The following is a 61,876-nucleotide window of genomic DNA, read 5'->3' as shown; positions in this document are numbered from 1 at the left end:
TATTCAATACCACAATAGTTTTTAAGCTATTTGTCCCATGAGCTATATATTGCAAAGGTGAATGATGGAATTTTAAAGGTAGCACTCAAGCAATTTACTTTGGAATGGCGGGAAAATACCATGTAGTATAGGTAGATATGGTGGACACAAATGGCATAGTGGTTGGCTCAAGTATTTTGGATGCATGAGAAGTATTCCCTCTCGATACAAGGTTTAGGCTAGCAAGGCTTATTTGAAACAAACACAAGGATGAACTGGTGCAGCAAAACTCACATAAAAGACATATTGAAAACATTATAAGACTCTACACCGTCTTCCTTGTTGTTCAAAACTCAATACTAGAAATTATCTAGACTTTAGAGAGACCAATTATGCAAACCAAATTTTAGCTTGCTCTATGTATTCTTCACTAATAGGTGCAAAGTATATGATGCAAGAGCTTAAACATGAGCACAACAATTGCCAAGTATCACATTACCCAAGACATTATAGCAATTTACTACATGTATCATTTTCCAATTCCAACCATATAACAATTTAACGAAGAGGAAACTTCGCCATGAATATTATGAGCTAAGAACACATGTGTTCATATGAACCAGCGGAGCGTGTCTCTCTCCCACACAAGCATGATGTAATCCAATTTATTCAAACAAAAACAAAAACAAAAGCACACGAGACGCTCCAAGTAAAGCACATAAGATGTGACCGAATAAAAATATAGTTTCAAGAGAAGGAACACGATAATTTATCGATGAAGAAGGGGATGCCTTGGGCATCCCCAAGCTTAAGCCGCTTGAGTCTTCTTGATATATGCAGGGATGAACCACCGGGGCATCCCCAAGCTTAGACTTTTCACTCTTCTTGATCGTAGTATATCATCCTCCTCTCTTGACCCTTGAAAACTTCCTCCACACCAAACTCGAAACAACTCATTAGAGGGTTAGTGGACAATAAAAATTAACATGTTCAGAGGTGACACAATCATTCTTAACACTTCTGGACATTGCATAAAGCTACTGGACATTAATGGATCAAAGAAATTCATCCAACATAGCAAAAGAGGCAATGCGAAATAAAAGGCAGAATCTGTCAAAACAGAACAGTCCAGTAAAGATGGATTTTATTAGGCCACCATACTTGCTCAAATGAAAATGCTCAAATTGAATGAAAGTTGCGTAAATATCTGAGGATCACTCACGTAAATTGGCATAATTTTCTGAGTTACCTACGAGAGAATTAGACCCAGATTCGTGACAGCAAAGAAATCTGTTTCTGCGCAGATAATCCAAATCTAGTACTTACTTTACTATCAAAGACTTTACTTGGCACAACAAAACACAAAACTAAGATAAGGATAGGTTGCTACAGTAGTAAACAACTTCCAAGACACAAATATAAAACAAAGTACTGTAGCAAAATAACACATGGGTTATCTCCCAAGAAGTTCTTTCTTTTTAGCCATTAAGATGGGCTCAGGCAGTTTTAATGATGCACTCGCAAGAAATAGTATTTGAAGCAAAAGAGAGCATCAAGAGGCAAATTCAAAAAAACATTTAAGTCTAACATGCTTCCTATGCATAGGAATCTTGTAAATAAACAAGTTCATGAAGAGCAAAGTAACAAGCATAGGAAGATAAAACAAGTGTAGCTTAAAAAATTTCAGCACATAGAGAGGCATTTTAGTAACATGGAAATTTCTACCACCATATTTTCCTCTCTCATAATAACTTTCAGTAGCATCATGAGCAAACTCAACAATATAACTATCACATAAAGCATTCTTATCATGAGTCTCATGCATAAAATTATTACTCTCCACATAGGCATAGTCAATTTTATTAGTAATAGTGGGAGCAATTTCAACGAAGTAGCTATCATTATTATTCTCATCAAGTGTAGGAGGCATAGTATAATCACAACAAAATTTACTCTCCATAGTAGGTGGCATCAAAAGACCACTATTATAATCATCACAAATAGGAGGCAAAGTATCATCAAAGAAAATTTTCTCCTCAATGCTTGGGGGACTAAAAATATCATGAAAACCAGCTTCCCCAAGCTTAGAACTTTCTATATCATTATCAACAATGGTGTTCAAAGCGTTCATACTAATATTACTACCGACATGCAAATAAGATTTCATAGGTTTTTTAATTTTCGCATCAAACAATCCATGTTTTAAATCAGGAAATAGAATAAGAAGCTCACTCTTGTACATTATGCCAAACTAGTGTAAACAAGAAACAACAAGATGCAATTGCAGGATCTAAAGGAAATAGCTTCGAGCACACACACGACGGCGCCAGAAAAATACTTTACCTGAGACCGTAGTATGAGAGCCTTTTACCTTTCCTCCCCGGCAACGGCGCCAGAAATTTGCTTGGCGCGTAGTTGACGAGGGAGGAAAAGTGCTTAGTTGCCGGGCTTGCCAATGTGTGAGTGCCGTTTACCTTCCCTCCCCGGCAACGGCGCTAGAAAAGTGCTTGATGTCTACGGGAGCTTCTATTCTTGTAGACAGTGTTGGGCCTCCAAGAGCAGAGGTTTGTAGAACAGCAGCAAGTTTCCCTTAAGTGGATACCCAAGGTTTATCGAACTCGGGGAGGAAGAGGTCAAAGATATCCCTCTCATGCAACCACTGCAACCACAAAGCAAGAAGTCTCTTGTGTCCCCAACACACCTAATAGGTGCACTAGTTCGGCGAAGAGATAGTGAAATACGGGTGGTATGAATAAGTAGTAGCAACGGCACCGGAAGTGCTTTGCCCGGGACGATAAACAAGCGGTAGTAACGCAGCAGTAGTAACGCGATAAAACGGTAAACAAGCGGCGATAGCGATATTTAGGAACAAGGCCTAGGGAATAGACTTTCACTAGTGGACACTCTCAACATTGATCACATAACGAGAATAGATAAATGCATACTCTACACTTTTGTTGGATGATGAACACATTGCGTAGGATTACACGAACCCTCAATGCCGGAGTTAACAAGCTCCACAATAATGCTCATGTTTTAGTAACCTTTAGTGTAAGATAGATCAACGAGACTAAACCAAGTACTAGCATAGCATGCACACTTGTCACCTTCATGCATATGTAGGAGGAATAGATCACATCGATATTATCATAGCAATAGTTAACTTCGCAATCTACAAGAGATCATGATCATAGCATAAACCAAGTACTAACACGGTGCACACACTTGTCACCTTTGCACACGTGCAGGAGGAATAAAACTACTTTAATAACACATCACTAGAGTAGCACATAGATAAATTGTGATACAAAACATATTGCAATCTTAAAGAGATATAAATAAGCACCTCACTATGCCATTCAACGTTGAGTAAGTATTCTGTGAAATATGGCCTAAGAGACCCACACGGTGCACACACTGTCACCTTTACACACGTGGGACAAGGAGTCTCCGGAGATCACATAAGTAAAACTCACTTGACTAGCATAATGACATCTAGATTACAAGCATCATCATATGAATCTCAATCATGTAAGGAAGCTCATGAGATTATTGTATTGAAGCACATAGGAGAGAGATGAACCACATAGCTACCGGTACAGCCCCGAGCCTCGATGGAGAACTACTCCCTCCTCATGGGAGCGGCAGCGGTGATGAAGATGGCGGTGGAGATGGCAGCGGTGTCGATGGAGAAGCCTTCCAGGGGCACTTCCCCGCTCCGGCGGGTGCCGGAACAGAGACTCATGTCCCCCGGATCTTGGCTTCGCGATGGCGGCGGCTCGGAAGGTTTTGTGGTTTTCGTCGAATGCCCCGAGGTTTTTAGGTCGGGGGCTTTATATAGGCGGAGAGGCGGCGCGGGGAGGGCTTACGGGGGCCCACACCCTAGGGGCGCGCCCCCTTGGCCGCGCCGGGGTGTGGTGTGGTGGCCACTGCCCCCTTCTCTGGCGGTTCTCGTGTGTTACGGATGCTTCGGGTAAAATAGGAACACTGGGCGTTGATTTCGTCCGATTCGAGAATATTTCGTTACTAGGATTTCGAAACCAAAAACAGCAGAAAACGAGGAACTGGCACTTCGGCATCTTGTTAATAGGTTAGTTCCAGAAAATGCACGAATATGACATAAAGTGTGCATATAACATGTAGATAACATCAATAATGTGGCATGGAACACAAGAAATTATCGATACGTTGGAGACGTATCACGGGCCTACCGGATCGCGGAGTACGCCCAGGTCCGCACCTTCATCCCCCCTCCTTCCGACATCCACGAGTACCTCAGCGACGAAGAGGAAGAAGAGGATGTGGAGGGTGAAGATGCCGGAGCGGGTGATGCGCCCCCGGAAGCTCCAGAGGCCGGTGCCACTCCTCCTGCTGCCTAAGTACTTCTTGTAAATTGTTTGCCTGCCATGCTCACTTTAAAAGAATGCTCGTTAAATTCTACCCCGGTATGCCGGGGTTTATGATGTAATATAAAACTTAGCTGCTCTTTTGGCTATGCGACAATGTTATCTGCCGGTATGTTATACCGGTAGCTTATTAAGTTGTGTTTGTTCTGTTGACTTAGCATTTTGCTTATCGTTCTGATTTTATCCTGCACTGCAAAGATTCCGAAATATTTTCCGCATCCAATCCGATGCACACTTGGCTCTTTTGCTTTGGCTCTGCCTACCTTCTCTGGGCGTTTTGGCGTATGAGCGCAAAGTTCTTTTACCAAGCAAGCACTTTTTTGAACTTAGAAATAACTTTAAATTTTTGCAAAAAACCGGTACGACCGGGGTTAGTTAAATTTTTTCCGGATTGTTCTTTCCCGCTCTCTCTCTTCGCAGTTCATGTGCTTAGTCCCTACCGGTTTATCTTTCTTGCCATGAAGCCGGGTTGCGGACAGCAGCAGAGTCGAAGACTCCGGTAGGTTTAGCACACTACTAAACCAGAAAGAAAAAACGTTCAATAAGCAACCGGTAAACTGAAAAAATAAACATATTACATGCAACTTTAGTAGGGGTAGTCCCCGAGACTCATTCAAGGTTCCGACATCTTTCATTCTTCGCAAATAAGGTACAAAAAGGAACTTCTTACACCACAACTTCAAGAGTAGAAAGGACGCAATAGAGCTACGTTCCACGGACGCTTGGTCTCTTCTCCGGATCTGTCCGCCTTTCCTTTTTTCCATTCCTGTGCATCGATCAGGTAATAGGCATCATTGTGGAGAGCTTTGCTCACAATGAAGGGTCCTTACCATGGGGGTGAAAGCTTGTGCCGGCCTTCAGTGCGCTGCACTAGGTGTAGCACCAGGTCTCCTTCCTAGAACACCCTCGGGTTAACCTTCCGGCTATGATAGCGTCTGAGGTTTTGCTGGTAAATGGCTGTTCTTTCCAAGGCCAGCTCTCTTGCTTCTTCTAGCAAGTCCACATCGTTTTCTCGGGCCTCTTTTACCTCTTCTTCGGTATAGAGTTGCACCCTTGGTGAGTCATGGAGAATGTCGATTGGTATGACCGCTTCTGCTCCGTAAACCATAAAGAATGGAGTGTATCCGGTGGACCGGTTTGGAGTTGTTCTTATGCTCCACAGCACTGATGGTAGCTCATCGAGCCAACACCCCGGTGACTTTTCCACCGCATCGATGAGTCTTGGTTTGATACCGGAAAGTACCAATGCGTTTGTTCTTTCAACTTGGCCATTGCCTTGTGGGTGTGCCACTGAGCACAAATCCAACCGGATATTGTTGTCCTCACAAAATATTTTGAACTCACCTTGAGCAAAGTTTGTGCCATTGTCTGTGATAATGCTATGCGGGTAGCCATACCGCAAGATGACATCTTTTAGGAACTTCACAGCCGTATGCCCATCACACTTTGCGATAGGTTTTACCTCAAGCCATTTTGTGAACTTATCCACCATTACTAGAATGTGGGTCATGCTGCTCCTTGCAGTTTTGAATGGGCCAACCATGTCAAGGCACCAAACAGCAAATGGCCAAGTTAGCGGTATGGTTTTCAAACCGGATGCTGGGGTATGATTTTGCTTGGCGTACCTCTGGCACCCGTTGCATTTTCTTACCAAATCCTCAGCGTTTTCCAAGGCAGTGGGCCAATAGAATCCATGCCGGAACACCTTTGCCACCAGCGCCCTTGACGAAGCGTGGTTCCCACACTCCCCTTGGTGAATCTCCGCTAGCATTTCTTTTCCTTCTTCCGGTTCCACACACCTTTGAAGGACACCGGTGACACTTCTCTTGTACACCTCGCCATTGATGATGGTGTATGCCTTGGACCTCCTCTGGATTCTTCTGGACTCATTTTCGTCAACCGGCAAGGTGCCGTTGATCAGGAATTCCTTAATAGGTTTAACCCAAGATGGTGCCTCCCGCACCAGGAACACCGGTACGTCTATGTCCATGCTATCCACCAGCAACACCCTTCAAAGAAGCCGGCAATCTTTTGCACGTGAAACCGGTATGAGGCCATGTTGGCATCTTTTGCGTCCCAATCTCCGGAACATTGTTGCACCACAAGATCCGAATCTCCGTAGCAAATGATCCGGTGTGCACCGATTTCTTTTGCGACCTTAAGTCCATGGATCAAAGCCTCGTATTCAGCGACATTGTTGGATGCCCTGAAATGCACTTGCAAAACATACCGGAGATGATCTCCCTTGGGTGAGGTAAGTACCACACCGGCACCTAGACCCTCTTTGAGTTTGGATCCGTAAAAGTGCATCTTCTAGTATTCTATTTTTTGGTCTGGGGGCTTGTACTGCATTTCTGCCCAATCAACCAGGAAATCAGCCAAGGCTTGCGATTTTATGGCATCTCTTCTTTCATACACCGGTACGTATGGTGATATCTGGATTGCCCACTTTGCAATCCTACCGCTAGCATCTTTGTTGCACATGATATCGGAAATGGGTGCCTCACTCACCACCTTCATGGGGTGCTCCTCAAAGTAGTGCTTGAGCTTTGTGGCGGCCATGAACACGCCATAAGTCATCTTCTGGAAGTGCGGGTAGTTTTGCTTTGAGAGGGAGAGCACCTCGCTCAGGTAGTATACCGGCCTCTGGACGGTTTTTTCTTCCTCTTCTCTTTCTACTACCACAACAACACTCACAACACGGTTAGTTGCTGCTATGTACAACAACATGGGTTCTCTTTCCAAAGGCGAAGCCAGTATTGGTGCAGTGGCTAGCATTGTTTTTAGCTCCTTAAACGCCGCGTCTGCACCGAGGGGTCCAGACGAACGTATCAGATTTTTTCATGAGAGCATAGAGGGGCAGAGCTTTTTCTCCCAACCTGCTTATGAACCGGCTTAGCGATGCCAAGCTTCCGGTAAACTTCTGCACGTCCTTCAGATCGTGCGGTATGGTCATTCTTTCTATTGCCCGGATCTTTACCGGATTCACCTCAATGCCCCGGCTTGATACAAGGAAACCAAGCAGCTTACCAGCAGGGACACCGAAAGTGCATTTTGCCGGATTGAGTTTCATCTGGAACCTTCTTAAGTTATCAAATGTTTGCCGGATATCGTCAATTAAGGTATCTTTTACCTTGGTTTTTATCACGACATCGTCCACATAGACTTGCACATTTTTCCAATTTGATCAAACAAGCATTTTTGCATACAGCGCTGGTACGTTGCACCAGCGTTGCGCAAACCAAAAGGCATAGTGACATAGCAATAAGCCCCGTGCGGGGTAATGAACGCAGTTTTTATTTGATCTTCCTTTTTCAAGGGGATTTGGTGGCCGGAGTACGCATCCAGGAAAGACAACAACTCACACCCAGCAGTGGAATCAATCACCTGATCGATCCGGGGTAAGGGGAAAGGGTCTTTTGGGCAAGCTTTGTTCAGGTTGGTGTAGTCGATGCACATGCGCCACACCTTTGGAGCTTTTGCCTCAAGGTTTTCTTCTTTCTTCTTTTCGACCAGCACCGGATTGGCTAGCCACTCAGTATGCGTTACTTCCACGATGAAACCGGCAACCAAAATTTTTGTCACTTCTTCTCCAATGATCTTCCTCCTATCCTCAGCAAACCGGCGTAAAGGTTGTCGCACCGGCTTAGCATCCTTCCGGACGTTCAAAGAGTGCTCAGCAGTTCCCTCGGAACACCTACTAAGTCATCAGTAGACCAGGCAAAGATATTCCGATTCTCACGGAGGAAGCCAAAGGGCATAGTAACATAGCAGTAAGTGCCAAATGGGGTGATGAATGAGGTCGCCTTTTGGTCAGACTCCTTCATCCGGAAGCTGACGAGCGCGCTTTCCTATGCCTCACTGAGGCCGGCACCGATGCGAACGGTGCGCTCAGGGTAAGCCGGATCCAGCACAATGTCCTTTGTTTCTTTTGTCGGCTTAAATGTCGGTGCGTTCAAGCTTGCACTCATTGCCGCTAAGCTCAACTGTGAGGACTGAGCCAGCGCAACCGCAGTTTGCATCCTCCTTTTTTCCTCTGCAATCACCAGCGACTCTGCCAGATTCGATCCGGCGGAAGCAGTTTGCAGCGAGATCTTGTAGTTTCCCACCACAGTCAAGGGTCCACGAGGTGCCGGCATCTTCATCTTGAGATAGGCCGTGTGAGTCGAGGCCATGAAAGCTGCCAATGCCGGTCTCCCCAACAGTGCATGGTAAGGACTATCTAGGTCCACCACTTCGAACTCAATGTTTTCAACCCGGCAATTGTCACGTCCTCCAAACGACACATCCACCCGGACCTTTCCTACCGGCGCGCAGGACAAGCCCGGAACGATTCCGTGGAAGGTTGTACGCGTTGGCTGTAGCATGTTTTCTGTTATGCCCAGCGTGTTCATGGTGTGCCGGTACATGATATTTATGCTGCTCCCATTGTCTATCGACACCTTGCTGAACTTGACTCGAGTAGTTGGCCCATGCATGATTGGGTCTACCACAAGAGCATAACCACCCGGATTAGGCATTATCTTAGGGTGATCCTTGAACGAACAGGAGATCTCTTGATCCGACCACGGCATGTACTTTGGTACTGCCGGCATCACGAGCGTTTACTTCCATGGAACGGCGCCGTAGGCTCTGCCTGTCGGTTGGCTCAGTGACGAACACAACACAGCACACATCCGGATCCTCATAAACATTCCGGCCCAAAGGTGCCGGTGGAGGTGGTTGGCCGTGGCTCTCCCCCACCTGATTGACTTGCTCGTACTGCTGCCTGTTTGGCTGAGGCTGTACCGGTAGAGCATTTGCTCCGGTAAGCGGTGGTGGTGGCGGTAGTTGATGCTGATGCAGCATATCTTGAGATGGTGGTAGCATCGTGGAGCACCCTTGTGCTTGCGCATCTTTTACTGCTCCCTTGAGCATCAAGTACTTGGTCCAAGAACAATCCTTCGTCAGATGGTTTGACGGGTGAGCCGGATTCGGCGTGTGCCACCGGCAAGGTTGATCCATGCCGGCTTCCATGGTGTATTTCACAGGTTCTTGCCAATTCTTTTTCTGGCCCCAGGGTTTCTTTTCGACCCATTGTTTCTTAGGACCCGCCCATGGCTGCGATCCGGTTTTCAGCCTCTGGCTGCCGCTGGCATCAGAGTTTTCTTGTACAGCAGCAACTTGATGCGGACCGTACCTTCGATCCGGGAATTCTTCCCTTCTCTTGTTGTTCTGGTTGTCCCGGTATTGCTCTTGGCGCTGCTGATACGTCTCCAACGTATCGATAATTTCTTATGTTCTATGCCATATTATTGATGATACCTACATGTTTTATGCACACTTTATGTCATATTTGTGCATTTTCTGGAACTAACCTATTAACAAGATGCCGAAGTGCCGCTTGTCGTTTTCTCGCTGTTTTTGGTTTCAGAAATCCTAGTAACGAAATATTCTCGGAATTGGACGAAATCAAAGCCCAGGGGCCTATTTTCTCACGAAGCTTCCGGAAGTCCGAAGGAGAGACGAAGAGGGGCCACGGAGGGGCCACACCAAAGGGCGGCGCGGCCCCCCCTTGGCCGCGCGGCCCTGTGGTGTGGGGCCCCCGTGCCGCCTCTTGACCTACCCTTCCGCCTACAAATAGCCTCCGTGACGAAACCCCCGGTACCGAGAGCCACGATACGGAAAACCTTCCAGAGACGCCGTCGCCGCCGATCCCATCTCGGGGATCCAGGAGATCGCCTCCGGCACCCTGCCGGAGAGGGGAATCATCTCCCGGAGGACTCTACGCCGCCATGGTCGCCTCCGGTGTGATGTGTGAGTAGTCTACCCCTGGACTATGGGTCCATAGCAGTAGCTAGATGGTTGTCTTCTCCTCATTGTGCTTCATTGTTGGATCTTGTGAGCTGCCTAACATGATCAAGATCATCTATCCGTAATTCTATATGTTGTGTTTGTCGGGATCCGATGGATAGAGAATACTATGTCATGTTAATTATCAAGTTATTATACATGTGTTGTTTATGATCTTGCATGCTCTCCGTTTCTAGTAGAGGCTCTGGCCAAGTTTTTACTTTTAACTCCAAGAGGGAGTACTTATGCTCGATAGTGGGTTCATGCCCGCATTGACACCGGGACGATGATGAAAAGTTCTAAGGTTGTGTTGTGCTGTTGCCACTAGGGATAAAACATTGATGCTATGTTCGAGGATGTATTTATTGATTACATTGCGCACCATACTTAATGCAATTGTCCGTTGCTTTGCAACTTAATACCGGAGGGGTTCGGACGATAACCCGAAGGTGGACTTTTTAGGCATAGATGCAGTTGGATGGCGGTCTATGTACTTTGTCGTAATGCCCAATTAAATCTCACTATACTTATCATGTCATGTATGTGCATTGTTATGCCCTCTCTATTTGTCAATTGCCCGACTGTAATTTGTTCACCCAACATGCTTTTATCTTATGGGAGAGACACCTCTAGTGAACCGTGGACCCCGGTCCATTCTTTAATACTCGAAATACAAATCTGCCGCAATACTTGTTTTACTATTTTCTCTCGCAAACAATCATCTTCCACACAATACGGTTAATCCTTTGTTACAGCAAGCCGGTGAGATTGACAACCTCACCGTTTCGTTGGGGCAAAGTACTTTGGTTGTGTTGTGCGGGTTCCACGTTGGCGCCGGAATCTCTCGGTGTTGCGCCGCACTACATCCCGCCGCCATCAACCTTCAACGTGCTTCTTGGCTCCTCCTGGTTCGATAAACCTTGGTTTCTTTCTGAGGGAAAACTTGCTGTTGTGCGCATCATACCTTCCTCTTGGGGTTGCCCAACGAACGTGTGAAATACACGCCATCAAGCATATTTTCTGGCACCGTTGCCGGGGAGATCAAGACACGCTGCAAGGGGAGTCTCCACTTCTCAATCTCTTTACTTTGTTTTTGTCTTGCTTTATTTTATTTACTACTTTGTTTGCTGCATTATATCAAAACACAAAAAAATTAGTTGCTAGCTTTACTTTATTTACTGTCTTGTTTGCTATATCGAAAACACAAAAAAATTGGTTTACTTGCATTTACTTTATCTAGTTTGCTTTATTGTCTTGTACTCAATATTAAAAATACAAAAAAATATATTTAGTTACTTTTGTTACCATGTCTAGCTCTGAACCTGTTACTTCTTCGCCTGAAGAATTAGTTTTCACTTTTAAACAAGGGGATGAGGAGAGTTTTAAGGATGCTTGGTCTAGAATTTTTACTTCTTATCGTGAAACTGAACCTCGAATGACTCTAAGTTTGCTCCTTAGTAATTTTTATTTTGGTCTTATGGTTCGCTATAGATATGCTTTGGATACTTTAGTGGGAGGAGATTTCCTCCATTGCAATGGGGATCAAGCTTTTAATGCCATAAAGAAGTTGGTTGCATCACATGATTCAGCTAATAATTTTGATTCAGCCCTTATCAAGCATTCATAATAGATTAAATACTCTTGAGACAAGTGCATCTCGCTTAAATGAAAATTATGGATACATTCGTAACCGTCTTGATCAAGTGTTAGTGAACTCTGAACTTTCATTATGGGATCCTGCTGTTAAAATTGTTATCGGTGATCGAACTCTTCATGCCTACTGTGATATTATGTATGAATTTTGCCTTATGCCTGAAAGCATTTATAAATTTTTGAAACTTTGGGGAGTCGATGAAGGAGGAGAAGAGATAACTCTCATTGATAACTCTATTATAATTCCTAAGGGAGTAGCTGCAGGTGTGCATACAACCATTCTTGGAAGAACAATATCCATTGATTATCTTGTTATTGAAACAGGAAAAATCATACTTGGGAGATCCCCGTTGAAACTATTGGGAGCAAGTCATTGATGTGGGAAAAGGCACTCTGAAATTCACCTCTATGCCAGGGGGAAATCATATATTCCCTAAACCAAAGGGAAGGAAAAACAATAAGAAAGGTAAGGGTAAAGCCCAAGGTAAGGTTGACGCACCACCCTTCGATAACACTTGAGATACACTTTCTGCGCCTAGCTGAAAGGCGTTAAAGAAAAGCGCTTATGGGAGACAACCCATGTTTTTACCTACAGTACTTTGTTTTATATTTGTGTCTTGGAAGTTGTTTACTACTGTAGCAACCTCTCCTTATCTTAGTTTTATGTTTTGTTGTGCCAAGTAAAGTCTTTGATAGAAAAGTAAGTACTAGATTTGGATTACTGCGCAGAAACAGATTTCTTTGCTGTCACGAATCTGGGTCTAATTCTCTGTAGGTAACTCAGAAAATTATGCCAATTTACGTGAGTGATCCTCAGATATGTACGCAACTTTCATTCAATTTGAGCATTTTCGTTTGAGCAAGTCTGGTGGCCTAATAAAATCCATCTTTACGGACTGTTCTGTTTTGACAGATTCTGCCTTTTATTTCGCATTGCCTCTTTTGCTATGTTGGATGAATTTCTTTGATCCATTAATGTCCAGTAGCTTTATGCAATGTCCAGAAGTGTTAAGAATGATTGTGTCACCTCTGAACATGTGAATTTTTATTATGCACTAACCCTCTAATGAGTTGTTTCGAGTTTGGTGTGGAGGAAGTTTTCAAGGATCAAGAGAGGAGTATGATGCAATATGATTAAGGAGAGTGAAAGCTCTAAGCTTGGGGATGCCCCGGTGGTTCACCCCTGCATATATTAAGAAGACTCAAGCGTCTAAGCTTGGGGATGCCCAAGGCATCCCCTTCTTCATCGACAACATTATCGAGTTCCTCCCCCGAAACTATATTTTTATTCGGCCACATCTTATGTACTTTGCTTGGAGCGTCGGTTTGTTTTTGTTTTTTGTTTTGTTTGAATAAAATGGATCCTAGCATTCACTTTGTGGGAGAGAGACACGCTCCGCTGTTGCATATGGACAAATATGTCCTTAGGTTCTACTCATAGTATTCATGGCGAAGTTTCTCCTTCGTTAAATTGTTATATGGTTGGAATTGGAAAATGCTACATGTAGTAACTCTAAAATGGCTTGGATAATTTGATACTTGGCAATTGTTGTGCTCATGTTTAAGCTCTTGCATCATATACTTTGCACCCATTAATGAAGAAATACTTAGAGCTTGCTAATTTGGTTTGCATATTTGGTTTCTCTAGAGTCTAGATAACATCTAGTATTGAGTTTTGAACAACAAGGAAGACGGTATGGAGTCTTATAATGTTTACCATATGTCTTTTATGTGAGTTTTGCTGTACCGTTCATCCTTGTGTTTGTTTCAAATAACCTTGCTAGCCTAAACCTTGTATCGAGAGGGAATACTTCTCATGCATCCAAAATCCTTGAGCCAACCACTATGCCATTTGTGTCCACCATACCTACCTACTACATGGTATTTATCCGCCATTCCAAAGTAAATTGCTTGAGTGCTACCTTTAAAATTCCATCATTCACCTTTGCAATATATAGCTCATGGGACAAATAGCTTAAAAACTATTGTAGTATTGAATATGTACTTATGCACTTTATCTCTTATTAAGTTGCTTGTTGAGCGATAACCATGTTTCTGGGGACGTCATCAACTATTCCTTGTTGGATATCATGTGAGTTGCTATGCATGTCCGTCTTGTCTGAAGCAAGAGAGATCTACCACCTTCATGGTTGGAGCATGCATGTTGTTAGAGAAGAACTTTGGGCCGCTAACTAAAGCCATGATTCATGGTGGAAGTTTCAGCTTTGGACATATATCCTCAATCTCATATGAGAATAAAAATTGTTGCCACATGCTTATGCATAAAAGAGGAGTCCATTATCTCGTTGTCCATGTTGTCCCGGTATGGATGTCTAAGTTGAGAATAATCAAAAGCGAGAAATCCAAAATGCGAGCTTTCTCCTTAGACCTTTGTACGAGCGGCATGGAGGTACCCCATTGTGACACTTGGTCAAAACATGTGCATTGCAAAGATCCGGTAGTCCAAGTTAATTAGGACAAGGTGCGGGCACTATTAGTATACTATGCATGAGACTTGCAACTTGTAAGATATAATGTACATAACTCATATGCTTTATTACTACCGTTGACAAAATTGTTTCATGTTTTCAAAATAAAAGCTCTAGCACAAATATAGCAATCGATGCTTTCCTCTTTGAAGGACCATTCTCTTTACTTTTATGTTGAGTCAGTTCACCTATCTCTCTCCACCTCAAGAAGCAAACACTTGTGTGAACCGTGCATTGATTCCTACATACTTGCATATTGTACTTGTTATATTACTCTATGTTGACTATTATCCATGAGATATACATGTTACAAGTTGAAAGCAACCGCTGAAACTTAATCTTCCTTTGTGTTGCTTCAATACCTTTACTTTGATTTATTGCTTTATGAGTTAACTCTTATGCAAGACTTATTAATACTTGTCTTGAAGTACTATTCATGAAAAGTCTTTGCTATATGATTCACCTGTTTACTCATGTCATCACCATTGTTTTGATCGCTGCATCCACTACATATGTTTACAAATAGTATGATCAAGGTTATGATGGCATATCACTTCGTAAATTATCTTTGTTATCGTTTTACCTCGCTCGGGACGAGCAGTAACTAAGCTTGGGGATGCTTGATACGTCTCCAACGTATCGATAATTTCTTATGTTCTATGCCATATTATTGATGATACCTACATGTTTTATGCACACTTTATGTCATATTTGTGCATTTTCTCGGAACTAACCTATTAACAAGATGCCGAAGTGCCGCTTGTTGTTTTCTCGCTGTTTTTGGTTTCAGAAATCCTAGTAACGAAATATTCTCGGAATTGGACGAAATCAAAGCCCGGGGGCCTATTTTCTCACGAAGCTTCCGAAGTCCGAAGGAGAGACGAAGAGGGGCCACGGAGGGGCCACACCATAGGGCGGCGCGGCCCCCCTTGGCCGCGCGGCCCCGTGGTGTGGGGCCCCCGTGCCGCCTCTTGACCTACCCTTCCGCCTACAAATAGCCTCCGTGACGAAACCCCCAGCACCGAGAGCCACGATACGGAAAACCTTCCGCAGACGCCGTCGCCGCCGATCCCATCTCGGGGATCCAGGAGATCGCCTCCGGCACCCCGCCGGAGAGGGGAATCATCTCCCGGAGGACTCTACGCCGCCATGGTCGCCTCCGGTGTGATGTGTGAGTAGTCTACCCCCGGACTATGGGTCCATAGCAGTAGCTAGATGGTTGTCTTCTCCTCATTGTGCTTCATTGTTGGATCTTGTGAGCTGCCTAACATGATCAAGATCATCTATCTCGTAATTCTATATGTTGTGTTTGTCGGGATCCGATGGATAGAGAATACTATGTCATGTTAATTATCAAGTTATTATACATGTGTTGTTTATGATCTTGCATGCTCTCCGTTTCTAGTAGAGGCTCGGCCAAGTTTTTACTTTTAACTCCAAGAGGGAGTACTTATGCTCGATAGTGGGTTCATGCCTGCATTGACACCTGGGACAGTGACATAAAGTTCTAAGGTTGTGTTGTGCTGTTGCCACTAGGGATAAAACATTGATGCTATGTTCGAGGATGTAGTTATTGATTACATTACGCACCATACTTAATGCAATTGTCTGTTGCTTTGCAACTTAATACTGGAGGGGGTTCGGACGATAACCCGAAGGTGGACTTTTTAGGCATAGATGCAGTTGGATGGCGGTCTATGTACTTTGTCGTAATGCCCAATTAAATCTCACTATACTTATCATGTCATGTATGTGCATTGTTATGCCCTCTCTATTTGTCAATTGCCCGACCGTAATTTGTTCACCCAACATGCTTTTATCTTATGGGAGAGACACCTCTAGTGAACTCGTGGACCCCGGTCCATTCTTTAATACCGAAATACAAATCTGCTGCAATACTTGTTTTACTATTTTCTCTCGCAAACAATCATCTTCCACACAATACGGTTAATCCTTTGTTACAGCAAGCCGGTGAGATTGACAACCTCACCGTTTCGTTGGGGCAAAGTACTTTGGTTGTGTTGTGCAGGTTCCACGTTGGCGCCGGAATCTCCGGTGTTGCGCCGCACTACATCCCGCCGCCATCAACCTTCAACGTGCTTCTTGGCTCCTCCCGGTTCGATAAACCTTGGTTTCTTTCTCGAGGGAAAACTTGCTGCTGTGCGCATCATACCTTCCTCTTGGGGTTGCCCAACGAACGTGTGAAATACACGCCATCAGCCGCTGAGGCGGGTTTGATTGTTCCGGCTCAGCTTGTACCGCCAGTTGCATTGGGTCTCCCAATGCGTAGTTATCCGCCACACGTATCATCTCCGCCAAAGTTACCGGCATGTTCCGCTGTAGCTTTTGCGACAACGGCGAACCTCTGCGGCATCCATTGCAAAACCAAGCTATGGCTTGCGCTTCTATCACCCCTTCACAGGAGTTTCTAATGGAGTTCCACCGGGTCAGGTAATCCCGGTCTGTTTCCTGCGGGCGCTGCACGCACAAAGCGAGCTGCTGAGGCCTGTTGGGCCTCCGGTATGTGGTACTGAAGTTACCCACAAAAGCTTCCTCAAAGTCCAACCAACCGTTTATGCTTCCTGCCGGCAAGTTATTCAGCCAGATTCTTGCCGGTCCCACCAGAAACGTTGGCATAATTCTCACGGCCCAACGCCGGTTTCCTCCTCCAGCTACGGTTCCTCCGCCGCCAGCGACGTATACCGCGGTCACGTAATCCGCGAGCTAATCTTCCGGCTTAGTGGTGCCATCATATGTTTTGGTGTCACGGGGCAACTGGAAGTTGCGAACTGGTGGTTCCTCTTTCATGATCCTTGGGCCAAAACACTTTGGACCCGGAGGACCCTCTGCCTCGCTCATTTCAGACAAATACACTCTATCCAGACGGTGCCTCGCATCCCGTTCCGGCAGGTGTCTTTCTCCCACACGTTCTCCCAACGGGTTCCGGTAAGCTGTGAGTCTCGTCGAATCAGCTTCATCGTATCGTTTCGGTACCGCGGCCCTTGTCTGCCGGTACCTTGGGGGAAGTGTTTCCTCCTCTTCGTACGCTGCCCTTGCAGCTCGATAATTTTGCCCGGTTTCATGTCTACCGGCATGATTGTTTCCGGCATAGCCTCCTCTGGCGTAGCCTCGATCTGCCCCTTGCCTTTTTCTATCGGCATCATGTTGCTCGGCTTGTTGCTTTCCGGCAAGAACCGGATCATACACAGTCATCTGATGTGCATTCATCTCTTTTTCTCTTCTTCTGTCCGGATGGGGGGACGATGCCTGCCCATGGGACTTGCTTCCGGCATTCTTTGTTGAACTCGCGGATTTCGAGGCCACTGCCTTGTTCAGCCTAGCGAGCTGCTCAGTGTTTTGCTGCTCGATGGTTTCAAGCAACTCTCTTACACGCTCTTGCTGTTTTGCCAAAGCATCTCCGGTAAGCGAATCACACAGCTCTACTGCAGCCTTAGCAGCTTTTATGGTTTTATCCGGGCTACTGTACTTAGGTTTTTCTACGATGCTCACAGATGCAGAAGTACTTTTGCCGGCAAGAATTTCCTTACGCAAATCCTGATCTAGATTGCGAGCCTTAAGCCGGTTTTCCGGCATCCTAGCAGCATGAGCGCTAACAGAAGCAAAGCCATGGGCAGCGTTGTACTCACGTAGGGTTAGGTTCAGCTCGCGCTGCGCCCGGACGATGTCGGCGCCGTTCGCGAGCAGCCTCTGGCGTTGTGCCTCCAGCTCCGCCTGAGCCGCTGCCGGGTCGATGTTCTGCGCGATGGACGTCGCCAGCACGTTCATCGCCGCTTGGAGTGGTGTCTCCGGTGGTGCGGAAGATGCTCCCGCAGCGCCTGCGTTGCGCTCCAGCGGTGGCTTGGCCGCACGGGTCGATGCCGCGCGACCGGCACCTTCGTCCACAGCCTCCTTGCCCGCGTCAACCGCGCCAGCCATCATCACCTCGACGCTGCCGGCGGCGCGGCCAGCACAGAGCCACCTTGGTGGATCCGGCGCCACCAGCACCGGCGAGAGGCGCTGGCCCACAGGGATAGTGCCGAAGTAAACGCAGTGGCTGCCGAACTCGATGATGCGGCCGTTCTTGGGGAAGATGCCGTCGTATGCGAAGCATCCCGCGTTGTCGTTGATGAAGTCCATGGAGTAGATGCGCTGCACCAGCGCTGACACGGTCCGCTGGCCTGCGACGTCGAGGATGCCCGCCCGAATGTGAACTCCAGCAAGCGCCACTTCATGCCCCACGGTGGGCGCCAACTGTCGTCGTGGTGAATGCGACGGATGCCATAGGATGGCTTAAGTTGGGGCCGAATGGACGCTAGAGGATTCGGGGGAGGGTTTGTGATCAGATGGGATGAAATTCTGGATGCTTTCCTCAAGAACTTAGCCAAGGCTAGAGATAGAAGAAGAAAGACACAAGGAAGAACTCGCTCTAGATCTTTCTCTTCATTGATCTTAACATGGTACAGGTTTGTGCTTACAGGATTTATCTCTCTGTTGATCGTCTAATATCTCTCTGCCCGCGTACGGGTGTGCCCCCTCTCCTTATATAGGGGAGAGGGTGGCTTACAGGGGAAGAAACCCTAATGGCATCTTTGACTAGACAAACTACTTTACAAAGTTACTTTAATCATAGATGACGCCGGGGTCTTCTTTAATCAGGGAGGCTGACGTCCTCCGGCTTCTTTCAGCGTCATCCTCTTCTTTATCGTCAGGCCTTCGTTTAAAGCCTTTGCTTAGCTCATCTTTGTCCTCTAGCTCTGGAGAGAATCTTTGACCAGTCCTGCCGACGTGCTACAGTGCACTTCTTACCGGTAGCCCGGTGTCTTCTTTATCCGGTTCCGGTATACCCCTATTGGGGATACCGGCTTAGCTTTACTCAGCCAAACGCTTAACTTCGTGTTCCGGTATAAACATTAAACCGGTATCTTGATGGCTCAAACCATCCGGTTTGGCATGCCTTTGGCATACCGGGGGTCATCCCCCCAACACACACCGGGGAGCTATTTTTACACCATTACACCTTCCACCACACTTTCACAGATATCATAGGTCCACATGCAAGATTTGGTGGGATTCCGGTGCTCCGGCGGTCATTATACTCCCCCCCCCCCCCAAAACAGCGGTATGTGTGCCCCGGTGGGTCTACACCATAGATTTCTCCACGCGAGGTTTCACCAATGTACTTTTTCATAGTTTTAGGTTTGTTTAGAATATATACACATGGAAAGCCAAGCTTAAAACCCTTTGGCACATGGTAGCCTCCATTTCTCCTCCTCTCGTCCTCTCTTCCACTTCTCCTCCTCTCATCTACTTCTCCTCCGACGACGACGACGACGACCTTCTCCTCCGGTGACCTCCTCCTCCTCCTCATCCTCCTCCTCCTCCTCCTCCAGCGACCTTCTCCTCCGGCGACCTCCTCCTCCTCATCCGGCGACCTTCTCCTCCGGCGACCTCCTCCTCCTCCTCCTCCTCTGGCGACCTCCTCCTCCTCGACCTCCGTCCTCTTCCTCCTCCTCAACCTCCGGCCAGCCTCCTCCACCTTCGGCCGGCCTCCTCCTCCTCCTCATCCCACCCACCACCTCCGGTCGGCCTCCTCCTCCTCCTCCACCCACCTCAACTCACCCCACCACCCACCCACGTCCAGCAAATTTTTTTAAAAAAATCCGGCGAAATTCCGGCGGTCCCAAATCTAGATCTGGCCGCCTTTTTAAAAAAAATTCAAAAAAAAAAATAGTGGCACACCACCGATGTTTGCGCCAATAAAAGTTTTCTGTGGCGCATACCTGGCTGGTGCGCCACAGAATGGCGCATGGCCTGGTGTTCTATGGCGCATCAGCTCATGCGCCATAGAATATGGTTTTAGATGCGCCACAAATGAGCTTTTTCCTACTATGGCTAGCCTGAGTAGTCTTATGGTAGATGCATTAGTACGAGGACAGTACAAATTAATAAATGTTTCACCCCTCGTTTCATATTATAGTTGTAATATTAGTTGTAACTAATTAAATTATTCACAATAAAGGCATCATAGGTAATATCATCTAACATGAATGAAAACAAGCTGATGTGCTCCTATAACTAACTAGTAAGCGTGCACGTGCAACGCACGTTTTGAATACAAATATCATTAATTACTTTATTATCTTAACAGTAAGAATCACTCGACAAGGTTTTGGTGATGTAGTGAGTGTTTCATCCATTCTATCACCTAGGCAAAGACAATATTAGCATTGCACTGACCGCCACCTCCATTCCTAACTTGTGAGTCGACATGGTGAGTGGTCTCACGAGTGCCACCACCAATATACATGCAAGGAACCTCCAGGGACGGAGCCAAGGGGGGACGAGCGGGGGCGAGACCCCCCCTGATGATCTCGTTTTCCTGTGATAGCGATCAGCGATAGGATAAATTTTGGGCTTAAAGGCTTAGTTCGCCCCCCCCCCTGTGGCCCCTGTAGTTCTTTAACACACCGTGAAGCCATCCAAGCCCATCTTCAATTAAGGCTAAACCCAACAGTAAATACCCCTATGGAAGAGAAAGGAGCTAGGATAGCAGCGACATAGTTACAAGCCAACGCACGCATCGCTTCGGCTTCGGCGTATCATTTCTGCTGCCTTCAGCGGCTGTAGATACAGGACAGTTCGATATCCAATTAGCAGTCGACCTAACTATAACAATGAAACGTGAGCGGAATTGCGATCTACAGCTGCTCGGCTAGCCGGCCAGAAGATCAGTATGAGTGGCGATGGGGAGGTAATTAAGGAAAATGGTAGGTTTACTCGTCTTCAATTTTGGTCTTTTTGACAGAGTACTATTTGTTGTTAGCTGATTGGTTAAGATAATTGGTTCAACCTCTCTGGTTCATTATCTTGTTAATTCAACGTGTCTTAGATATGGAATTGTTTGACAAGCTTCATGGTCATATATTGCAACTTATTCTTACAGAAATAAAGCTTTTGTGTTGTATCGAGATTCGAGACAATATTGATATGTTTTCTATATATCATATGTTATGATATTTATCCCTATATTGATATGTGTGCCTCGACAAAAAAAAACCCTCGCACATGACCAGATCTTCTTCGCCCCCCTCATGCCGAAATCCTGGCTCCGTCCCTGGGAACCTCTCAACAAATATCATGGAACCAAAAATATATGTTCAAATTATATTACTTATTATTTCCACTGAAGTATAGAATGTGTTTCTATAGAAATGAAATACTCCGTATGTAATTAAGCTATAACGTTTAAAATATATAATCAATAAGCCACAAAAATTTAATGACGTGGTACCAACATTCTAAAGATTGAACTAATCATTTATCCAGAACCTGAAACACTCTTTTTTAAATTTGTTTGATTCACCAGAATTAACTACAAATTTCTCAATACATTGATAGAAAAAATGAACGTGCCATCTATGTACAAACATAACCTTAAACACCACAAATGCAACCTAGGACTTTGCATCTACATATATGAGAGCTTGCACAGGAAAGAGCAGCATACATAAGTTACTGCCAATATTAGAATCCATGTTGCTAAACATACATTATTGTAAATCAGTTGCACAAAGATAGAAAAAATAAGAGAAATATGAAACAGAAAAGATCCATGCATCTTCTCATCTATCATCATAGCACAAACACAAACTACAAGGGTAGTATGAGAAAAAGTGTTCACAATTCCATTTGAAGTAAGTGCATATAGTATAGCTTGAGCCATGCAGAATAATAATAAAGCAGGACAAAACAATATTGACAAATGCAAATTTATATTACTTGGAAAGTCATGTAACCAAGTCCAACCAATTTCTGCAAGGGGAATACATGAATTTAGCAAACAGATAAATCCTTATGCACAGATCTTTTTAGGACAATCTGTTGCTCTTAGTTAGAAAGAAAAAAATCACATACACTTGAACAACCATGATGTGTTATAGAATCCCTGCAAAAAAAATTCTACATCTCATTATATAGTTGGCATGTAAATAAAAAGTACAAAAGCACAACAAGCCAATTGAAACCAACAATATGATGAATCAAATAGGTGCAAAAAAAACCTCAAAAGTGGTGAATGCGAAGACCAGAAAATGTTGTAGGTTAAGCTAATGGAAGCAAACTGTACTTAGATACTGACGAAAGGTAGACAAACATATATATCCTTGGAAATCATGTTGAACTAATCATGAGCTAGAAGGCACAACACGCAGTATGGACTGATGGATGATACATCTCTTGGAAATCATGTTGAACTAATCCATATGGAACATACTGATTTTTTTACCTTAAATCAGTTTAGTGGTCTGACCAAGTTCCATAACTGATTGAAAATGTAAAATATTACATGATGGTTGTTACTTCAAATAATAAGAAACGCCCGCGAAGACCAAGTATATAGCTGCAAAGAAGCAAACCGGTGGTCATAATAAAGTGCAATGCGAATATCGTAACTTTACCTCAGGACAAGTGCCACTCCATCAGTGTGCTCGAACCTGCATAAATACATTTCAACTTCCACAACAGAAATTCATCAATAACTATGAATGTTAACTTGGTCTACAATCTAATCCCCACTGTGGAGATTATTACATTTAACTGCGCAATACTACGAATCTATACATGCCATCAAATAATATATCAATTGGTCTCCATTCTTATCCCAAATATCAGAACCTAGTAGAACAAAACTTGCGCCTGCAGCATGGCATTTCAAACGAATTTTCTTAAACGTCTGGGTTTTGTTTTCAAGCTCTTCTAGCCTATGCAAGCCTTATGAAAACATGTCAGCTCAGCAAACATATAAATAAATATAGTAGAATAATAAGCTAGACACCGGTAAATCATTATGTAGCCACGAAGTAACTTAACTCGCATTAATCATCTGCGTGTGGTGGCCGCAGAGTGAAGCGCAAGGGGCAACAGGGGGCGGCACCCACGGAACTACGACGACCAGGTCTGCTTCGCCATTTTCCAATGCAATGATCATTGGGAGCATGGTTATGGAAATTGCACATCATATTGCACATTTGTCATTGTGAAGTAGCAGGCTTTGATAACCCTGCTTATCTTTGATACATATACATTAAAGTTAGGTTCAGAGGAACACAAAGATAACCGAAATGCACAATTCAGATCGAGGTAAACAGTTTGTTGACAGCTGATACCTGTAAGTTACCTTGTGTTAAGCCAGACAATTAAGAACTTCTCTTGGTGAGATCTCCAAGAATACCACGTGGTGGATTAGTTCTTCCAAGATCTGCCCGTACATGGATAACGGCATAAAGTTGTCATGATAAATATGGATGTACGGACCACTAATTCATACTCCGTATTCCCCATTTGAATTTGAGTACCTCAAACCTGAATTTTTATTTTGCAGTAACAATGGAGTACAGTACAACCATCATGGTTGATTGGACATGATCTCCGGAGGTGTCACTCGCCGTTGAGTTGGTGCGCCGGACTCTGGTCGTCAATGTGTGCTAGCAAGTCCGTTAGGACTGGTGTCCCCGCCGTCTTGGACATGGATGAAGCCGAGGTACTGGTACTATAGCCAGGCATTCGACCTTGGCGGTCGGATAGAGATGCCGGCTGCATTGCATCGGGGCCAAGAGGGCGTGAAGTGCTATTGGAGGGAGAGGACAAAGCGGGCTGCGGCGGCTATCACCCCATCCTCGGCGACGCTTTCGTCTCCATGCCGACGAGGACGTGGCCTCCAGACATGGCTAAGAAGGTTGGCCTCCACGGCAACCTACTTCTGGGAGCGGCGAGTGGAAGACGAAGGTTCACCAGATCGCATTAGTCGCTCCGCGTGTGGTGGCTGCAGAGTGGAGATCAAGGGGCAGGAGGCGGCGGCGTCTACGGAGGTGGCGGCTAGGTCTGCTTCGTTGAGGTGTGTTTTGCGTGCGGGATCGGTTTGTGGCTTAATTTTCGGATCTAAACAGAGGAGGTGATCAGCGAGGTTGTTTAGGCTGACATTTGTTGAATGTAATTGAGCAATAGGAATAGGAAGGTGCCTAAATTTCAGGGAGGACGGGGAGGGGGAGAAAGAACCATTGTGGACCGTGTGATGCAAGTAGGTGGACGTCTCGGATTCAATTTTCCTACGCAACTTCGTGACTTTATAAGTAGTAGAGAAGAGATGATACGAGAATGGTATCGTAGGTAGATGTCCTATCATAACACGTACAACTAAAAAATAATAAATAAATCTTGTACATAATTTTGCATTGATATTTCACAAATCAATAAATATAAGAAGTCTCTAATACTACTACATAATAGCATGTATTATAAAGATAGTATCCCACACCAGTATCATATGCATGGTAATGCCATATAATACTATGAATTAGGACTAGTTTTAGTTATCCATCCGATCTATTAAAAGTGTTAGGACTTCAGCTTAAATCTAGATTGGACAAATTTAAACAAACTGTGGAGAGTACAAAGTTGGTCATATACATTTTGAAAAAATTACTACGTGATAGACAAGGCTGTCCCAGTCAACAAGAAGGTTGGAGAAAATTAAAATGAGCCAATAAAAGAAGATTACTAAACACGGTCCACAACCATAGTACTGTACTGAACTACTGATAGACAAGGAAGGTCCGAAACTAACCGGACAAAAAGCTGGAAACGGAAAACCTAAAATGAGCTCACAAAAATCTGACCTAAGGCGAAATGAAAAATCATCTAACTGGTGATTAGACACTCCCTTAATTTCAATTTAGACTGGATAAATTTAAACTAAACCTGACACTTATTATGCGGAGGGAGCAAGTACAAAGTTCGTAACTGAATCTAATTCTGTCCGTCACAGCTGTAGTCTCCAGCAGCAAACATGTCCTCAGGGTAGAACCCAGCGACAATTTGCCTCCGGGCAAACCACCTGCCATCCATGGCCTCCCAACATCGGATCGCCTGGTCCAGGGACGCGTACTCCAGGAACACCTTCCCGGCTCCGGCGACCACCGGATCATCAGCACCAGGGCCAGGCCGCGGGATCACGGCCTTCACCAGGTCCCCGAACCTGCGCGCCTCATCCGAGACATCTTCCACCAACTGCTGGTACTCGTCGTCGGCTTGGAGCTGGTCCAGCGAGAGCATCTCGGCAAGGCGCACCACCCTCGTCGCTCCTTCGACTTCGAGAGGCTCGGGTGACCACCGGCGACCATCATACCGCTCGGGTCGGTCATCGGTGCTTGCGTCTGGACAGTGGTGCTGAGGTGCAGCGCATGGCCTGCTGTAGAGGAGCAGGGTGGACGGTGTGCCGTCGGGTTCCGTGACGTACTGACACTGAATACGGATCGGAGTCCACCCCTGCAGCACGCAACGCAAGATTAAGTTTTTTTGCGAATTGCTTAAACAACATCGAAGCACAAAATTCCCCAGTTTAATTAGCAGTCGCCTAACATGCAGACAAGCAGATCTGAAGCCATGATTGTGCAATTCGAATCGATCAACCCATAAATAAACAAAAAAAATCCTCAATTTTCGAGTAGATCAAGGAAGGGATCGGGGACGCAAACCTCCGGGGGGTCCTGACCGTCGGCCGGCGGCAAGCCAGGAGGGATCATCCTCTCCGGGGTTGGCCTTCTCGTTGGGGGGATTTCCACGTCATCCGCGAAAACGTAGTGGCGGTTGGCCATGCGATGCGGCGGGCGGCGGGCAGCGGGCAGCGGCTTTGATCCTATATCGTCTCCGGTGGAGGAGACGGGCCGTTCGGGCTAATAAACTGGCCACCACTAGGCCACATCCGAGTCCAACTTCCCCTAGCCGGGCCTGGATGCGGGTGTTTTTTTTTCGTGCGGAGAAACACTGACCCACACACACTCACAAATACGGCATAGACACTACACCTTGTGAGCATCCGAGAGGCTGTTCTAGCAGGTATTTAGATTGACCAACTTAGCATAAAATTTTGATATCAGCGGAAACTTCACCTCCCACCGAAAAAAAATTCAGCTTAATGAAACACTGAAATAAGTAACAAGTATATGTCCGCCTTCAATTTTGGATGATTGAATTTAAAATATACCAAAATACAAAGATCGAGTTGGCGGTCATCACCGAACGCCCACCCCTACTCCTAACCATCCAACTATATGTTGGTTCTCATGTGAATCTAGATGCAACCCGGGGGTGGATGTTGGACCACCGACACAACCTGTGTAGTAGTAGTATTTGCCAGCTAAGACATTATCTAAAACATGATAAGTAGTAGGCTCGCCTCTCTAAAAAGGTAATTTATAAGGCGTTTGGGGCCAAAACGCAGTTCTACAATAGGTGATCTATACTTATTTGGTGATGCAAAAAAAAATAGAGCCAGCCCAAAATTTTGCTCCCATGTGCTGCAAATATGCGACACTGCGTGGTTGCCACGATAGAAATCCCCTCCAGAAGTGCATAGCCGACCGGCCGCCATATGGAAATTTCATTTTAGCCCCTGGCCTTGGTGCGACCTCCCTGACTATCGTCGTCAAAAACTTAACTTGCGCAATCGTTAGTCATTGTTGCCTGATGCGTTCCCTCCTCCTCCCCACCCCCACTGCTCTAGCCTCTAGGTGACCGATGTAATCCCTTCTGCCAATCTGAATTGGGTCCTGGTGATGTGCGGCCGCCGTTCTATTCCAGATCTTCGCCGCGTGACCCTCAATCCATTCTAGAGCTCCGCCGCCCCGTCGAATTGATGGTCGAGGAGGTGTCACACAACCCTCCCATCACTACTAGGAAAACAGCTTATCAGTGGCGCACCTGTTTTGCTTATCAGTGGCGCACTAGTGTTGCGCACTAATATCACACCACTGCTAACTTTTAGTAGTGGCACACTAGTGGTGCGGCACTAGTAACCCATATATCAATGGCGCACCAAGTGATGCGCCACTACTAACGCGTTATGATGCGCCACTACTTTAAGCTATGGTGCGCCACTACATTAAGCTACGATGCGCCACTACCAACGATTATATTAAAAATAAAAAACCGCCACAGGCCTGCGTGTGGCAGGCGGAATCTATGCTCACCCGTTTCAGAAATATACCTTTGTTATATTACTAGTAAATATGCTCGTGCGTTGCAACGGGAAAGGGACATTTTAAGTCGTGGACATAATTTTAGCACAAAACAGTGTGTAAGTGCGCCACCACGATCTCCTCCTCTCGCCGCTTCTCCGCAAGAGTCAGTAGTGCTAGGATCAGGTATCACCATCTCATCCTATCGATCATCCACTTCAACACCATGAAGCCAAGACCTTTGTCGGCCACATCATACTGTAAACATAATGGCTACATACCAACTGCATTGTTACAGAAATAATGTATAATCCATTTAAGCTGTGAGAAATGATCATTATAATTCATGAGCATGTGTAAATGAACATTTGATCGATGATTTGCATAAATAAAATATCCATACACAAATAATGTATTATTACATGTGTGTCAGCAAACATAAATAAATATGATAAGGCTTCCCTAGTGTTCATTTCTTCTAAGGTCATACGTTGCGTATGACCTTAGAAGAAATGTTCATTTACACAAAATGTCCTAGCTAGGTGAGATTTTTCCCTTGAACTTCAGCCTACAAAATGTAGTCAAATCATAAATATTGATTTTAGACACTCAGCAATCCAGTGAATAAGAATGCATAATGTATGGAGATAAAATAACTTCAAAGATTTACCTCGTAGTATATGCCCTTGATTCATATAAATGTCTTCGAAATGGAATTACTTCGAGAAAGATATGACTACGATTCATGCATTAACCTGCAATGTACAAAGATTCCTCCATAGTAAAAAAAACAAAATGCAAGGGCAATGTTGTATATTGGAGAGCAAAACAGTGTTTGAAAGAGGCAAACACCATATTCGTTCACATTTACTGGGATTTTTTCGGAGTATAACCTAGCTACTTTTGCAACCTTAACTTCTTGCTCGCAAACCACTTAATGGAAACACAATATAGTGGCTGTAAAGGTGGGGAAAGGCCAAGACATGGTGGCTGGATGTAATGACATTAACTTAAATCGCGTTTGCACGGTATAGATCCCGGGTTGAGTGAGGGGAATTCGTCATTCCATATCTAAAGATACCTTCGTCAGTTATGAATTCTTTATAATGCAACTGAATAACATTAGTCAACAGCAAAGCGCTAGGAAAATTATACTCATAAATACATCACCTTTTCTGGTGATCCAAGGATAAGAGTATGACCTGCTAGTGCTAGGAAAATTATACATGAGCTTGTTCAACCATCTTTATATCCATCCCATCAACTGCCAAATTTGGCATATATCTGGATCAAGTACCACAATATGTCATTAATGTGTGATTATGAAAGAACCACAAGTTAATGCAAAAAACTATAATCTCAGATGCAGCCTGTCTAACAACAATAACAATATCAAATCAGTACCAATTTAACCTATGTCACTTCTATGTCACTTCCGGTGAATAAACTCACTCAGTAATGAAAACCTTCAATCCCAAATATGAACCCAAGATTCTAATCTTGTACGAAAACGAAGGAGACTCCCAAGTTTGCACAATGCCAGGAATCGTCATGAATACTACTTCCAATCTGCTAAATCTCACACAGAAGGAAGACTACATGATGAAAAACAGATAACGTAGTATTTTAGTTTCCGGTCTTTCATACCATTCTAATTGGCCAAAGAAAGTACAATAGCCTGATGTTGGACCTGCCAACTCTTAAGCTAACTTACAAAACCCTGATGCGGCATTACACTTGGTACGCAGTAGTGTGCAGATACGGGGCATATTGAAGGAATTCTACAGTACTTTGCCCGACATATTGTGCAAAGACCTTCTCACAGTCGTCTGCAATGGTAAGTGCAACTGAAAGCCATGCGTTCATCCATTATGGCAGATGACTTTACAGAGGTACAACGCAGTCCATCTGGTTGTTCATTCACAACATAGCCAGAGATATTGTGGAATAACGAAAACTTTAAACTGTGGTCACAACATATCTGTACATCAAGATATCAAATGAAAGCGGGATGTTAGCACAAAGAAATGAATAAATTTGAAGAATGCACTCAAATTCTTAGAAACGCCACTAAAAAAAGGTATGCGACTCCTCGAAATAAAGGGTATCCGAGACTACTCTTATTGTATTTTGACATATTGGTGATGATACAGAGGTTGTTTTCTTAAGCATTATCAACATATTAACTTGAAATGCCGTAGAAGAGATCTGAATGGGTAAGATCTGACAAGAGTGGTAAATTATGCCAGCATGTTGAATTTAGCAGCAGTGGCAGCAAGCTCAAGTGATATATTCAGGAAATTGATGGGGCAAATGACAAGCCATTAAAAATACAATAAGCACAGTGCCGGACAATGCTTCAGAAAAGTTGTCACATTTCCTTTTAAAGGCATACTCATATAATATTAGTAGTCTCTTTGTGTGCCCCTGTCAGCATCAGGCGCAAATTTTGATTTATTTAGCAGACACAAATCCAATCAAATTTCCAGAATACATTTACAACAAAGTTCAGTAACCCTCAAGGCATTACAGGTCTCTGTAGCTTTAAAGAATCCAATGATGATTGAGGTGTACACTCGACGAGCCGCGCGTGGAAGAAAACAGCGAGCTCAGCCGGTGTGCGACGTAATGCGTCACTTTAAGCATATACATTCAGATTTAATAATATTCCTGGCTGGTCAATAAGGAATAGGTTATTACCTCTTCTTTCATCTCGTTCTGGATAATGAATAATAGATGTCTACATGTCTGGGAACATCTTAAGTAACGCTGACAGTAAGAGCTCCATAAATGAAATTATGATGCACATCGAAAGGTACCAGCCTGAACATGTCTGCTGTTTGTGTGTGTAACATGTTTTCCTCTCTCTCCTTGTAAGGTTCTTCTCACGAGCAAGTTACTTCACAACCAATAATGCTGTGAGTTATAAATTAATTATTACTTGCAATGCTTCAACTTGGTGGCCCATTCAGCTCTTAACCACAATACAAAATATAAATTAATGGATGCATTATGTATATATAGCGAGCATTGCACTTTGAGAACATATCCAACCATGAAACTGGATTAAATAGAGCTGGTATAAAATTTAAAAGGGGTATATAACAACATAGTAATAGGAAACACTAAGAAGGATGCAATGTGTACCTTTAATATGTGTATTGTCCCAGTGCATCTATGGGTCGAGGAGAGTACGACCGGTCACGATTTGGATCCTACGCAGTAGACTTATTGGAAAGCACACATGGATTTTTGGTGTGGACCACATAAACTAGAGTGTGTCGGAGAAGGATTCTAAAAATATAACACATATCACGAGCATTTTTGCAATTTCCTAATATTTTCCTGAGTACACCTCATGGTCACACATTACTACAGCTAGAAGATAGGAGAACTGAGTCAGTTTGCTAAAATAAAATGTGTGAGGGAAAAGCTGAGTTAGAGATTTTTTGTAACTCTGCAATCAATTAGCCTGGCAGTAAGAGCTCCATAAATGAAATTATGATGCACATCGAAAGGTACCAGCCTGAACATGTCTGCTGTTTGTGTGTGTAACATGTTTTCCTGTCTCTCCTTGTAAGGTTCTTCTCACGAGCAAGTTACTTCACAACCAATAATGCTGCGAGTTATAAATTAATTATTACTTGCAATGCTTCAACTTGGTGGCCCATTCAGCTCTTAACCACAATACAAAATATAAATTAATGGATGCATTATGTATATATAGCGAGCATTGCACTTTGAGAACATATCCAACCATGAAAATGGATTAAATAGAGCTGGTATAAAATTAAAAGGGGTATATAACAACATAGTAATAGGAAACACTAAGAAGGATGCAATGTGTACCTTTAATATGTGTATTGTCCCAGTGCATTTTATGGGTCGAGGAGAGTACGACCGGTCACGATTTGGATCCCACCCAGTAGACTTATTGGGAAGCACACGTGGATTTCTGGTGTGGTCCACATAAACCAGAGTGTGTCGGAGAAGGATTCTAAAAATATAACACATATCACGAGCATTTTTGCAATTTCCTAATATTTTCCTGAGTACACCCCATGGTCACACATTACTACATCTAGAAGATAGGAGAACTGAGTCAGTTTGCTAAAATAAAATGTGTGAGGGAAAAGCTGAGTTATAGATTTTTTGTAACTCTGCAATCAATTAGCCAGCAGAAAACCAAAAGATGTCTCACATGGTACAGATTAATTTCTCCTTCCGGACAAATCAAAGGTTACAATCTGTGTTGCACAGAAACCAAATAGACATAAAGAAACAATACATGGTTTGGTAGAAACAACAAATGTCAATACCAAAATATTGAAAAACAATATCAAAATGTACTTGACGATAGTTGTCGTGGATATCATGTAAGAGCACTGTGTAACAGAAGTAAAAGGAATACATGGTCTAGTTTCGCCAAAAATCCATTGTGCATTCCAAAGATCAGCAAGTTAGTTCTCTAGAAAGAATTAAGATGCAATTTAAAATTTATGCAGAGATACAAAGAATGGACACTTACCTTTACAAACAGCAAGGACAAGCGGAGCACGGCTTGAATTTCTGCCATTAGTAAACAAAGCTTGTTGGGGACTAAATGTCGACACACATTTTTTCTATGAACACTTCGATAAGCAAACAATCTGTCATGTCTATAAACTATCCAAAGTCTTACAAATTCACCTAGTTGTAGGCTAGTGATATGCAAAAATTACTGAAAATAAGCTAAAGCATAAAAACAACTTTATTGGTTGAAAGAAAAGTGTCTTTCTCTGTAGCTATCAACTTCCTGGAAGAGCAAGAGATGCACATATTACACAGAACTATGCCTGATATATATTGTCTTGTGTGTATCATTTCCTACGCATGTCAGTGGACTGTGCCTATGATGAAGTAAATTTTTGCCGACTCCAAATCTGAGAAGTTTCCTTAGATTGTTACAGGGGATGGACTTAAAAGTCGCCAAAACATGAATTTTCCACAAACATACTTGGTGACGACCGCCTGACTGGTTTATTGCAATAGCAGGGAGAAGAGACCTTGCACACTCTGCCATAGTAGGGGAGATAGATCCTGAAAGGTCTGAATATCTAATGCCATTTAGACACTTATGCATTGACAGAGCAGGGAGCTGCGCTTATGAGAAGCTCTGCACGCAACGAGGCCCCCGTTGACCATAGCTTCGAACGTGTAGCCCTTCAAGGATTCACGATCCGCGTTGTGACCCCGGACGACTCGGCTCTGACTGCGCGTGGCCGGAACATCAACCCATCACATCCTCGAACAGTTGGGCGAGGTCAGCCTTCGGCGCCATGGCCGCCGTGCTCACCAGCAGTACCTGCACAGAGGAGAATGCACGGAGGAGAGGAAGTCCCCGAAGGATTGCTCGATGAAGTTGTCGCCTGTCGATCTAGGCCCTATGGCCGTGGATCTGGCGCCCATGTATGGCAGCAACACGGTAAAGCCCAAGGGCAGACACCCCGTCGTCTCCGGCCATGCCGCCGCCGGGATCAACGAGCGTCAGATGGGAGCAGCCGCCACGGGGAAGAAACCGGAGGCGAGTGTCACACGTGCCCAGGCGAGGCGGGCGGCCTTCCTCCCTTCATCCCTGGTGAGAGGAAAGGGGTTTTGTCCAGATCTGGAGGGGCTAGAGCAGCCGCTGTTTGAGGAGAAAAGGTGAGTGAAGGTAGCGAACCGGTAAGGGCAACCGTGGTATTATGTGGATTGGTAAGAGGGTAAAATGGTCTAAAAAAATATGTTGGACGAAACCAGCAACCAGAGGAAACAGAACCAGTTTTTCCTTTTAATATAGTAGAGATTATAACATAGAGTTATTACAGGGCCTAATTACAAAAATACCAAAGTTACTCAACTTTGCAACTAAAACCCTAAAAAATACAAAAAAAAAAGCAATCAAATCCTTACGGTTGCCCGGCCGCTGTGTCCTCGCCGTGATGAAGAGCAGCCGTCCGTGCGTCGGCGCCATCGTCCGGCGTCCGGCGTGGTGGGGAAGTGGAGGGCGAAGACGCGGATGGCCAGGAGCCCCTGAGGTAGTGTCACAACCTGAATACACTGGTGCATTTCCTGGCGCTGTCGACGACAGGTGAACATTCAGTGAAGCAAATGTTCAGATCACTTCTCCTCCATCGGACGGCTACAATTCAATTCCGTTTGAACTGCCGCATGTGACAAGATTTGGCAGTTTGTAAGCACACTTTATTTTGAATCGCGGCTCCTCTGGGAACTCTATATAACCAGGGAGACTGGGTGGCTGGGTGGCGCGATCAATGAAAAACCCTAACTCTTATCTCCTACTTTATCAAGTTCTTCCTTTTGCTGCATCTTCCTTTATATTCCAGCAATTATTTCCTTTATTTATCTGTTGCTAGATCCTTAGTAGCTAGTTCTTGCCGGAGATCTGTGTTTCCCTTCCTAAATCATGGTCGGGTCCTGACAATTGGTATCAGTCGCTTTTTTCCCCCGACCGCTCCCACCCTCTCCACCCTCTCGCCGCCGCCGTGGATCTCAATTCTCCACCACCGGCGAGCACCACCGAGAGTATCCTGCGTAAAAGATCCAACAAGATGACCCACCGCCGCACAAGATCGCAAGACAGGCTCGCCGCTGAAGCTGAGGAAGCAGAATTGCTAGCGCAAGCTCACGCGCAAGCAGAGGAAGAAGATGAGATCGGATCTCGACTCCCCCGCGAGGTCATCAACATCAACCGTTGCCTCGACCATCAGCAGCACACCATGGACGCCATCCAAGGTAACCTCTCGAAGCTGACTGAGATAGTAGCGCAGCTGGCTCGTCCTACTACCGCGTCGCCGGAGTTGGCGCAACCCACCGCCGAGCAGAACCCTTTCTCTACGCCACCACCACCACCACCGAACCTCAGCCCCATCCAAGAACAGCCTACACCACCTTCCTCCACAGCCAAACTACCAGATCCACCACTACAACAACCAAATTCACAAAAGGACACTCCTTTGTACACCCAATCGCCGGAGCAGAACCAACAACAGCAACCACCAAATCCCCCACCTTTCTCCACCCCCAACCACAACACCCCAAGCTCGTCCACACACCAACCTGCCAAACACCAATTCCAGAATACAAACCCATCCAACCAGCCACACCTATACAACCCAACACCACCACCACCTCCGGTCCAGCAGCAGTATTACCCTGCCTACCCCCCATACCAAAACCCTCCACCATACTACTATCCACCACCTCCACCCAATTTCCAGCAGTTCAGTCCACAACAGGGATACTATCATTACCCGTGGCAACAACAACCATACACTCCACCACAAATTTACCCACCGCCACCACCTACACCAAACCCCTACCAATACCCACAACCGCCACCACATGCCTCCACAAACAGACCTCCTATCCAACCTGTTGCAGTTCATACAACAGCAACGCCCAACCAGACACAAGTGAACCTCCAGGACCCATATATACGAACTCCCAATGTTGAGCTGCCGTTGTTCCATGGAGAAAATGCCCAGAATTGGATTGAGGAGTGTGAGAGTATTTTTTTCTCTGATTGGTATACCCAATGAGTCAAAAGTGAAATGGGCAAACGCGCACATTCGGGGAAAAGCAAAGACTTGGCTCTCAGGAAGTAACCTGAACCTGTATCTTCTCAATTGGACACAATTTTGTCAGCTGCTTTGTGAGAGATTTCCAGTACCTGGGGAGCATGAATCTATGGAACAGTTCCAACACCTGAGGCAAACAGGCACTGTCAATCAATACATCGATATCTTTGAGGAATACATGATATGCATGCAGAGAGACCACTCATACCTCACTGCCAATTTCTTCCTGTTGAGATTTATCAGTGGCTTGAAGGAGGCAGTCAAACATGCAGTGAAGAGTCACAATCCCTCTACTCTGAAGTCAGCTTACTGGCATGCAAGACAACATGAACTGGCTTACCTGGCAACCACCAGAAGGCATGTACCCTCTAGCACAGGTACAAGAACAGCAGCCCAGCCTCAATTCCGCCAACAGCCGAGTAACAGAGATAACAAGCCTAGACCACCTCCTGACAGGAATCGTGACAAGGGCAAATGTTGGTACTGCCCGGAACAATGGGTTTTGGGACACAAATGTGTCAGTATGAAGAGCATTGTGCATGCAATACAATTACAAGGTCACAGTGATACTGAAGACACCAATGACAGCACTGAGACCTTTCATGATGCCGAACCCACCCTGTTGGAGAACATTGCTCCTTTGCCTGTACCAAATCCTATACCCCAGGAACCAGATTCATCACCAGAAACATTGATGCATATTGCTGCTGAGGCATTACATGGAATTCCAGGAGATACCACACTATCCGTCATTGCACACATTGCAGGCTTCCAAGCAGTAGCATTAATCGATACTGGCAGCACCAACACTTTCATTGACACACAGTTTGTCAAAAGGGCACAATTGGAAGTTCAAGCCAGTACAACACAAAAGGTACTAGTAGCTGGAGGAGGAGAATTACACTCAGCCGGATGTATTCCTAACTGTACCTTCAAGATCAACAAGACTGCATTCTCCCATGATTGCAAGTTGCTTGATCTAAAGGGATACGATATGGTTCTTGGTGCAAATTGGCTAAAAGCACACAACCCCAATTATTATGACTGGGACAAACGTATGGTATCCATCACTGAGAAGGGAGAGTGGTGTACACTCCTTGACAACACTAAGCCACCAAAAAACCCAATCATTTCAGCTGCCAACTGCTCCAAATTGATAGCTCAAGGAGCAGAAGCTTTCCTCATAAGGCTTCCTCTTACTGACAAAGATGGTGTGACTACTTCACAAGAGCAACAACACCTGCCCATTCCTGCAACAGTCAAGGACATCATGGAACTTTTCTCTGATATATTCACTGAACCAGAGGGACTACCACCTCATAGATCTTGTGATCACAAGATACCAATCAAGGAAGGGTCCAATCCACCAAATATGAGACCTTACCGCATGCCTCATAAACAGAAGAATATTGTGGAAGAATTGGTACAGAAAATGCTAAAGAATTCTGAGATCAGATTGAGCAACAGCCCATACTCCTCTCCTGCTATATTAGTCAGGAAAAAGGACAAAACCTGGAGACTTTGCATTGATTACAGACAGTTGAATGCCTTGACAATCAAAAACAAATACCCAATTCCAGTAATTGAAGACCTACTTGATGAACTCCAGGGTGCAACAATATTCTCTAAGTTGGACCTCAGATCAGGCTATCACCAAATTCGTATGAACCCTGCAGATATTGCCAAAACTGCATTCAGTACACACCTGGGTCATTATGAATACCTGGTCATGCCATTTGGCCTGACAAATGCCCCTGCTACATTTCAGCAATTGATGAACAATATATTCTCTGCACACTTGAGGAAATTTGTCTTGGTTTTCTTCGACGACATATTGATCTATAGCAAATCTCTAGCAGAGCATAGACACCATATGTCTCAAGTACTGCAAATCCTCAGGCTACATCAGTTAAAAGCAAAGCTGTCCAAATGCACATTTGCTACTGCTTCTGTGGATTATCTGGGACATGTTCTGTCCGGATCAGGCGTAGCTACAGATCCATCCATGATTGAGGACATCACTAACTGGGAGACCCCTACAACCATCAAGCAACTGAGGCAATTCTTGGGCCTCACAGGGTACTAGAGGAGATTCATCAAAGGGTATGCCTCAATCTGTCGACCACTGCATGATGCACTAAAGAAAAATGCATTCCATTGGTCTGATGAGCAACATAAGGCATTCCTGACATTAAAGACTGTTATGTCCACTCCACCAGTGCTGGCTCTTCCCAATTTCACTCTGGCCTTCACTCTAGAAACAGATGCATCTGGCACTGGGTTGGGAGTAGTACTCATGCAACAAGGCCATTGGCATATTTCAGCAAGGCACTAGGACCAAAGGCAGCCACATTATCCATTTATGAAAAGGAGGCACTAGCTATTCTGGAATCCCTAAGGAAATGGAGACACTACCTACTTGGTAACCAGCTCATTATCAAGACTGATCAAAGGAGCCTCAAATATTTATCTAGCCAAAGACTGCTTGAAGGGATTCAACACAAACTCATGCTCAAGCTGTTGGAGTTCGATTATGCAATAGAATACAAAAAGGGGACAGACAATACAGATTACAGATGCCCTCATCCAGAAATACACTGACCCGGTGGAAGAACAATGTACTGCAATATCTGCAGCTATTCCAACATGGATGAATGAAGTGGCTGACACTTATACAAATGACAGCAAGTGCACCCAATTACTGCAGGAACTAGCTATCTCTGCAAACAGTAACCCCAAGTACACTCTTACTTCAGGGATACTCAGATATAAAAACAGAATTGTCCTGGGGACAGCCACTGACCTACGAGACAGAATCTTCAATGCCTTCCACTCCTCAATATTTGGTGGACATTCTGGCAATAGGGTTACTCACCATAGGATCAAGAAACTCTTTTTCTGGCCACATCTGAAACAATTCATTGCCGACAAAGTAGCACAATGCCCAGTATGCCAGATATCAAAAACTGAACGAGTCCATTATCCTGGATTACTTGATCCACTCAATATTCCTCACAGCAAATGGGCAGAAGTGAGCATGGATTTTATTGAGGGACTACCTAGATCCAAGGTAAAGGATGTGATCCTAGTGGTTGTTGATCGACTCACCAAGTATGCTCATTTTCTCACCTTGACCCACCCATTCACTGCCCATCAAGTAGCAACATTGTTCATGGCTAACATATTCAAATTACATGGGCCACCCAAAGTTATTGTAAGTGACAGAGACAAGATATTCACCTCAAAAATCTGGCAAGATATATTCACTGCCCTCAAAGTGGACCTGCACTTCAGTACAGCCTATCACCCTGAATCTGACGGTCAAACTGAGCGAGTCAACCAATGCTTGGAGCAATACCTTCGCAGCATGGCATTCAAGGAGCCAAAGAAATGGGCCGAATGGTTACCAGCTGCAGAGTGGTGGTACAACACTTCCTACCATACATCCTTGAAGACATCACCTTTCGAGGCCCTCTATGGATACTCTCCCCCACAGCTGCATGACATAGCAGTTCCCTGTGATGTCTCTCCAGAAGTACAAGTTACATTACAAGAGAAGGATCGAATCCTCAAAAGCCTACAACAGAACCTGCTGCAAGCCCAGAACCGAATGAAGAAGTATGCCGACTTGAAGAGAACTGAAAGGACTTTTGCTGTTGGTGATATGGTATATCTCAAAATACAACCATATAGAGAAACAGCTCTGGGATTACGCAATTCACTGAAGCTGTCATCAAAATACTATGGTCCTTTCAGAGTGATGCAAAGAATTGGCAACGTGTCTTACAAGCTGCAGTTACCAGAAGGAACTCTGATACACGACGTGTTCCACGTGAATCAGCTCAAGAAACACCTGGGGCCAAAAGCAGTACCCAATCCTACTCTGCCGTTACTCACTCCAGATGGCAAGGTCAAGTATGCACCATTGGCAGTTCTACAGTATCGACAAATCCCACGAAGTGCTGGAGCGTACGACATTCCTATTCCGCAATGGCTGATCCATTGGGAGAACATGACACCTGAGGAAGCGACTTGGGAGGACGCCAAATTTATCCAAGCAACCTTTCCATCCTTCCAGCCTTGAAGTCTGGTCTCGCCCAGGGAGTATTGTCACAACCTGAATACACTGGTGCATTTCCTGGCGATGTCGACAACAGGTGAACATTCAGTGAAGCAACGGTTCAGATCACTTCTCCTCCATCGGACGGCTACAATTCAATTCCGTTTGAACTGTCGCATGTGACAAGATTTGGCAGTTTGTAAGCACACTTTATTTTGAATCGCGGCTCCTCTGGGAACTCTATATAACCAGGGAGAGTGGGTGGCTGGGTGGCGCGATCAATGAAAAACCCTGTTGACTGCCAAAACCCACCGGCGGGCAGCGGCCTTGTCAACACTGTAGAGCCGGGGGGAGCCTAGAGCTGCGGCTGGCTGAGACCCCTCCGAGCGACGGCCCGCAATGCTCTTCTGGTCACACGCGGCGTTGCGAAGTGCAAGGGCGTGCCACCTGACCTATACCTGGTCGGGAAGGTGATGAGGTTGCCTCGCTTAGTTTCCTGCGGGGCATACATGTAAACGTTAAATACGAGCCTCGATCGGCTCTCGGGTTATCCCGTGAATCGGCTCAAAGAGCCGATCCACCCATGATCCGTACGGGGTGCACGAATACTTGGTGGTCCTGCTTGATCAAGATGAAGCTAATGAGATCTACGACGATTTAGGGTTTTCACCGCATAACCGGATCATCCTACTCCGAGGTTGGGCCTTGCGGCCACGCACGGTGCTCGTAAGCCGATCCTAAACAAGGCCAAAAAACCAACATGAAGTTGATCCTAGGAACATCCCGTTTAGGACTTGCGAACGCCACCCTACGTGCCACCGGATCCTCCCCCCATTGTAAGGCCAAACTATTGCGGATATTAAACTAATCCTTGTAGAACAAGGAGCAATCGTAACGGATCAGATCTACTAAATAATGATCAAGCGGGGTGCCGCCCCCACACCTGAGATAGGCGTGAGGACGGCTAGATATGCAAGGGTTGCACTACGTAAGCATGCTTAAACGAAGAACAATGCTAACCCTAACACATCTAATGATAACTACGTTGCTCGCCATCAAAAACGCTTCGATACGAGCAACGCATGAACAACGTGGGGCTTGTGCTGCCTAGATCGCAAGATGCGATCTAGGCAGCATGTCGCTTACCCGATAGAAACCCTCGAGATGAAGGAGTTGGCGATGCGCCGAGATTGGTTTGTTTTTGGGGTTGAACGTGAGTTGTTGTTTATTCCATAAACCCTAGGTACATATTTATAGTCCGGCGGACTCTCTAATGCGGGCGTGCACCAAACCGTGCATGAATAAGACTCTATCTCTAAACTAAAATACGATCTAATATGTTACAGATACACGGGCAATTAAGCCCAACTTGGTATAAAAGGCCGATCCACATACTTCTTCTATATATTTCTTCACACCCATCTTCGATCGCGGCCCACCTCTGACTTGGTCAAATTCTGGTGATAACACATGCCCCCTGGTTTTGGAAATGATATTTCCAAAATCATTACGTTTTTCTTTCGTCGGGTCATGTCATGGCAGAGCAGAACCATTGCAGCATTTTTCGTCGGGTCATGTCATGGCAGAGCAGAACCATTGCTCCGCACAATTTGACCGTTGTCTTTGAGTATTGCCTCCTCGAAAACTGCTGTGGCATTGAATTTTTTCACCGTGGCCCTCTTTATTTAACCGCTCTGAGCAATTCGCCATTTCACCATCCTGCTCTGTTCTGGCCATCGGCACCCAAAAACCCCCAAACTCCCACAGCCATGTCTTCCTCTTCTTCTTCCTCCTCGTCGGTCTTCCACGACCCTTCCTCCGAGCTTTCCTACGGGTCTTCCTCCTCCCGCGAGACGCCACCGGACATCCGCGCCCCAGAAGCATGGGACCTGGAAGACCATGCCTCCTCTGTCTGGTCCGAAGACGACCAGTCCCTGACCAGCGGGGACGGAGATCTTCAGTTCCTCGCCGTCGGGGAACTGGAGTCGGAGAGCGAGGACGACCAGTTCCCCTGGGACGGCTGCCCCACCTCCGAAGAAGAGGAAGAGGAAGACGACGATGACGATGACTCACTCGAGGGTTATCCGCCAGCGAAGCGTCTCCGCATGTGGTGGGACGACGACAGCAGCGACGATGAAGACGAAGACGAAGCTCCCGTAGAGGGTTACGGAAGCAGCGACGAGGAACCCATCGGCAGTAGTGCCGATGAGAGTTCCGAGGACGACGACGAAGGAAGCGACGGCCCATAGATTAAGATCTACTAATATAGGCCTAGCAATAGTAGATTGGTCAATAGACCCTTCTTTTGTTCTCCCTTCCCAAGCAATCGGCTCTTTCTTTGTAAGGAATCCCCTCATCAATGAAGAAAATCCCTCAACTAATTTCCCCCTTGTCGATTGCCGAATGGAGTTGTCGTACAGGGAGCCGATGGCACAATATCGGCTCATCTTGCTGTCTGAGGCCAAGCTGTGTATAAACTTATTTTGCTAAAGTCGATATCAGCGTACCGGCTCTGTTTTCTGAAGTCGATGCCCGTGCATCGGCTGTACTTGCAAGCTGTTAATCTCCATATGTTTTCTCAAGTCGATGCCTGTGCATCGGCTCTGATGTATATATTTGTTTTTTTTACTGGCCGATTCTGAAATTGGCCCCCACATCTTACTGTCCATCATCCCACATGCTTGGGAAATATTTCTTGAGGTGTTGACCATTAACGGCCACGGGGAACTTTTCGCCGCTCAATTCCTCCAGCATGTACGCATTACCCTTCAAGGCCCGGACCACTTTGTACGGGCCGTGCCAATTAGGAGACCATTTGCCATATGCCTTATCCCTGGTTCCCAATGGCAACACAGCCTTCCCACACAAGATCACCAACTTGGAACTCCTTTGGTCTAACCTTTTTGTTGTAAGCACGAGCCACCCTGGCTTTGTTTTCCTTAATCTTCTCCAACGACCAAAGCCTGAGTTCTGTTGCGTCCTCAATAGTGTCGCTCATCAAAGCTGCATATTCTTCAGCTGTCAGATCATTCTGAAACGTGACGCGTCTTGATCCAGCCGTAATTTCCCAGGGCAATACGGCCTCCTGTCCATATACAAGCTGGTACGGCGAGGTCTTTATAGCTCCATGACACGACATGCGGTAGGCCCATAACGCTTCTGATAGCTTCTCGTGCCAATCCCGAGGGTTCTCGTCAATTTTCCTCTTGATCAGCTTGATCAGGCTTTGATTGGACGCCTCGGCCTGTCCGTTAGCTTGAGCATAGTAGGGGGATGATCGGATCAGTTTAATCCCGACATCATCACAGAACTTCCTGAATTCTTTAGAAGTGAAGACCGAACCTCCATCGGTCGTGATAGTCTGGGGGATTCCAAACCTATGAATGACGTGTTCTTTCACAAACTTGATCACGTCCTCTGATGTTACTTTTTTCATAGGGACGGCCTCCACCCACTTGGTGAAGTAATCTGTGATAACCAAAATCCATTCATGTTTTTTACCTGATGCCGGATGGATTTTGCCGATCATATCCATGCCCCACCCCCGAAACGGCCAAGGTTTGATGATGGGGTTCATCGCTGATGCTGGCACCATCTGAATTTTTCCAAACATCTGACACGCTTGGCACCCCCTGTAATAACTGAAGCAATCTTCAAGCATAGTGGGCCAATAAAACCCTGATCGCCTGATCAACCACTTCATCTTATGAGCCGACTGATGTGTTCCACAGGCGCCTTCATGCACCTCATGTAAGAGCCGATTTGACTCAGTCGGTCCTAGGCACTTGAGTAACAACCCTTCTAATGTCCTGTAGAACATATCGTCTCCTATAAGGACATACTTCATGGCTCTGTATCTCACCCGTTTAGGTGCCCCCGAGCCGAATCTTTCAAATAATCGAAGATCTCGGCTCTCCAATCATTCCGTTCCGGGAATTGTATCCGAACTTCTGCTCCGTCGGCTATGTCTATGTAGCTCCGACGCCATTTGTGCGAGGTTGTTGGCATCGGTATTCCGGGACCTTGGGATCCAATTGAAGTTAATGTACCGGAACCGTGTCATCAACTCACGGCATTCCACCCAATATGGGAACAGCGATTCACTTTCGCAACTATATTCCTCCGTGAGCTGGTTAATCACCAACTTTGAGTCCCCGAAGAGCTCTACGGCTTCAGCTCCAGCTTCCAATAACAATTCCATTCCTTTACGTATTGCCTCATATTCTGCTACGTTATTGGTGCAAGGGGTAGATAATCCGATGGAGAAGGAGTATTCTGCCCCCCGAGGTGATACGAGTAAAATGCCGATGCCGCAACCACCGTCACAAACCGATCCATCGAAGAACATAGCCCATGCACGAATGGATAGTGCGGCTATATTGGTGCTGATCCGTTCAGCGATGAGATCGGCTAACGCTTGGCCCTTAACTGCCTTCGCAGGCTGGTACCGGAGATCAAACTCTGACAGCGCAAGCATCCATTTACCGAGTCGGCCTTTCAAAACAGGGGCCGACAACATGTGTTTGACGACGTCTGATTTACAGATGACGATGATCTCCGCCGTCAGAAGGATGTGATGGAGTTTGGTGCAGGTGAAGAATAAACAGAGGCAAAGTTTCTCGACCTCAGGGTATCTTGTCTCCGCGTCCAGCATCCTCCTGCTGAGGTAGAAAACGACTCTCTCAACGCCGTCGTAGAGTTGCACCACTACTGAAGCGATGGACGTATCAGCCTACGACAGGTAGATGTAGAATGGCTCTGTCTTGCCGGGGCGGAACTAGCACGAGCGGCGTCGTAAGATATCGCTTAATTTCATCAAACGCACTGTTGCTCGTTCTGCCCCCGGTGAAACTCGTCGTCGGACTTGGTCTTCACCGGCGCCATGAACGGCTCGATTCGTCCTGACAGATTAGAGATGAACCGCCGGACGAAATTGATCTTGCCGATGAGGCGTTGAAGCTCCTTTTTCGTGGTCGGCGGCTGCATGGTACGCACCGCCTCCTGACTTTTCAGGCCGATCTCAATTCCCCGTTCATGAACCAGAAAACCTAGGAATTGACCAGCCGTCACGCCAAAAGCACACTTCTTCGGATTCATCCTCAGCCCGAATTTCCGAGTCCGTTCTAGGACGCGCCGTAGATCGTCCAAGTGCCCCTCCATGGATACCGATTTGACCACCACGTCGTCGATATAGATCTCCACCAACTTGCCGATCAGATCATGAAATATATAATTCATGGCTCGCTGGTACGTTGCACCGGCATTCTTTAACCCGAAGGTCATGACCACGTATTCGAACAAGCCTACCGCCCCTGGTACTGCGAATGCGGTCTTGTGTATGTCTTCCGGAGCCATGAAAATCTGATTATAACCGGCGTTGCCATCCATGAAGCTCAACACCTTGTGGCCAGCAGCGGCGTTTATCAATGTTTCCGCCACGGGCATCGGATATTCGTCCTTTGGGGTAGCTCTGTTAAGATCTCGGAAATCGATGGCCACGCGCCATCGGCCGTCTTTCTTCTCCACCGGAACTATACCGGAGATCCACTCAGCATACCTGCATGGCCTGATGAATCCGGCGGCCAACATTTTCTCAATCTCCTTCTTGACTTCTTCCGGAATCTCGGCCCTCATCCGACGTGCTCGTTGTTGGAACGGCCGAAATCCTTTCTTCGTGGGGAGGCGATGCTCAATGATGCTCCTGTCCAAACCAGGCATCTCTCGTGTAATCCCATGCAAAGCAATCCGGGTATTCCTTCAACGGGGCTATCATCTGTCCCCGAGCTGCGGATCTAACTTCTTGCCGATAAAAGTAGGTCGAGGCTTATCCCCGGGACCGATGTCAACTTCCTCTAGCTCATCGGCTGATGTGAACCCGTACCCCAGCTTCCCGTCACCCGTAAGGTCGACTCCGCATGCCGGGAGAGCGGGCGATACGGATACAGCGGGCCGATTACTAGCATCGGCTTCTACCTTGATCATCACCAGGATGTTTTGGCGGTGTCGGGGCCGATCACATGGAGCAGCCTCTTCCTTGTCTTTGCCATAAGAGCAGTTGCCCTCGCCTTTATCTTCATCAAGGGGGTGCCCCAGTTCTATCATGTTGATGTTGAATGGATGTCCTGGTTGGCACCTCCAGGGGTGAGTACCGTTAATCCTGTCAACGGCACGCGCCGGTGAATTATGCGTTCCTGGTGTCGCCGATGTGCGCGACAACGGCAAGCGGGGCTGGAGTGACACTTTCCCTTGGTAGGTTCTGAGAGCTGACTCCAACAAAGAGTGCGGATTCTTCATGACCTCCCTGATCATCCGAACGGCGACATGCTCCAAAGTATTCATCGAGGCTCTCGGAATGGAGGCGCAACGAGTGAGCCACCATGCCACCAATCTCGTGGCGTACGGCCCCGGTACGTTCTTCGACGGGACGAGATAGGTCCACTTCGTCGAGTGCGCCTTCCGGTGAGAAATCTTTCCGCGTGACGCCATGCGGACGGGTCCTCGTGATACGAGCCGATGAGGTCGGCTTCGAGGGTAGCCTTGATCTCGTTGTATTGCTTCTTGAGGTCGTCGGGCGGATCCTCGTAGGTGATCGGCGTGCCGTCCGCCATCTCGGATGCAGATGGCGATGTGGTTGATGTAGACGTTTGTCCCACCGGCGTGCCGAGAATGTGTTGACTGCCAAAACCCACCGGCGGGCAGCGGCCTTGTCAACACCGTAGAGCCGGGGAGCCTAGAGCTGCGGCTGGCCGAGACCCCTCCGAGCGACGGCCCGCAATGCTCTTCCGGTCACACGCGGCGTTGCGAAGTGCAAGGGCGTGCCACCCGACCTATACCCGGTCGGGAAGGTGATGAGGTTGCCTCGCTTAGTTTCCTGCAGGGCATACATGTAAACGTTAAATACGAGCCTCGATCGGCTCTCGGGTTATCCCGTGAATCGGCTCAAAGAGCCGATCCACCCATGATCCGTACGGGGTGCACGAATACTTGGTGGTCCTGCTTGATCAAGATGAAGCTAATGAGATCTACGACGATTTAGGGTTTTCACCGCATAACCGGATCATCCTACTCCGAGGTTGGGCCTTGCGGCCACGCACGGTGCTCGTAAGCCGATCCTAAACAAGGCCAAAAAACCAACATGAAGTTGATCCTAGGAACATCCCGTTTAGGACTTGCGAACGCCACCCTACGTGCCACTTGGATCCTCCCCCCATTGTAAGGCCAAACTATTGCAGATATTAAACTAATCCGTGTAGAACAAGGAGCAATCGTAACGGATCAGATCTACTAAATAATGATCAAGCGGGGTGCCGCCCCCACACCTGAGATAGGCGTGAGGACGGCTAGATATGCAAGGGTTGCACTACGTAAGCATGCTTAAACGAAGAACAATGCTAACCCTAACACATCTAATGATAACTACGTTGCTCGCCATCAAAAACGCTTCGAGTACGAGCAACGCATGAACAACGTGGGGCTTGTGCTGCCTAGATCGCAAGATGCGATCTAGGCAGCATGTCGCTACCCGATAGAAACCCTCGAGATGAAGGAGTTGGCGATGCGCCGAGATTGGTTTGTTTTTGGGGTTGAACGTGAGTTGTTGTTTATTCCATAAACCCTAGGTACATATTTATAGTCCAGCGGACTCTCTAATGCGGGCGTGCACCAAACCGTGCATGAATAAGACTCTATCTCTAAACTAAAATACGATCTAATATGTTACAGATACACGGGCAATTAAGCCCAACTTGGTATAAAAGGCCGATCCACATACTTCTTCTATATATTTCTTCACACCCATCTTCGATCGCGGCCCACCTCTGACTTGGTCAAATTCTGGTGATAACAAACCCTAATTCTTATCTCCTACTTTATCAAGTTCTTCCTTTTGCTGCATCTGCCTTTATATTCCAGCAATTATTTCCTTTATTTATCTGTTGCTAGATCCTTAGTAGCTAGTTCTTGCCGGAGATATGTGTTTCCCTTCCTAAATCATGGCAGGGTCCTGACAGGTAGTCGCTGCTTGCACTGGTTCATGTCCTGCCGGTGCTGGCGGCCGGAGGCTTCGCTGCAAGGAAAAGGGAAGGGGAAGTCAGATCCAAATATGTCGGGCCCGTGGTCACCGCCGCGCGGCGAGCTCGCCCAACCCGGAGTTCGCGGCTTGTGGTGAGGCAGAAAGCGATCAGAGAGCAACCGCAGGCGAGGGAGGAGGAGGGGGTGGATCTCGGGCGGTGCTCACCGAAGGCGTGGCAGGCCTGCAGCACGCGGCCGCGCGGCCAGTGCAGGGTGAGGGGAAGCTCCCCGTCGTCGGTCGGTCGCCTCCTCCACCGCCGGCCCTTCCTCCCCGTCGTCGGTCGCCTCCTCCACCGTCGGCTTCACGACGCCGACGCGGCCATCCATGGCCACACCATGCTCGTGCTATCGGTAAAGAGGGGGTGGGGCACGACGCTGTGGATGGTGGAGGCGGCGCGCGCAGGTGGTTCACCCGCGCCCGGCGGCGCCGGCCTGCTGCAGTGGTAGCAAGCTAGGGTTCATGTGCTGGGTGCGGTGGAGAATTTTGGGGAAGAAAGAGAAGTGTGCGGTGGAGAACTTGGTGGGGGACGAGTCCGTGTTGTGGGGTTGCATGGGTGGGTGCATGCTGTGTGGGGTTGCGTGGGTGCGTGCTCTAGGGTTTGCGTGGGTGGGTGCGTGGCTGCGTGCGCATGGGGTGGTGGGGGCCTAGCACAGTGGCGCACCACGCGCATATGCGCCACGGGGGTGTACGATTTTGGCCAGCATAGTGGCACAACACATGTAGTGCGCCATTGCTACGTTACATAGCAATGGCACACCTATGTGTGGTGCGACACTGCTAACCTGAGACCTATATGTAATCCAGCTTATAAATTAGTAGTGGCCTATCACCTGTACTAGTGCGCCATTAGTAATAAGTTACTAGTGGAGTACCACTTTTTGGTGCGCCACTGCTATATAGCAGTGGAGCACCAGTAAGGTGGTGCGCCACTGATACCATTTTTACGCCTAGGTCTTTTTCTAGTAGTGCATGACCTGTTGCCGTCCGCCGACCATCTGCGACCAGCTAGGGCATCCCCCTATGACCTCCTGGCGATTCCGTGAACACCATCTTCTACTGAGAAGCATGTTATGATAGAGGCATCCGCTGTACGCCAAGCATCTGCAACCGCCGAGCAGGACCGGTCCTAGGATTTGGAGGGCCCAGGGTGAGACGAGAAATCAGGGGCCTTAAAATATTTATTAGATAATAATAAATTATTTTTACCGCCTGATGCATAAATTTATAGATATCGGTAATTTAAACTATCGATAAATATCTATGTGTAGCTTGACTAATATTTTTCACCGCTCGATGCATAAATTTTAGATGACAAGACTATTTGATGTGATTATTTTATATAAATCCGAGCCTTGGGCGAAACTATTTTTTTGTCTAAAACCTTCACTAAACTATTTCGGAATCATACACCTTCCTTTGGCGCTACTGAGAATGGAGCCGAAGTTATGCAGATCGGCGCATGGAAAAGCGACAGTGAAACACTCGATTGCGCCGGTATGCGCAAATTTGACTTCATTCTCGACATTTTTGGAAGACATACAGAAGCTGATAAGTTGTTGTTTTTTCTTATTCCGGATTGAGAATAATATTATTTTGTTTTATTTCTTAATTTTTATTTCAAATATTATTTGTTTGTTTCATATATATATGCAGTTGTGGATAAATATAGATGTGTGTGGTGCGACAGTCGTGCCCTATTTTATCATCTTGTGCAGCAGTTGTGCACTAATTTTCATAAATATAGATGCAGGAAATTATGATAATTTGTTGACGTATGGAAATTATCATAATTATCACAATTTTATATCATAATTTGTTCAAGTATTTTAAAGCAGCAAGTGTCCTTTGATACCTGGCAGAATCTTTATTCACAAGTGTCTCACTTGATGTCGAATATAGTTTTTAAAAGTTGAAAGTGGGTGTTGTGACCGACTTACAATCCTTCGTACCAAGTGTCGAAGGATAGACACTGGATATATCGGCAATCTTACTTTCGAAGGATTGAGAGTATGTTCTTTTGTTCAGTGGAGGACTCGGGTCAATAGGTAGTAAAGGATAGAGATGTCTCAATACTTTATTGATATGAAGATCACGAGTAAAAATTTAAATGGCAGGATCTAGATGAGTTATACAGAGAACCGATGAGTAAATCTAGGTTTATTGTGGAAGACGACTATGAACTACTACATCGGTCATCTGCATTCAGCATTCCCCCCACCGTGCCACCTGCAAATCTGCAGCGGATAAAATGGAACCATGGGCAAACCAACACGATCGGTAGTGCTAGTGGATAATAAACCACTCTACATGGTTGCCGCATGCATATACTCACAACAGATGCATGTCGCAATCCGGCCAAACCCAACTTAATATTGGAATATGAGACACCTTGGCTCGGCTTTCTCCCCCGCTACAGTAGGAGAGGCGATATTTTTCCCCTTCCCCGTTCGATCCAGTTCGCCGGCGGCGGCTCGCCGGTTTCCCCCCCTCCGGCGGCCGCTCCGGCGGCGGGAGGGTGGGGAAACCTCGGTTCTCGCCTGTACATAGCTTGGATGGAGTGGGTGCTTCGCTGGCGGCGCCGTGGAGAGGAAGGCGCAGTCGTGCTGGTGGTTTGTGGCGGCGGGGTTCTTCTCCGGTGGTGGGGTTCTGCGGAGTCCGACCACTTCCCCGCCTCCTTCCCGGTGCTCGCAACTCGGCGGAGTTGTCGTGCGCCTTGTTCCCATGCCGGAGTCCGTGGGCGGCGGCTCCGGTTGTTGAAGGTACGGAAGATGCAGGTGTTGAGGTCCAGATCCAAGGCGATGGCGACGATGCAAGGTGGAGGCCCTTCGGGTTCGAGGTTCGTTGACTTCCCGTCCGCCATGGGACTCCGTCCGATCCAAGGTTGCAGAGGAGGAGCGGCGGCGGCGCGCCAGCGGCACGTCTTCATCGACGACGTCGACTTCGTTATCCTTATGGACTTGTTTGTATTTCTCTTATTTCCCGTGGACTGTTCTGTAAGGGTTCTGGATTAATAGCACTTGGTCTTTCTCGCAAAAAAAAAAAACTTAATATTGGAATACAACTCTACTAAATGAATGGGCTTATCATTAACACCTCAAATTCTCAATAAGCTGACACAGATGTGAGTAACATCTCAATGAGCATGCACATATATACTCCCAAACTCGCATGCCGCAATCCAGCCAACTACGACTCATTTCTTCAGGAAAGTAAACACTATATAAACCAGTAGTCATCACAAAGTAAACACTATCAAAACCAGTAGTCATCACGAACGACAAAATACGACCTGATCTCGTTTATTCGGTAACTCGTAAACTAATCTGGACTAGTAATCATCAGGCAGGAAGGATGGAGCTCACTAATCGGATCACTCGGATGCAAACATGCACTCAGCTCATCACTTGCTTCCATGGAGCAGCGGCGGGACGCTCTGCTCGTTTCTGAAGTAGTCTGTCGGATCCACGGCCGCCTTCACGGACGCAAGCCTATGGTAGTTGTCCATGAAGTACCGCTCGCCCCAGGCCTTGCCGCTCTCGAACGTGCTTACGTTGCCGTCCACCACCGCCGGGTTCTGGCCGATGTCGAGGTCCCGGAAGTTGACGTACGCCTGCCTCGGCTTCTTGCTCACGTGGTGCCCCATGAAGTCGTAAAACTTGGCGAGCCAGGTCGTAGCCGGCGCACCGCCGTCGCCCTGCCAGAACACGATGTACTGGATGACGTACAGCACCCCGCAGCGGTGCGGGTACGGCGTCGCGGCGGCGGGGACGGTGTCCATGAACCCGCCGTGGGGCTCCAGCATGATGAGCCCGGAGCCGTTCATCGCGAACCATGAGAAGATGCTCTTCCACGCGTCCTTGGAGATGGCGCGCCGGACGTAATCGGACTTGCCCTTGGTGAAGATGCTCATGCTGGGGGCCCTGCTCAGGAGCGCGTCCTCAACCGTGCCGGTGCTGCTCATGTCCGTGAATGACAGGGCCGCGGACTCGAGCCAGGTCATCGTCCGGCAGTCGGTGCTCGTCATGTTGAGCTCCGGGAACTGCTCGTCCATCGTCGACACGAGGGAGCTGCACGTGCCGAGGTACAGGGCCATGAACAGTGCTTCCTGCCCCTGCACTTTCACCTTTAAGTTGAGGTCGGAGGGGAGCGATGGCCCGACGTCTTGCCATTTGGTGAGGATGTCTATGGCGCCCTGCTCAAGGGTCTTCCCGATGCTGAACACCGTCACCGTCGGCGGGACCTGCACGAGCTGGACCTTCCAGGAGAGCACGACGCCGAAGCTCCCGCCGCCGCCGCCTCGGATGGCCCAGAAGAGGTCCTCCCCCATGCCGGCCCTGTCCAGGAGTTCCCCGTTGGCGTTGACCAGTTTGGCGTCGACGACCTTGTCGATGGAGAGGCCATGCTTGCGCATGATCATCCCGACGCCTCCGCCGCTGAAGTGGCCGCCCACGCCGATGGTCGGGCACTCCCCCGCCGGGAACGCGACCTGCGAGTTGTTCTTCGCGATGGCGTAGTACAGCTCCCCGATGGTCGCGCCGGAGCCGACCCAAGCCGTGGACTCGGACTGGTTGACGCTGACGGCCCGGAGCTTGGCGAGGTCGACCACCCCGAACACCTCGTAGGGACATGCCGACCGGTAGGACAGGCCCTCGTAGTCGTGACCGCCGCTGCGCACGCGGAGACGCACGTTCAGCTTGCGGCCGCACAGCACAGCGGCCTGGACGTGGGAGGCGTCGCTCGGCGTGACGATGCAGACCGGCTTCACGGTGGCGTTGGTGAAGAACTTGGGGTTCTTGATGGAGGAGACCAGCACGTCGGTGAAGTTGCTGGAGCTCTGCGCGTAGACGAGCTCGCTAGGTATCTTCTCCCGTAGGCATTGCAGGAACTCATCAGAGGAAGCTAGGGAAGGGACCGAGATCAGGTAGCATGAGACGCAGCTCACAAGGAAGGCGATTGCTGAGCCTTTGAGCATAGCCATCGATGATCTTTTTTGCTTGTCTCGCAGCAAGAGTGTTGTGCTTAATTAAACTACCTGGATGTCCTTATATACTACTCTCTGATCATTCATACATGGATCGTTCTAGGTCTATCTCTATTCAGCTGCAAGCCTGCAAGTGCATTATAGTTCGTACGTGTCCCCAGCACAAAGAGAGAACCTCATTGGTCCGTGTAGTTTGGTCCGTAAAAATGAGAGACAGCACATGAGCACAAACAGGTACTGGGAAAAAATAACCCGGATCCAGCTGCGTGCACGGTAAACAGGTGGAAGAAGTCAGGGAGACGAGGGCAAAGTGGCAAACCCGTGGTGCAGAACAGAGGGGGAGATCAGGGGAAAGAGGGAAACGCACTCGCACATCGCTCATCGAATACGCATCCGTCGCTATGATCCACCGGAGACCAGATCACCACCCTGGCATCCCAAACCAGCCTGCCGGCCTGCCCCCTTCCACTGGCCTTATGAGTGGTCTTCGTGATCGTGCCCACCAGCACGGCCCACTAACACCGCCACTTTGTATTGTGTGTTCTGTCTTGCAGCCGTTTGTATGTCTTGCGTGCTTAGGTGTGGCTTGCCGTTATTCAGACTTTCACTTGATTTTTCTCTAATAAACCAAATAGTCTGGGTCTCTTGACTGTTTTCTTTTCGATCAATGGATTTAGCGGATATCGTGCTAACATTCTAACAAATTATTAGAGTTTTAGACATCTCATGGTGGCTCTCGCAAATGTGGTGCAGAACAGAGGGGGAGTATCTCTCGTACTATTATATTTGTACAAATTACTAGTAGAATGTATTGTTGAATTAACTAGGATGGTGGCCCTCGCAAATGTGAGGTCATCATCGATGATTCAATGAAAAATAAACCATTGCATGTCTATTTAGTAATGGGAGCGACACTTGGCTACCGTGCATTCAATGATCATAGGTGGCTTATGCGGCTCTTCAAAACCTTTGTGATTAGTCTTGTTTTGTATGTGTTATTTCCTTTGATTACTATTTTATGTTCATTTATGTATACATGTAGATCAATTTATTTTTGTATGCCTACAATGAATCTTTCTATGACGTCCTAGTGTAGTTCCTCGAAGAATATGTAACACACACATCCAAACTGAAGGAAAAATGTATAACAAAATTGGGGTTTCTTTGCACACATTTCTTGTACCTGTCAAGTTTTTCTTTTGAAATAGGTACCGATCAAGATGGAGTTTCTTGCACACGGTAATCACAACGATCAATTTTGGGGTTGCTTTGTAGATATGCAAGGGTAATATCTGCAATAATCATTGTTTTGGCCCCACTCACGTATGTTCCATTGATCTTAAAAATATATGATTCATCCAGATCTGAAAATTTAGTTGTATAAGAAAAATATTTATAAGTCAGTCAAGTTGTATCATAAATTACTTATGTATGAAGAATAAACACTCACAATCATATAGGTAGGCTGCATCTACCACTGATGGCTATAATAATCGCATTACAAAATTTCATTTCGAGTAACCAATGTTTCATGGTTCCATATTTTCATGATTATTTTTCACAATTTTTATAAAAATATTCAGCTCAGAAACACTACTTAGCTACTGGAAAGTGAGCCTTAATTAGATTAAGGATATGTCGGTTGCCTTAGATATAACCCCAATGTTATTACTCCATTTGCAAAAACAGCATTTCGACAACGATATATATGTCCTAATTTAGTACTTTACTTGAACACCAAATATCATAATAAGATGTATTTTAAAATTGTTCTGACATTATTTAGAGTATGTGATATCAAAACGATAAGTGCTTGCTAATTTAGATCCAAAAATAGGTAGGAATACATTGAAACTTGATTATTTGTTGTTGGTTGATATATATTGCACCACTCATTTTATAAAACCAGATACGTAGTTTGTAGATTTAGCTCTCTTAAGATTTCCTATGTGTGTTGGATTAGATGTCTACATGCCTACATGCATATATCTTATACACCTCATCAGTATTGTGATCCAAAGTCAAAATAAAGCCAACTTCTGCCCAGATATATATAGATCAGCCTGTAGATTTTATTGTGCCTGGTAAGGGGATTTTGTTTGCAAGATAAAGATGTTCCTTTATGGTTTGAAAAGGTCTCCAAGACAGTGGTACAAAAGGTTTGATTCATTTATGCTTGCACATGATTTTAAGAGATCTCAGTATGATAGTTGCGTTTACATCAAGTTTGTTAATGGATCGTCTATATACTTGTTGTTATATGTTGATGATATGTTGATTGCTGCCAAAACCAAGAAAGAGATCACTACTTTGAAACACTGTTGGACAAGGCGACGCCTAGAAAACGCTTAAGCACGCTTAGGCACTAGGCAATTGACAAACACCTCGTCTAGGACATAGGCCGTAGTCTAGACACGACAACCAAGAAATCATCATCCTCAATTAAAAAATTCATGCCATACTTCACTAACGAGTTAGATGGACATTATTCCAAAGGTATCTATTAGAAATTTACATATGCTCTAAATTAATTTGTATTCACATATAATAATCTATATACACACTTGATGGCATAAGCTATGCCCACCTTGGTTGCGCCTAGGGCGCTTAAGCATCACCTAGCTAGGCACTAGGCGAATGCTAACCGCCTCGCTTACGCCTAGCGCTTTTTCCAACCTTGATTTTAAAGCACAATTAAGTAGTGAGTTTGAGATGAACGATCTTGGTGCTGCTGAGAAAATACCAGGTATGAAAATTACAGGAGACTAAAAATCTAGTGTGTTATTTCTTAGTTAGGAAAATTACGTTAAGAAAGTTCTTCAACGTTTTAATATGCATGATGCAAAGTTTATTAGTACACCTATTTCTACTCACTTTAGATTGTCAGCATTGCAAGGTCCTAGTACTGATGGAGATATTGAGTACATGTCACGAGTTCCATATTGTAGTGATGTTGGCTCCTTGATGTATGTCATGGTTTGTTCTCGTCCTGATTTATCTTATGTTATGATTTTAGTCGGTCGATACATGGTTAATCCTGGTAAAGAACATAAAAAAGTTTTTCAGTGGATTTTCAGGTACATTCGTGGCACATCCAAAGTTTGCTTGAAGTTTTGAAAGATAGGTGAGCGACTCGCTAGCTATGTGGATTCAGAATTTGCCGCCAACTTGGATAAGAGAAGGTCCCTCACAGGTTATGTGTTCACTGTTGGTAGATGTTCTGTGAGTTGAAAGGCAACGTTACAACCTGTTGTTGCCAATCTACAACCGAAGCAGGGTATATGGCTATTGTTGAAGCTTGCAAAAAGTCTTTTGGTTCAAAGGTTTGTATGCTGATCTTTGTGGAGATGATTCTTGCATTAACTTATTTTGTGACAGTTAAAGTGTCATATAGCTTACAAAAGATCAAATGTTCCATAAGAGGACAAAGCTTATTGATGTCAAGTACCATTATGGTCACGACATTATTGCTGAAGGTAAACTGAACGTATGCAAGACTATTACACATGATAATCATGTTGATATGATGACAAAGACAGTTCATGTTGCCAAGTTTGAGCTTTGGTTGGTATAACAGTTTAGTCCAAGTGATTGTTGGCGCCAGCATGTGTTATCTTTGTTGTTCAGGAGATTTCTGAAGTTCATGCTACAAGAAGGAATTTGTCTCAAGGTGGAGTTTGTTATATTGTGATCCAAATTTATAAGAAAGCTAACTTCTGACGAGCGGAACGGATCGACGTCATCGTCCATATATACCTCTTGTAAGCCGTCGACTAGTGTTTATCAGATTAAAAGATATCCCAAGGCGTTTGTAAACACTTCCTGATATAGTGAAATTTTGCTAGCTGGCACCCGTGGTTTTTTCCCCTCTGTTTTGGAGGGTTTTCCACGTTAAAAATCTTGTGTTTCCACTGTGATTTTCTTTTCGTTCTTCACTATTTGCTTGTCGCGTTTCTAACAATCAGCGTGCCACATATATACCAGTCTTGCAACATGTTGATGGTTTATGTGTTTGGAGAGACAAGCATTAAGATTGTGCTGAAGGTGGACAATGAGTCAGCTATTTCATTGAGCAAGGACCATGTCTTTCCTAAGAGAAGCAAATGACAGGCATTAAGATTGTTCCTCAAGGTGGACAACGAGTCAGCTATTTCATTGAGCATGAACCATGTCTTGTCTTTCATAAGAGAAGCGAACACATCGAAACATGTTGTCATTTCATCCGCGAGAGCGTGGAAAATGGTCAGGTCGTGGTGGAGCACGTCCGTACTGAAGATAAAATGGCAGATATTCGGAGCAAAGTTTGGTTAGAGTGAAGTTCCTAGAGATGAGGGAGATGATTGGGATGAAACCACATGTTACTGTCAACAAGTTTAATCTAAAGTATTAGTTCACTAACAACAATGAACTTCATGTCGATCTTGTTGGCGCCAAACTTATTGGGCTCAAGGTGTGTTTTGGTGTCCCCCCTTCCCTCCCATCACCATCAAAGTGAAGGGAATAAGTTAGCCCGCGAAGGGGTATTGGGAGATCCTGGTCGTCCACGGAAGGCCAAATTTTACAAAGGGAAGACACTGGAGCAAAACCTTTTTCTAAATCATCATTGATTTGTTAGCTAGTATTTCCAAACTAATCCGCCACGCCGGCATTTACTCAAGAAAGCCCAATAAGTTTGGTGCTAATGAGACATACATGAAGGTCGCCGTTGTTGGTGAACTAATGCTCTAGATTAAATGTGTTCTCCGTCAACCGACATTTACTCGGGCAAGCCAATGGGTTTTGCTTCATTAAATGTTGGCGTGGTGGATTAGTTATGTAATACTGGCTAACAAATCAATGATGATTCAGAAATCAGAATAACTCAAGGCAATGAACTGAAAAATATGTGTATAACTTTCACTTGGCAGCTCGCATCAAAACTTTGCCCATTCACTCTTAGTCCATATGATACTTGCTGATCGGGAAAAGTGCTAACGTTAATGATGTCTACGTTCCCCCTCCTTTCCTGTAGACAGTGTTGGGCCTCCAAGAGCAGAGGTTTGTAGAACAGCAGCAAGTTTTCCCTTAAGTGGATCACCCAAGGTTTATCGAACTCAGGGAGGAAGAGGTCAAAGATATCCCTCTCATGCAACCACTGCAACCACAAAGCAAGAAGTCTCTTGTGTCCCCAACACACCAAATAGGTGCACTAGTTCGGCGAAGAGATAGTGAAATACGGGTGGTATGAATATATATGAGCAGTAGCAACGGTGCCGGAAAATAGCTTGCCGGCGTGTAGTTGATGGTGGTAGTATTGCGGCAGTAGTAACGCAGATAAAACAGTAAACAAGCAGCGATAGCAGTATTTAGGAACAAGGTCTAGGGATTACACTTTCACTAGTGGACACTCTCAACATTGATCACATAACAGAATAGATAAATGCATACTCTACACTTTTGTTGGATGATGAACACATTGCGTAGGATTACACGAACCCTCAATGCCGGAGTTAACAAGCTCCACAATTAATGTTCATATTTTAGTAACCTTATAGTGTAAGATAGATCAAAAGACTAAACCAAGTACTAACATAGCATGCACACTGTCACATTCATGCATATGTAGGAGGAATAGATCACATCAATACTATCATAGCAATAGTTAACTTCATACTCTACAAGAGATCATGATCATAGAATAAACCAAGTACTAACACGGATGCACACACTGTCACCATTACATCGTGCAGGAGGAATAGACTACTTTAATAACATTGCTAGAGTAGCACATAGATAAATAGTGATACAAACTCATATGAATCTCAATCATGTAAAGCAGCTCATGAGATTATTGTATTGAGGTACATGGGAGAGAGATGAACCACATAGCTACAGCGGAGCCCTCAGCCTCGATGGAGAACTACTCCCTCCTCATGGGAGCAGCAGCGGTGATGAAGATGGCGGTGGAGATGGCAGCGGTGTCGATGGAGAAGCCTTCCGGGGCACTTCCCCGTTCCGGCGGCGTGCCGGAACGGAGACTCCTGTCCCCGGATCTTGGCTTCGCGATGGCGGCGGCTCTGGATGGTTTACGTGGTTTTCGTCGAACGTGTCGAGGTTTTTAGGTCGGGGGCTTTATATAGGCGAAGAGGCGGCGCAGGAGGGCTTACGGGGGGCCCACACTATAGGGGCGCGCCCCCACGGCCGCGCCGGGGTATGGTGTGGGGCCCCGTGGCTTCCCTCCGGTCCTTCCCGGGTGTTCCGGATGCTTCCGGTGAAAATAGGAACTTGGGCGTTGATTTCGTCCGATTCGAGAATATTTCGTTACTAGGATTTCGAAACCAAAAACAGCGAGAAACAAGAATCGGGACTTCGGCATCTTGTTAATAGGTTAGTTCCGGAAAATGCACGAATATGACATAAAGTGTGCATAAAACATGTAGATAACATCAATAATGTGGCATGGAACATAAGAAATTATCGATACGTCGGAGACGTATCAGCATCCCCAAGCTTAGTTCTGCTCGTCCCGAGCGGGTAAAACGTTAACACGGATAATTTACGGAGTGACATGCCATCATAATCTTGATCATACTATTTGTAAAGCATATGTAGTGAATGCAGCGATCAAAACAATGTATATGACATGAGTAAATAAGTGAATCATAAAGCAAAGACTTTTCATGAATAGCACTTCAAGACAAGCATCAATAAGTCTTGCATAAGAGTTAACTCATAAAGCAATAATTCATAGTAAAAGCATTGAAGCAACACAAAAGAAGATTAAGTTTCAGCGGTTGCTTTCAACTTGTAACATGTATATCTCATGGATATTGTCAACATAGAGTAATATAATAAGTGCAATATGCAAGTATGTAGGAATCAATGCACAGTTCACACAAGTGTTTGCTTCTTGAGGTGGAGAGAAATAGGTGAACTGATTCAACATTGAAAGTAAAAGAATGGTCCTCCATAGAGGAAAAGCATCGATTGCTATATTTGTGCTAGAGCTTTGATTTTAAAAACATGAAAAAATTTTGTCAACGGTAGTAATAAAGCATATGTATCATGTAAATTATATCTTACAAGTTGCAAGCCTCATGCATAATATACTAATAGTGCCCGCACCTTGTCCTAATTAGCTTGGACTACCGGATCATCACAATGCACATGTTTTAACCAAGTGTCACAAAGGGGTACCTCTATGCCGCTGTACAAAGGTCTAAGGAGAAAGCTCGCATTGGATTTCTCGCTATTGATTATTCTTCAACTTAGACATCCATACCGGGACAACATAGACAACAGATAATGGACTCCTCTTTTATGCATAAGCATGTAGCAACAATTAATAATTTTATCATTTGAGATTGAGGATATATGTCCAAAACTGAAACTTCCACCATGGATCATGGCTTTAGTTAGCGGCCCAATGTTCTTCTCTAACAATATGCAGGCTTAACCATAGGGTGGTAGATCGCTCTTGCTTCAGACAAGACGAACATGCATAGCAACTCACATGAAATTCAACAATGAAAAGTTGATGGCGTCCCCAGTAAACATGGTTATCGCACAACAAGCAACTTAATAAGAGATAAAGTGCATAATTACATATTCAATACCACAATAGTTTTTAAGCTATTTGTCCCATGAGCTATATATTGCAAAGGTGAATGATGGAATTTTAAAGGTAGCACTCAAGCAATTTACTTTGGAATGGCGGAAAATACCATGTAGTAGGTAGGTATGGTGGACACAAATGGCATAGTGGTTGGCTCAAGTATTTTGGATGCATGAGAAGTATTCCCTCTCGATACAAGGTTTAGGCTAGCAAGGCTTATTTGAAACAAACACAAGGATGAACCGGTGCAGCAAAACTCACATAAAAGTCATATTGAAAACATTATAAGACTCTACACCGTCTTCCTTGTTGTTCAAACTCAATACTAGAAATTATCTAGACCTTAGAGAAACCAAATATGCAAACCAAATTTTAGCATGCTCTATGTATTTCTTCACTAATAGGTGCAAAGCATATGATGCAAGAGCTTAAATATGAGCACAACAATTGCCAAGTATCACATTCTCCAAGACATTATAGCAAATTACTACATGTATCATTTTCCAATTCCAACCATATAACAATTTAACGAAGAAGAAACTTCGCCATGAATATTATGAGTAGAGCCTAAGGACATACTTGTCCATATGCTACAGCGGAGCGTGTCTCTCTCCCACAAAGTGAATGCTAGGATCCATTTTATTCAAAAAAAACAAAACAAAAAAAACAAAAACACACATACGCTCCAAGTAAAGCACATAAGATGTGACCGAATAAAAATATAGTTTCAAGAGAAGGAACCTGATAATTTATCGATGAAGAAGGGGATACCTTGGGCATCCCCAAGCTTAGACGCTTGAGTCTTCTTAGAATATGCAGGGGTGAACCACCGGGGCATCCCCAAGCTTAGAGCTTTCACTCTCCTTGATCATAGTATATCATCCTCCTCTCTTGACCTTTCAAAACTTCCTTCACACCAAACTTCTCATAAACTTCATTAGAGGGGTTAGTACATAATCAAAAACTCACATGTTCAGAGGTGACACAATCATTCTTAACACTTCTGGACATTGCTCAAAGCTACTGGAAGGTAATGGAACAAAGAAATCCACCCAACACAGCGAAAGAAGCAATGCGAAATAAAAGGCAGAATCTGTCAAAACAGAACAATCTGTAAAGACGAATTTCTAATAAATACTTCCGTTGCTCAGATGAGAAAACTCAAAACTAATGAAAGTTGCGTACATATCTGAGGAACACGCACGTAAATTAGCATATTTTTCTGATTTTTTTTTACAGAGAAAACATCCCAGATTCGTGACAGATAGAAATCTGTTTCTGCGCAGAAATCCAAATCTAGTATCAACCTTCGATTAGAGGCTTCACTTGGCACAACAAAACACAAAACTAAGATAAGGAGAGGTTGCTACAGTAGTAAACAACTTCCAAGACACAAATATAAAACAAAGTACTGTAGCAAAATAACACATGGGTTATCTCCCAAGAAGTTCTTTTCTTTATAGCCATTAAGATGGGCTCAGCAGTTTTAATGATGCACTCGCAAGAAATAGTATTTGAAGCAAAAGAGAGCATCAAGAGGCAAATTCAAAACACATTTAAGTCCAACATGCTTCCTATGCATAGGAATCTTGTAAATAAACAAGTTCATGAAGAGCAAAGTAACAAGCATAGGAAGATAAAACAAGTGTAGTTTCAAAAATTTCAGCACATAGAGAGGTGTTTTAGTAACATGAAAATTTCTACAACCATATTTTCCTCTCTCATAATAACTTTCAGTAGCATCATGAGCAAACTCAACAATATAACTATCAAATGAAACATTCTTATCATGAGTCTCATGCATATAATTATTACTCTCCACATAAGCATAATCAGTTTTATTAGCAATAGTGGGAGCAAATTCAACAAAGTAGCTATCATTATTATTCTCATCAAGTGTAGGAGGCATAGTATGATCACAACAAAATTTACTCTCCATAGTAGGTGGCACCAAAAGACCACTATCATTATAATAATCATAAATAGGAGGCAAAGTATCATCAAAGAAAATTTTCTCCTCAATGCTTGGGGGACTAAAAAGATCATGAAAACAAGCTTCCCCAAGCTTAGAACTTTCTATATTATTATCAACAATGGTGTTCAAAGCGTTCATACTAATATTACTACCAGCATGCAAATAAGATTCCATAGGTTTTTTAATTTTCGCATCAAACAATCC

The 61,876-nt window shown here is 45.5% G+C and overlaps 2 protein-coding genes across 2 annotated transcripts; both read right to left on the bottom strand.

Moving 5' to 3' along the window:
• Window positions 1-24,886: 24,886 nt before the first annotated feature.
• LOC124646519 (poly(U)-binding-splicing factor half pint-like) lies at window positions 24,887-26,065 on the bottom strand. Its single transcript, XM_047186625.1, has 2 exons — window positions 25,891-26,065; window positions 24,887-25,681 (listed from the first exon to the last, which is right to left on the bottom strand). The coding sequence occupies exons 1-2, from the start codon at window positions 26,008-26,010 to the stop codon at window positions 25,163-25,165; spliced, it is 639 nt and encodes a 212-aa protein (XP_047042581.1). The 5' UTR covers window positions 26,011-26,065; the 3' UTR covers window positions 24,887-25,162.
• Window positions 26,066-50,285: 24,220 nt separating this feature from the next.
• On the bottom strand, window positions 50,286-52,116 carry LOC124705479 (berberine bridge enzyme-like Cyn d 4). Its single transcript, XM_047237192.1, has one exon. The coding sequence runs from the start codon at window positions 52,098-52,100 to the stop codon at window positions 50,523-50,525; it is 1,578 nt and encodes a 525-aa protein (XP_047093148.1). The 5' UTR covers window positions 52,101-52,116; the 3' UTR covers window positions 50,286-50,522.
• Between the last annotated feature and the right edge of the window lie 9,760 nt (window positions 52,117-61,876).

Source organism: Lolium rigidum, chromosome 4 (assembly GCF_022539505.1).
Source record: "Lolium rigidum isolate FL_2022 chromosome 4, APGP_CSIRO_Lrig_0.1, whole genome shotgun sequence".
Taxonomy (NCBI): Eukaryota; Viridiplantae; Streptophyta; class Magnoliopsida; order Poales; family Poaceae; genus Lolium; species Lolium rigidum.
This window is presented reverse-complemented; position numbering and strand designations above follow the sequence as displayed.

Excerpts from the sequence above, each read along its gene's own strand:
- LOC124646519 (XM_047186625.1), bottom strand. The coding sequence starts at position 26,010 with ATGGCCAACCGCCACTACGTTTTCGCGGATGACGTGGAAATCCCCCCA. Across the intron at positions 25,682-25,890 it reads ACGGTCAGGACCCCCCGGAG|GGGTGGACTCCGATCCGTAT; the intron begins GTTTGCGTCCCC and ends TGCGTGCTGCAG.
- LOC124705479 (XM_047237192.1), bottom strand. The coding sequence starts at position 52,100 with ATGGCTATGCTCAAAGGCTCAGCAATCGCCTTCCTTGTGAGCTGCGTC.